Source organism: Oreochromis aureus, linkage group 2, assembly GCF_013358895.1.
Source record: "Oreochromis aureus strain Israel breed Guangdong linkage group 2, ZZ_aureus, whole genome shotgun sequence".
Taxonomy (NCBI): domain Eukaryota; kingdom Metazoa; phylum Chordata; class Actinopteri; order Cichliformes; family Cichlidae; genus Oreochromis; species Oreochromis aureus.
In genome coordinates, this window is record NC_052943.1 from 29,306,915 (window position 1) to 29,378,703 (window position 71,789).

Sequence of the window (71,789 nt, forward strand, 5' to 3'; positions counted from 1 at the left end):
ATGACTAGGAGACTCATCAGCACATTTTAACCTTGAGATACTCGTTTGTGTTTGACCACCTGCCCAGGGTGTAGCCCACCCCTCACCTGATGACAGCTGACAAAGGCTCCATCTCAGCTAATTTGCCTGTGTGTGTTTGGAACTTGCGAGTATGTGAAATGTGCTGAATGCAGCTCGCTCTAATGACAAAATGAAACAAAAACCATTTCAAACTGGGAGCCATTTAAGCCCTTTGTTCATTGTGGCTGCGCTGAAAGGGAAGTGCTACATAGTGCTAAAACTAACATAAAGTACCCTACTGCTTCCTTTAAAATCTGCTCCTTTAGTCATAAATAAAAACTCTTTGTGAAACTGTACTTAAAGCATCCTCATGTCACTGTCATACATAAGCGTACTCACAGACAGAGGAGCGCTGAGTTCAACAGCCGTGGACCCAGAAGCGGAGGCTGTCAGATCACCTGGGATGGGGATTGGATCTGGAGACATGGTGAGGGTCTTCAGCACAGCTGGAACATCAGGCGGTCCGCAGTTCTTCCAGTCGAAACCCGAAACCTGCAAAATGCATAAAACAATGTTTAAACCTCAGATATTTCCCATCACGGTAAGAGCGTTTCCTGCATTTCCGTACTCCCAGAAAATCAACTTGTTCAGACCTGAAAGCTGAGTGAAGCAGTCCAAACACACCTGCTCTAAACACCGACAGATACTGTTCACAAAGCAATGACCTCTCTCTCACACACACACACACACACACACACACACACACACACACACACACACACACACGTGAACCATTTCTCATCATTCATTATTTACAGGTGTGCACATTTGTTTCTTTTATTCATTTTAGTATTTTTGAGCTCGTTTAAGAAAATGCTGCTTAAACCAGCTTTACTGCTGTCATGTGAAATTGGACCAGACAGAAGATATAATAAGATATAATAAAACATAATATAATAAAACATGACTGCTTCAGAAAATATGAGACACAAACAGATACAGAACTGAATCTGACTGAAATGTAAAGTTTCATATTTCTTAATAAGACACATTAACAAGACGAGCTGCTGTTAATGTTTTTATCTCGATCAGAGATATATTAAAGGAAACCAGCCTAAAAAACCGTCATACATCTCACATAAAATAATACAAACACACCATTGCTGCGGTATCTATAAACACATTCTCTTGATTTTCGTCCTACTTCAGTACATAATTGTGAATTAACTATGTGACTACATGCTGTCTTAAACACACAAAATCATATTAAATCCACTGAAATTAGGCCAATGTGGCTGCACAGTGACTCACAAACAGATTCAATCCAGCAGGAAACACGTACACCTGCAGGACAGACGACATTCAAAAACTCACAAACGCCAAGCAGCAAATGAAGCATTACTGACATGATTACATATTTTAGATGGAGCTAAACCAGCAGATTAGGGCTCCTCAGTCCTGCACTCCAACCTGTGTTTACCAGACAAACGTCACTCTTTTTTGGCCATTTTAAAAAATATTCTATGTTAGTACCTGACAGGTAAGTTTCCTGTTCTGTCAAAAAAAAAAAAAAAAAATCAATCACCTCCCCACAGCCAATCAAAGCCTCATTAGATTCATGACTTCCATGTTTGTTTCTTGGATATTGTAGTTTTTTCCTTTTCGTTTATTTTTCTCCTCTATTGTTGCCATTGTGGCTCCACTCTCTTCAGCTCAGTTTTTTTTGTTTCCGGGTTTAGTTTAGAAGAGCTGTTACAGCTCGACAGTCACAACCCTGGACCTCGCCGAGCCCCCACACGCACGCGCAGTTTTGAGGCTCTACGACGACTTCGGCAGGTTTCACGGACGAACCGTCCACGTTTAGTGCGTGAGCTCCCCTAAAACAGCATAGTGGGAGCTTCGGTGTGGATAAATAAAACCCGCACAGAGTAATGGATATAAACCCTGAACAGAGGCTTTGGTACCCGATGGGATTTGGCTCACCTGTGCGCTCCTGACCTTCTTCCACCCGAAGGAGCCGCAGCTCACCTGAGCTAAAGCGGCAGCTACGAGCACCGTTACCGCCACACGTTTGTCCATCCTCACGTTTGTGCCACAGTTCCACAGTGCCGTTAAACCGAGCGTCGACGGTTTATACCTTGCGGCACTTCCCTGTTTACGATCGCGCTGACCGCAGTCACGTGACGAAAAAGTGCGTCTTCTTCTTTATATTGTGTATTGGCGGTTGCCAAACAGCAAAATGGTGCATTACCGCCACTACCCGGTGTGGAGTGCGGACCGAAATGTAAAAAATTAAATAAAAAATTTAAATCCTCGCAAACAAATGAGTCTGCCTTAAAAAATTAAATATGGCCTGATAACTTTAACTTCTCGAGTTCTTACAAAATAAATCAACCAAGTCCAGTTTCACTTTCATATCAGCGAGCTTTTCGATCAGTTGTCTTCTTTCAGCATCATATTTCTGACAGTGCACTGAAACATGCTCTATTATTTCTTCTTCTCTATTGCAGTCACACTTACTGTACGATGTTTTCCTATTAAAAACAACATACTATTCAAACCAGCGTGCCCAAATCTGAGTCGGGATATAATCGTCTACTCTCTCCTGTTCCTTCCTGTGCTTCTCATTTCGCCTGTCTTCCTTTAGATTTTTTGCCTTTTCCTCTCTTCCTCCCTTTGCTTTTACCACCTTTCTCTCATTTTGTGCTGTATTTTGCTCTTAATCTCCTACAAGTACTGATAACCAGATCCACCAAAAGTGTCTTTGTAGCTTTCTTTGCTGTCCTATCTGCCCTTATCATTTCCCTTAACTCCATGATGCGGTTGTACCCATAAGAAAGTGACCATAAGCCCCACCATAGTAACTCTGTACAACTGTTTGCTGAATCTCTATCAGAACATCAGGTCTGCAATCTGAGTGACTGTCTTGCAAACTAGCCAATGATGAGCTAGAATCTGATCATATCACAGATCTCAGCGGTCTTGCATCTTCAATCCACTGGAAAGCTAACAGTATTGAAACCATCCATCACATCCAACCTTTGTGGGGGGTTTAAACCAGGAATTAAACACTGCTGTGGAAATTCAATAGTGCTCAGATGTCAGAGTGAAATTTGGATTAAAAAAAAAAAAAAAAAAGTTGTGTTTGTTCTCTCATTGGCCCTGTACATCTCACTGTGGAGGTGCTAGTATGACTGAATGTATGAAACAGACTATGTAACAGTCTAAGAGCACGTTACTGGAAAAAGACAGGCTCAGTCAGTTGTTTTGGTGATGTAGTCACATTAAAAGAGCCACACTCAAAACTGTGGGCTCTGGTTTTGTGCAGTGAAATACATCCAAATGAACAAGTTGACTATTTTTTCAAAGTATTTTTGACAAAGTCTGTTCAAAAGCAGCAACAATTTTTTTTTATTTTACATATAAAAACATCCAAACACAGAGAGATGATGCAGAAACAGGAGGGGAGAGCAGAGGTGGAGTCTCACACTCATGTACCTGACCTGGTATGTGTGTCACAGTTGATTGATTCTGAGCACAGTGTTTAAAGAAGTTATTACTGTGGAAAATAAATAAATGATAATCAGCAGAATCGTTTTCAACGCAAAACCAAAAACACTACAATATTCTTTCTGTGGTAACAGCAAAATCATTTTTATACAGCATGAAAATAAATTACATTCTGTAAAACTGTAGCAATGACAGTGGACTTCAGGAAACATCCCTCAACTCTGCCCCCCCTTACCATATCAGACAGCCCTGTGTCGACTGTGAAGATCTTCAAGTTCCTGGGTACCACCATCTCCCAGGACCTGAAGTGGGAGACCAACATCAACTCCATCCTCAAAAAGACCCAGCAGAGGATGTACTTCCTGAGACAACTGGTGAAGTACAGTCTACAGGAGCTGCTGATCCAGTTCTACACTGCAGTCATTGAGTCTGTCCTGTGCTCCTCCATCACAGTCTGGTATGGTGCAGCCACTAAACAGGACAGGAGCAGACTGCAGCAGACTGTACGGGCAGCAGAAAGGATCATCGGCGCCCCCCTGCCCTCCATCCAGGATCTGTACCTCTCAAGAACCAGGAAACGGGCAGGGAAAATCATCACAGACCCCTCACACCCTGGACACAGACTTTTTGATCTGCTGCCCTCTGGCAGACGGTACAGAAGCCTGCAGACCAGGACCACCCGACACAGGAACAGTTTCTTTCCCCTCGCCATCTCCCTTCTAAACAGTTGACCTGTCACACTGCTCCCACTGCCAGACTACAACTGCACCTTATGTACATTCTGTAGTATTCATTCCACCTCATTTCATTTCTGTATTTTATGTATATAAGTTTAGATTAGTTATTTATAGTTGGTTTACACAGCTTTGTGTATGCATGTGTAATGTATATATAGACACGTGTGTGTGTGTGTGTGTGTGTGTGTGTGTGTGTGTGTGTGTGTGTGTGTGTGTGTGTGTGTGTGTGTGTGTGTGTGATTTACATTGCTGTGCTTGAGAGCCACCATCTACTGCAGGGGTGGGCACCGAGGGCCGGTGTCCCTGCAGGTTTTACATGTGTCCTTGAACCAACACAGCTGATTTAAATGGCTAAATTATCTCCTCAACATGTCCTGATGTTCTCCAGAGGCCTGGTAACGAACTAATCATGTGATTCAGGTGTGTTGACCCAAGGTGAGATCTAAAACCTGCAGGGACACCGGCCCTCGGGGCCTGGAATTGCCCACCCCTGATCTACTGGAACCAAATTCCTTGTATGTGTCGGCACAATAAACACGATTCTGATTCTGATTCTTCTGATCTGCAACATCACCTGTAGATGTCGCTGTAGGACAGAATACAAAGTATCGAAAATTCGTTATCAAATACATAAAAACACAACGTGCAGAAGAAGATGAGCTCGCAGCAGGAAGCATCAAGTTTGTAAAACTGATGTGATTCAGCTTCAGTGGACACACGTCACTCTGATAGTTAAACTGAGCGTGACGTGTTAACGCGGTTCTGTGGTTATTATTCAGATCATGTTTTTAATGTAAAACAGAAGTAAAATGACAGTTATGATATGTTAATACGACCATAACACACCACTTTAAATTAAAAAAAAACATTGATTTTTCACATGAATCTGATTTTTTCTTCCATCAGCGACTGAACCAGAAACAGCTGTAATAGGAAAAAAAGAATAGTTATGAATATTATTAGTGCAGTACTCAAGCCCAGACGAGTTCTAATCAAATAATAATCATGACCACAATAATAAAGAAGGGAAAAGAACACAAAATAAAGGAAAAAAAAGCTTTAAACTTCAAAGGAGATGACGTCACACCCGAGTTTATTTAGAGGCCCGTGTACTCAGCCGAACTCTTATGTCTATGAACGGATTTTCAAACGCTGTAACAAAGAGAAAGTAAATTCTCAGGAAACAAATACATATTCAAACACAATGGGCAATAACACAGCTAGGCGTACTCCAGACAGTGTCAGGAGTTATGTCACAGCAAATGATGTGAGGCCACTCCTGGAGCAATTGCTAAACACAGGAGCAGTGGCAGCACTTGCGGTCTGTTAACACAGACTACGCAACCACAGAAAGGATTTGTAATTTTGTAGAGAACCTCATCGACCTGTACTCGCAGTCGGCAGGTGTAGAACTGAGGTTTTGCCAGGACACTCCTGTCACTAGCAGAAAAACAGTGGACCCAAAGGAGACAAAACATCACAAAAGAAAAAACTGATAATGTCGCAAGAAATGTCACTGTCAGTACTAATGTCGATAATGTTCACTTCTTTAACAACTGACAGTTAACCATCCCGTTGTTTCAGGAGTAATGTATATCGATAACCTTGAATCGTTTTAAAACAAAAAAAAATACAGATACTTCAAGTTAACATCAATAAAAGTTCTTACATTTTGTTTTCTGTTCTGTTGTTGAATAAATACATGTTATTTGTTATTCAGTTCAAACTGTGGGTAGAAAATGCTCTGTGACCTGTTTTTTTATGTGTGCCTTTTTTTGTTTTGTATATGTTTCTCCTTTTTGTTATTTATTCCTGTAGCTGGTGTGGAATTCACTTTTTCATAAAATTATTTTAACCATCTCTGGTGTTGATTTTAGTTTTTCACAGAACAAACTTGTTTTAGATTTGAATTAATAAGTTATCATTTTAAGAAACATCAAGTTGATGTTCATAGAAGTACACACATTCGCGCCATCATTTACATACACACACACACACACACACACACACACACACACGCACACATCAGATATCTTTTACTTTGAAATCCAAAGCAAAATGGCCTTGATATTGACAGGGTCCTACTAGAGTACAAGGGTCTGTCATTTGGATCTAGAGTGTGGAACAAGACTAAATGATATTTGTTATTATGTATTTAACGTGTCTGTTAATGTTGAAGGTAAATTCACTCGAAGTTGGTCTTTATTTTGAAATTAGGTTTCCACGTCTCTTGCTGTAATACTCAGACTTGGAGAAGGGCTCATGAGCTTGGACAAAGGAATGCGGAGTAGAGCCACTGCTGCTTTGTGTCAAAAGGGAAAAGTTGAAGTGTTTCAGGAATCCTTTTGTAGGTTTTCCAGGTGCATCCAACTGTGAGGAAATTCAGGGGTAAACCAGGAATCTGTGAAGAGATTATATTTCTCGGCAGACCAGGCAGCACCTTGGAACAGGAGGTGGAGGAACAACGCTTGGGAAAAGAACATGTGGTACACTGTGCTTAATCTTCTGGCACTTTGGACAAGCAGAGGAAAATGGGTGGATGGATTTATGTGTGGTGCTGGAAACATTTTACCAACTTATGAACTTATAAGTCTAAAACAAACAAGTTCATGCCGTGATTGCTGAAATTCCCCATCACCTGAGGGTCATGTGACTCAGTTATCTTGGGTCAGATGTTCTCAGACGTTCGTGTTTCTGCACAGAGCTGAAAGGTTTGAGTTAGACAACTTTTCCACCTTCGTTCGGTTGGTTTCCTGTGCGTGCTCCGCGTGGTGCCCTGCTGTGAGCAGCAGCTGTCCTGCATCACCTGCTGCTGTCACTAACTAAATAAAAGGCTGGTAATTTAATGAAGTCAGACAGGGAGAGCACGTTTGTAGAAGAGCTCGTCATCCCCGTTTCCAAAGTTTCAAGTTGAACTGAAGCTGATAAAAGTTACACTAATGATATTGGTGACTTATTACTGACTTGATTTCGAATCACTATGAGTTTGCTTTGTGTTTGTGTCTGAAATTTGATTTTGATGGGAAACACTCATTGAACAGCTTGCAGCTGATGTTGATGTTCAGTCATGAAAAAAGATCATTTTAACAGCATGTTCTGGTCTCTGAGAGACAACCACCCACAAACCAGACCTGGGACATGTGGAAACGAGCAGAAACACAAATGCCTGTGTGATCAGAGCACAATCATTACTACTGATTGGATGTATCAATGCGTGAAGCATCGGTGTGAGAGGCAGCTATTCAATTACAAAATCAGTTCACTTTTCTGTCATTCATCGGTTATCTGACTTCCCTTTTACAAAGTCTGTTTCTGACAGAAAGGAGTCAACAAGGGCAAAGAGACAGGGTCCAATAGAAGTCAAACAAGAGCTAGCAGCGTACAAGGGTGCCACACAAGAACCAGCAAGGGCTAACATGTGGTCCATGTTTGGCAACAAGGCCAAAGTCACTCAATAGAGGGGCAATATAGACCAAATATGCATCAACTTATTAGGCATAAGCGTGAGAGATTAAAAAGGTTTTGAAAGTAGACATGGTTGCAACAGGCAGCTTGTTCCAAAGAATAAGACCACAGTAACTGAAAGCACCCTCAGCAGGCTGAGATCTGATTCTGGGAACCGTTAAAAGATCTGCATCTGATTACTTGAGAGGTCTGACTGGGTTAGAGAATCAGCAAGTCAGAGATGGGTTTTAACTTGCAGCACAGCACAAAGATGCCATATTTGATCAATGATCAAAACACTTAATTGAGCAGAATTAAGTGAAAATGTAATATTCCCATACGATGACACATCATACATGACCCAGCATTGTTCTAAGAATGTAAACGTTCTTATTATTAGTAGTTTTCACAGCTGCCAGAAAGGGACAGATTTCTGGCTGATCTTAATGAGTGGTCGTTGCGCTCTCCCTCTCTCTCTGGAATTGCTGCATGGAGGATGTAACATCCATGATAAGCGCTGAGGTGTGTGTCCTTGTCAGGAATCAGCAATCCTCAGCTTCCAGGTTAGGAAAAGTGGAACCAGAAGATATTCAAATTCATCTCTCCACAGCTGCTGATGAATTCTACAAAAAACAAAGTTTGTTAAAAACACTTGCAGGTGAATCACCACTGATTTATCAGTGACATCCATTTACTCAAAAATTCCTTATAAGTGGATGACTGGAATATACAGTTTATAATTTTAACAATGTACTGTACAAAATGGAACTATATATATGCAAGATCTGGTGTGATGCTTGTGTGATTTTTAACACAACCCTACAAAACTTTACAATACTCATGCTACTTTACCAAACCTTTGATTACTAGGTGTACATTTCCTGCTTTAAATGCATTCACTCTTTGGATTCAGAAATCTAAGTGATAAGAGGCCAGAAATGTTTGCACTCACTTATGAACCTCAATCGATCAATGTCTTGATGCATGCTCAATCATCTAGGTAAGGAAATCTTAAAAAGCTGATTCTGTTTATCTGGACGTACCTTTTTTTTGTGGGAGAAACGTTTCATCGCTCATCCAATAAAGCTACATCGAGATGCACAGAATCAATGTTTTGGGGTTAAATCAGGGGTGGGCAATCTCAGTCCACGAGGGCCGGTGTCCCTGCAGGTTTTAGATGTGTCCTTGAACCAACACAGCTGATTTAAATGGCTAAATTAGCTCCTCAACATGTCCTGAAGTTCTCCAGAGGCCTGGTAACAAACTAATCATGTGATTCAGGTGTGTTGACCCAAGGTGATATCTAAAACCTGCAGGGACACTGGCCCTCGTGGACTGAGATTGCCCACCCCTGGGTTAAATCAACAGTGTCACCACCCTCTGCTAAGGCTGGAGATAATATAATGAGAGAGAATGAATGAGAGAACTGAAAGCTATCATCTTAATCAGCCTGTCTCAGTTGTTTTAACTCTAAGTATCATAAAATAATGTGGTAACATCTGGACTGACATATTTACTGTCAGCATTTTAATCGCTAGTTTAAAGGCTGTAGGTTGCAGCCATTGCTCAAACACTGTGACAGGTGAGACCTGAGTTTGGGAACCGCACCTAGTAGGTGGAGCTGGTTTTTGTCCCTTTTATAAGCTCAGGTGTAGGCAATTAGGTATTCTCTGGAGCAAACCTGAAGTTGTGAGTGCTTGGTCCAAGCCGTGCAAGTTTGCACTTAACTTTTTTTTAGGAAAGCTTGATGCGGGCCCCCCAGCCTTCTGTTAGAACAGTAGGTCATAGAAAATGTACCACTTTAAATCTCTGCCAAACAGCCAGAGAAAAAAAAAGAAAGGAAAAAAAAGAAGAAAAAAAAAGGGGAAAAAAAGAAAAAAGAAAAAAAAGGCAAAAAAAGAAAAAAGAAAAAAAGAGGGGGGAAAAGAAAAAAGAAAAAAAGAGGGGGGAAAAGAAAAAAGAAAAAGAAAAGAGAAAAAGGAAAAAAAGAAAAAAAAAGGGGGGGGAAAGGGGGAAAAAAAAGAAGACAGATTTAAAGTTATTTGCACCCTTGTAGGTGGGAAACATTACTCCGGCAGAGAAACGTGTAGTGGACTCCACCGCCACTGACCGATATTTATTAGGGTGTGACACGAACTTGTGGACAGGTAACTAAACAATACCGTTGAAGTCAGGTGGGAGGGATACTCCTGCTACATTTTAGCGTCCAGTGTAAGTCATCTCCTGCTTTCATTTACAGAGTACTGAGCTGCTGCTTTGCCGAGTGGATTTCTGGCTGTGGGCCAAGGACCCGATACATCAAATTAAAATTTGTTTTAACCTGGTGTAATTCGACATATTGCAACGGCTGCGGCTGTTGATTTTGATTGGTTTATTTGTTTTATTTTTCTGTATCAATAGGCACTGCAGATATTGATTGTCTTTTAGAGTGATATTAAAAAAAAACCAAAAAAAAAAAACCATAACCAATCGTAGAGATACACCTTTTTATAGTGTTTTGCCCAGTTGGGGTTCAGTGTGAGTTGCCGTCCCTTTTAACGTGTGTAATATGTTGATTTGTTTTTAACAGCTTCCCCGCAACACTTATCCTGTCTCACGGGCAATCATACAATTTTATCGTTTTTTACCGTATCACCCTATCACGGGTCACAACTGTATAAATGTAACAGGGCTCACTGCTGGTTCTAATAGTCTGAGCTGCTTCAAGCTTTATTTGTGAAGAGCACAGAAGCTTACAAAACACGTAGCTAGCTTGTACAGCCGCGACGTAACGTTTTGCTAAGATGACCTTAAAATACAGGGGCTACGTGCAGTGATGCTAGCGTTAGCCATGTTAGCACGTTTCCACAGGTGGTCAGACTGAGTAAACAGATACACACTCGGAGGTTCAGCTCTCGTTTTCACTGCAGGGTGCCTTCATTCATCACATATCCTTGTCAAGTAGAGTGTAAATCCCGAGGCTGAACGGCCTTTGTACAAGCACACACGCTTCTTAGCAGGGCAAAGCTATGAGCACAAACAGCAGCATAGAATAATCCAGACTGTGTCTGTCCAACCAATCAGAGAGCTCCTTACATCCCAAGGTGTGGCTAATTTATTCTTCTTCTCATTGGCAATAACACGTATTTTTATTTTTTGGGGGGAGGGGGGTGACAGAGATTGAAACTTTACTGATAAATTCTCCAAGTAAAAAAATACCAGGGTCCACAAATGTCATATGACAACCTAATTGGCTTACGGGATGTTGACGTCACATATATTTAGAATTTTACAACAAATTTGATCCTTCGATCCTTAAATCCGTAAATAGGGGTGAAAAGCGACAACTTTTACTTTGTTAATAGCAGCATTATGTTCGCAGAATTGAAACGTTCACCAGAGAAGTATTTTGAAACACCTGGATAATTTTCACAGTAACTGTTTACAGATTCAAACATGTCTCAGAGGAAACAACCTTACAGATTTCTAATGTAAGTTTTCTTTCTTTTTTCTGTTTTTCTGTTGTTCACTAACAGAAAAAAGACACACACAGACTCACCTCTACATAGGGATGGGTACCGGTATCCGCTGCCATAGGTTCTGACATAAACGGTAGTAACCAGACCGAAAAGCAGCACACATTTCGGTGCTTTATTTCGGTGCTTTATTTCGGTGCTTTTTTTTTCTTGAGATGTCATACACTTTGGATTCTAGCCAATCATTTGTGCAGTGAGGCACAGCCCCCCATCCCCCGGTGACCCTGCTAGGCCCACCTTCTTAGGGAAACCCTCTGCAGAGGAGCCGAGAGAGCCAGAAACTTGTGAGTTGTGTACGTCCACTCAGGCATAATTCATACTTGCTCTTTAGACAGTTCCTGTCAGAAGGATGAGGCACAGCAGGAGCGTTGGGGGGCGGAAGACGATGCCTCAGTGCCTCTCTCCTTCTGAGATTGTAAAAAAAAAAACTAAAAAACCCCAACTTATATTTACTTATGTACTTATATCTAGGTACTGTCCTGAAGTGCTGGATAACCACTCTTTCTCTCTCTTAGGAAAACCCTTTGCAGAGGAGCTGTGAGAGCTAGAAACCTTTTAGTTTTTTGGCCTCAACATCATATTTATACAAAACTAAATTTTCAGTGAACATTTGATCCCCACTCAGTCGCGACAGACGGCCACCCCTTTCTGAGACTGGTTCTGTCTGAGGTTTCTCCCTGTTAAAAGGGAGTTTTTCCTCCCCACTGTCGCGAAGTCCTTGCTCACAGGGGATTTTGGGGCTTTGTTAAAACAACCACTGATAAGTTCAGTGGCATCATATTTAGGATTCAGCAAATATGTAAATTGATGATTCGTCATCAAGTGAGGACTCATCCATTGGAAAACATATTCGCGAGTCATACTTAGTTGTGTATAAATATGATTTCTGAGACACTAAGGCCAAACATAGACTAATTTGTACAATTGGGGGGAAAAAATAAATAAAAACATTTGGAAGAAATAGATGTGTCATTGTTTCATGTAGATTTCAAATAGCACACCATTTGATGTCAACATTTTTTTTTACATTTTCACTGCTGGTGTGTTATATTCTTATGATTTTGTTCATTTGATGAGTATATCTTTCTGCCTTGCTTCACATATTTACTGCTCCTTGGCTAGCTTTAGTCATGCTAGCATCAACACAGGTAGAAACCAGTTAGAAAACATGGACGACGCGGCAGCTCCCCAAAAATGAAGCCAAAACATCTCTATCGCCCCCTGGCGTCTGGCTGCAGTATAGGTCATAAACCCGGCCTCCTCCATTTAGCGGATTTAGCGGACTGGGGTCAGACTAAAATAAATTCTCCTCATATAAATGTTTTCCAAACATTTTTGTTATCAGTTCTCATCACGCAGATTTATGTCCAAGGGGTCTCCTTTCCCATAAGTTTGATTCTAATTCCTACCACAGTGATGTTAAATTGGGGTGTAACGTCATCATAACAGCTTTGACTGGCAGCTGCAGTCACGGAGAAACTTGCGTATCTCTGTTCGGGAATAGCAGATAGAGCATAGGCTCTGAGAGGAGGGCCAGCGTTTACGCTACGAAAACACGACCGAGTGTTTTAACCTGACAGCCTGAGGTGTTCTTCAGTAAACTGGACTACCCGACTGAAGGACCCGAGGCCCCGCTGCACTTTTTCGGTAAGTTAATCGTGTTTGTAAGCTAATCCGTAACTACCGTCCTTAGATAGGTCCTGAGACCTAGCTAGCTAAGATGAGCACTCGGCTGTCGGGGGAACTTGTTTTGTAAAGTTCGTTTAGCTAATCTGTGCAGGTGAATGAATTTACCCTGACTAAAGAAATCAAGAGAAACCCCCTGGGCTGCTCAGTCATTAATTACTGTTACTGTACTTTTAGTACAAGTATTAGTCTGCAAAAGCAACAGGCTGCACTCTGCTTCAGCTCCTGTGCAGAGCTGATTATTAAATATCTTCAAACAACAGCATCTTTCAGTCTCTTGCCACATCTGTAAAGACAGTAACACCAATTTTTTTTTTTTAAAAGCTTGTACTTCAGTGACTCCTCATTAATCATTAACTATGGATTAAACTCTAGAAATGAAAAAATGTAAGAGAAGAACTTCAGATCCTGGGTGTGTGAGGACAGAGAAGGATCAGCTTTATTTCAGATTTGAGAAATAAACTTTATATTTCAGTTTGTGATGATTCTGTTCTCTTTGTGATTACAGGAGCTGTCCTCACATACCCAGGATCTGAAGCAGACAGATCATCCAACATGTTCACATGTTAACTGAAAAATTAACTGATGAAAACAAAGGTTAAAGTACCACATGTGCTGTCAGTGAAAGCTGCAGCTGTTTTATTGATAAAGTTAAAGACAAAAAATCAAAAGGATTAATCACCCATGTAACTGTGTCACTATATATCAGCATTAACAGGACCTCAGTTTCATGTTTCAGAGAGCTGCTGATCTCAGACCTGCACAGCTTCCATTTTAAACACTTGATGTGCTCTTCATGCAGCTGAGTACATCATTTGATTTTCTCTGACACAATTAAATAAAACCTGATGAAGGTCAAAGGTCGTCACTTGTATGTTGAACTACAAACTTGTCATCTGGAATTCTTTCAGTTTTTTGCAGATAGTGTGTTATTTACTATAAAGTGATTCAGAGTTATTCATACCAGAGTAACCAGAGAGGATCATATATTTTTTAAATATATAACTTTCTACAGGACTGAATATAATATCTTTATGTAAAAGTCCGGAGCCTCTGGGGAGTATCCGAGTATTTATAACATTACACAAACCAAAGGTCTCCATCACAGTGTTCATGAAATGCTGGGTGTATCCATCTCCTGGGGCGGGCCTACAGTGGAGGTCTGAAGATTTCCCTGTGAGGGAGCTGCTGGTGAAGATCATGAGTCCTGCTTTATCAATACGATGAGCGTCAGTCTTCCTGGTGTTTCTTAAATGATGCCTCTCTCAGTGGGTCAACAGAACTTCTGGCACAGCTGTGATGAAAGAAAGAGAAGAAGTTTCTCCAAACCTCTGGACCCAGGAGACCCAGCTTAGTCCTCATGATCTCCCTCATTAGTTTCTCCCCAGGGTGAATGTAGCTGTTGATATAATATGGACTCTATTATTAAATGAGAAGAACAAATTAGACTACACTACTGAAACGTTCTGCTGCTCTTTTTAAAGTTTCCATGTTACCAGGATGTAGACGGCTCTGAAGAGTTAAACACTTTTAGATCCATTACACTCACAGTCTTATGTTAAAATCTCAAAGGACAGCATTATATTTTTGATATTAACAGTAACTCTGGGCCTCTGTGTAGTGTGCAGCTCATCTTATCGCTGTCTAAAAATGAATAACAAAACGTAAGGAGTGCTGAATCCTTCAATAATACAGAATATTAGAGTAACAGGTGTGTCGATCGCATCGCTAACTAGCTAGCAACAAGCCCCCAACACATTGCTTATGCTAGCGGCTAATCTAGCAAACGAATTGACAACAGAGTGATTTTAGATGTTGTAGAACTATAAGATGTTAAGCTGTGTGTCTTTTTCATAACAGTGACATGGTTGTATTTACCTTAATTCAACGAGTCGTCAGTCGCGGTAAACCCATCAGCAAATAAACTGGAGCAGCCGTGCTACGTAAAAAGTGTAGGGCGGGAGCATGACACAGTCGCTCCACCTCAAGTCACTACTGCCAGGCAGTGTTGCCAACTCCTCAGTAAGGAAAATCGCTATTGGCTGTCCTAAAAGTCGCTAGAAGTCGCTAAATGACGTCATCACCTAATTTGCATAATTGGTCACGCTAATATAATTGTAACCTATGTTGTTGGAGAGAGAAATAACATCGTGGAAGAGACATAAAGTGAGTAAAAAACGTCCTAAATGCATTTAGAGTTTATTTAGAACTACAAATTAAATTTCTTTTAGCAATTATTGTTTTTTTAATGTCACAATTCCAACCCTGCTCCTTTACCCGGGCTTGGACCGCAAAAGTGACCGAAATAGGCACTCTGGTGGAGTTACTTTGTGTTTGTGTGTGTTTATAAGTAGTTTTAAACCTTGTGATCCACAAAACAGCAGAAGAGTAAAAGATTAAAAGAAGAACTGACTGCGTTACAGCACCCGCTGCTTGTTGAGAGTAAAAGCGATACGCGCTTTCACGTCTTTTTTTAGCGACTTTTTATAGAAAAAAAGTCGCTAGGGGGTCTGAAAACTCGCTAAATATAGCGACAAAGTCGCTAAGTTGGCAACACTGCTGCCAGGACTCGAGAAGGGTCTGGCTGCAGCCACTGTGGAGCTCCACAGTAACCGGAAACACGTGACCTCCACAGTAGCCGGAAACACGTGACCTCCACAGTAGGCAGAAATACGTTCCTGCGTGGATCATCGACTGCGGAAATCTTGCAAGTGGATCGTAAAGGTTGGGACAGTCTTTCATGTATAAATTTGCAGTTAATAATTATATAATTTTAGGAATCAGCTAGTTTGCTTACACTAATTACGTTGGCACTTTGTTAGCGTTACAACAACGGTCATACCTCCGAACTATCTAAACTTTAGTAAGGAATGTGTGTACTTTTGACACCTCTGGTTAGCATTTAGTGGTCAGTTTCAAACGTATTTATTTTTTGCTTGTTATTGAACTACTTTTCACTATCTGTAACATCAATGCACATTGTTCAATTTACTGCATATTGCACTTTATTCATGTCTCTCATTCCACCTGCAAAAACATTGTAAAGTTTGTCACAAAGAGGTTTATATATGTATAAATACTAATATTCTCTATTCCATTCTGTTCTGCTTTTTTATTGCCCAGATATTAGTTAGCCTTTGTTAAATTGTCTGTTATATGTCAATAGATACGTATGCCACAAATAAAAGTGTTTTGTAAATTATGTTTTTGTAAAGAATTTTCTCCACAAATCTCTTACATGCTAACTGTAATGTGTTATTTCTGCTAAAACCTGAACTTAAATGTGTATATGGTGTTTATCTGTTTTTCTTTCTGTTTTAGATGCTCATATCAATTTGGAGTTCTGCCTCCAAGCCAGAATTGCAGTAATGCACCACGTGTTGGCTGTTTCACTGCCCTCTGTGCCCCACTTTCAGCCCTATTGTCAGGAGCATATAAATGGACACATTAAAATGCTTTGCCTTTCAAAGGTATGTTGGTATTAAATATACCTCATAGTTAAAGTTATAAATATGCTCTTCTTTTCAGCACTTCTGCAGTCTCTTTGTTGACTTAAAAGTTGCTTTTCACATTGTACAGTTCAGTGCATTCATCAGCGAGAGAAAAAAGCGTGTTTTCCTTAAATATTTTTTTTTCCTGTTCACCACATTTCCTGACAGCTCTTGTGATCCATACGATTTTGCTTTCATTATTGAGGATGGCTTGGATATTTTTGTTAATATGTACAATCCGATTGTTAGATAAACTGATTGCATTCTATACAACTACATTTAAATTACATGTTGTTTTTTGTTTTTTTGTTTTTTTTTCTCTCTTACAGACAAAATGATATACCGGTGCACTTTCACTGCCCTGTCTGTAACATGACAGTCATACAGCGTGGGGATATGGCAAGGCAATTTTTCTCATGTCAGCATTCAGGACTGCTCCCCACTGAACTCTCCGTGGAGCCCCATCTCCCTCTCGATGTCTTGTCTCCAGTATCTAAACCATTTTCTGAATCTTCAGTAGAACATTCATGTGCTCTACCCTCTGTGCTAAATGAAACTGTGGCTTGTGGAAAGTCCTTGAAAATGAAACGCCCTCACTGTGGTCTTAGTCTTCTTGAAAAAAAACTTCAAGGCTCACATGATGAGGAGGCATTCAAACAGATCAATAAATGTTTGCCTGGCCTGTCATCTGCAGTGTTTTTGTGTAGAGGGACTTCTTCCTCTTTGTTTTTCAGTTTGCAGAGGACATGGAGCTCTTTTTAAAAGCTTGTGCTGATGAGCAGGGACTACGGGTCAATGCGATGTTTGACATTTAATGGACAGATGAAGGCACTGGCCGTATTTCTATTTTTTATGTGTTGTTTGTTTTTCAGTGTACAGAATTCCAGTTAAACGTGTTATTAAATATCCACTTGTTTCCATGTCCATACTTATAGTAAAAAAATTAAGTGTAAATGCAACAGCATTGTTTATACTTGTAACTTCAGAGTAAAAAGCTTATTGTTGATATTAACATTAATATATTACCCTGTAATCAATAATATTTTTATACATTTTACGCATTAACCCTCTGATCTCTATCCTGGCCATTTGTGGCCACTTCACTTCTTCTTTTTTTGACTACTACACTGCAGTGGATCAAAAGAATGACACAGGTTTGATCTTAAGGATCTAATACTTGTGTGTGTTTGTGCATGACATTGCAACGCAAATATGTATTTGCAAGATAAACTGAAATAAATTATGACGCATCAAATATTACACAGGCTGCAGTGAATTTTTGTTGATACTGGCTATTGAGATTTGAGTTTCCCAGTCACTAGCTTTGAAGCACATGCTAAAAACACTTTTACTCTTGTACATTTCATAACAAGACACCATAGCCAAAATATTAACAAAATATATATTAATAAAAAAATTCAAAGCTGCAGCTGCAGCACATACAGCAACAAACACTGTTAGTAAATGTGTCCGGGAGTTTATGCAGGTGCAGAAAGTGCTGTTGCTGTAAGTAAACCTAACAGCTTCCAGATCACTTATTTTTCTGGAAAGATGGTAGGAAGGGCATCACTGCTCATTTCTATAATCTCCCAGATCTTGGAATACAATGCCTTTGTACCATGAAACCACTTCACAGTACTAGGAGTCCACTAAAACCTACAAAGAGAGTGATCCTGGAAGAAATGGGGCACACACTAGTGACCTCAACAATTGCAAGACAGCCGTTTCCCCGATGCTCAGATGGGGAAAAAAAGGAAGTTTCATGAAAACATTAGGACATTATCACCGTTTTATCTGAAAAGTTAATGGTAATATATAACCTAACTGGCTAAAGAGTAAAAAAATTAGATACAATTTTGATTTTGATGAAAAGGACTGGTGCTATTTTAAAGAGTCACGTCGGTAAAAGTAGATAAATGTTTTAAGAAATATACATTTTATAGCATTTTGTGAGCATACACAAAAAGTGGCCATTTTTGGCAACAAACAAGGGTGCAAAATGTTTCGTCGGCATTGTTGTGTTTGTTTGGGAGAAAACTTACAAACATACAGTGCAGCACTTCAGGGTTACACTGCTAGCGATTGAAGATTTATGTAAATTCGACAAGCTAAACGCATTCTGTACTGTACAGCAGCAGTCCCCAACCTTTTTTGCACCACGGACCACTTTAATGTCAGACAATATTTTCAGGGAACGACCTTTAAGGTGTCGCGGATAAATACAACAAAAGAATAAAAAAGAAACTGTGGTATTTTGTAAATATAATAATAAACGTGACTTGAGCTGTGTGCCAACAACAATCACAGTGACATCCTCCTCTCTGCTTCTTAATGCTCTCTGGTCGCTATGGTAACGGGTAAATAGTTCTTTCAAAATAAGACACACAACTACAACCATACATTTCACACCGGAGCCTCAACTCTCGCGGAACGGTACCAAAGGACTCCTATTAGGGACCGCTCCTGTACAGGAGACACTGGACTAGATTGATTGACAGTGGTCTACAGCAATCAGAACGCACAACACGATGTGCTGTAAAAAAAAAAAAGAAAAAAAAAAAAGAAATCAGCGAAACAACCAGTGTTGCGGAAGGTGCGCCGCGTTATAGCGAGGGACCACTGTACACTTTTGGCCACGAACAATTTAGGGGATGTTGAATTTTTTTGAACAAACCCAGAGTGTTAAAAAAAACCCCACTTAAAACCATTTTTATTTCTCAGCAGCATCAATAGGAGCAAAAACGCAATTTAGTTTTCGCTGTCAAAGTCGATTTAACTGAAGTTACGTGTTTCCGGTTACTGTGGAGGTCACGTGTATCCGGTTACTGTGGAGCTCCACAGTGGCTGCAGCCAGGTGCTCTTGCAGGACTCTGGCTCCAAAAATGTAAGATGGCAGCCTCCACAAGCAGGATATTGTGGCTTCATTATTGCACAATGGGAGGAGGTGCTGTCGTGTTGTCCATGTTTTCTTGATGCTAATTTGCATTGCAGCAGTATTTTTATAATTAAATTGCTAATCCAAACAAACATTAATCCGTGAGCAAACAGGAAAGGGAAATGGATTTTAAAAGGAGGTGTGGAATCACCATTTTAAATTGTGTTTTAAAAAACATTTTGAAAATCAGTTTAAATTGGAATTCGAAAATGGTTTTTGAAACGAGGTTTTTATTGACATTTAAATCTTTTTTTTGTTAAATTCATTATCAAATTTAAGTATTTATTGATGGATTAATAATTCACTTTGAAAAATGTATTTAAAAATAGTGTTTAGATTAAATGATTTAAAAAATCAATTCGAAAATGAATTTACAAATGCAGAATTCATTCTACAATTTATTATTTAAGCACAGAATTCTTTATTTCGATGTGTGGCGCTTGTGGTCCTCCATAGCAGGAGGCGATCAGGGGAGCAGGATGACGCTGTCAGTGAAGGGAGGAGGAAGAGGAGGAGGGTCCTGTCCGCCGGCGGCAGCAGCATCGCACTGAGCCGCTCTCCATCCCATGTGCTGCAAAGGGAAGAAAATGGGCTCACGTTCAGACATGTGCTCCTAGAATTTCTGCTCTGTTCGGCTTTCCTGTTTTAAAAAAAAATATATAGCTGGTGATAAGAATACATCAGCGGTCTGGAAGAGAATTTATCAATCAAAATGCTTCCCTGCTCACCATCCGCGCAGATGGAGGGATGCGAGGAGGAGGAAGAGAAGGACGCGCACATGCAAACAGAGGTAAAATGACACAAACGTCTCCTGTGCTGACTTCCGACACTCCAAATCACCGTGTGAGAGGCGAGCATGTATGCGGGAGACCGAGCGGCTCTGTTGCCCCTGTGGGACATTTCGCCGGCCGGCTTCTGCTGAAGGAGCTCAGACATCAAAGAGCCGGACCCCTCCCTAAATCATGCTCTTCACGCCATGTAAGCGAACTGAACCAGTCAGTGAGGAGAAATGATACGAATAGCACAACTACATCTCCCTTCACGGGGAAGTTTCTGTGTTTAAAACACGCTGTGTGTCTTTTTGTGTAAAAATGTGCGGAGTGAATGAGGCTGCCGGTTTATTCTGGACCGTGTGTCTTACTGCGTGCTCCCTTACAATAGACAGAACGAAAAACGCCTTAAACCATGTTCTCACACCATCAGGGCTTGGCTATGACCCCAAACACCTGCATGGTAGGGGTGGGCACAGGGGAAGTGAACCCCAGACCCCATTTCAGCCTTGCTCTTGGAATTTAGTTGCCCCACCCTTTGACCTCCAAGAGCGAAAAATACACTTAAAGTTGAGGTGGGAACTAAACCATCAACCGTTAGTGCTTATTCACCTGCTTCCTGCCCCCTTTTGATGGCTTTATGCCCACTTACATATTGGGAATCGGACCCTCAAACCAAAGTGTGTCAGTGCCGTGCTCTGATGTTCAAAGGCAGTAATGAATCACTAAGCTACATGCTCGATCAGAGTCAGGGTCCCATCAGAAAATTGTGTTTTAGCACCATCCTGTGCAGAGAAATGTATTTGTAGCTGTTTTGTGGGTGAAGAAGAATAGAAAAGAGTCAGTCTTACTCACATTCTAATTTAACCTGCTAATATTAAACCAGTTTGCTTTAGTTTCTTCTTGAACTTTGTAAAGAATTAAGTTATAATCCAAGACAAGAGCAGAGTCTTAGGGTCGTATTGCAGTTTTTATAGGTTTCAGCTAAATTTCCTGGTCTTCATTTGGCTCAGGCATTCTCCCAGACACCCACCTCAACCATGATCATATAGATAAAGATCCACACTTTAACTGTACACTGGTAATTACCGTATTGGCTTATCAAGGCCCAGCTGTGAAGCCTCGAGCTGGATGTTTTAAATGCATGAGTGAGGCGTGGATCCATGAAACACTGCATGATCACTGCAAAGAAAGAAAAGCATCTACATTTTAGGTAAATCTACCTACTGTCTACAAGGATTCAGCCAAAAGAAAAGAGCTCAACCTTCCAGGTATTATCATGTGTGCCGGCATTTATTACTGAAAGGAGAATGATTTGACCATGTTTTAATATTGTAATTGTCACAGTGCAAAGGAAATGAAAAAATATTCATAATAACAGTTTGTTTCCATTAAAATTAAAAGGAAATGAGTATCAAATAGCTTTTGGGACTGCTGCTCTGATAGGTGGGTGCGGAATAGGTTTTTTGCCGTGGTCGCTGGGAACTGCAGGAGATCGAACCGCTCAACCAGGCAACCTCAGTGCCTTGCTGTGTGCTGATGAACCGGCTGCCCTCACTGTGCTCCTGAGGGAAATCTAAGCTGACAGTGTGTGAGGCTGCAGGTAGAGCCGGGCAAAAGTGGGACAAGTGCTTCCTGCTGCTGGAGGAAAGAGAGAGAGAGCACGAGCGAGCGAGCTGGATGTTGAACGTCCTTTTCATCCTTTTTATCTGAAGAATGTCGGTTTTGTCGCAATTCAGCCCTTTTCATGGCCTCGAACTTTGACCACTGATATCAGATCAAGCACCGTTTTCCTGTCAGCATCAGGACGTCATGAACACATCAGTGTCACTGACACAAAATAGATCCAATCAGACTGTGTCGATCTGTTTGTTGAGCTTTTTAGGTCACATCTGTGAAATGTAATGTAAGGGGAGCTGAGGATGGTGAAGCATCAGTTTAGGCCTACACCCCAAGAGCAGTTTAGGTTCTTAGAGCTCAAACCTGGAATTGCTGGTGTCTGTCGGTCCTAGCTTTTAATGGAATAACATTTAACAGGTTTAAGAATTCCAGAAATTAGCCCCAGCTCTTCAAGTAGCTGAAGTTACACCTCTGACATCGGTGTGTGCAGGTGAAATGTGTGCAAATAGGTCTTACATTACAAATCACAAGACGAGCGAGCACCATATGTAAGGGAAAAAAAGGCATCCCAGAATTTATATCCATATGTGGGATTTTGCTGTGTTGTCACTTCTCCGTTTTGTCAAGTGTTGGTACGTCATCCACAAAATGTCCTCCATCAGGGTCAGAAACACCAGCTAGCTTTAGGATCTTCAATGGAAAATGTGGTCAGATGTGTCCCTGACCACCTTGTTCAGTGGTGTAAATGACCAAAGAGCAATCTGTCTTGGTGGTCATTCATGATCTAGTCTGCCTGTGACTATAATACTAGGTCATTATGGCCACACAGAGTGAAACTAATGGTGCTCTGTGAAAAGTTGGTTCATCAGCTGCAAGTTGCTCTGTAATGGCAGATTAAGCCAAATAACTAACATTTGTTGGAACGACCACAGCGTAAATAAAAAGTAAGGGGGGAAGCCACCAACATTGAGTCACCCAGCGGTTTGTAGAGTGTTGCGAAGCTTCAGGTTTGGCCTTTCATCCGTCACCATCTTTGTTTCATTTAACCTGCATCATGAGGTGGAGGTGACTGAGAAAGTCTAATCCACCTTTCCAATCCCAGAGCAGCCACACCCTGATGCAGTCACAGCTTCACCTCCTGTGGATCAGAAGTAGAAAAAATAGAGGCTTAAGATGCCTTTGAGCCCTGTGCACACTCTGTGGAAACAGCCAGTCTGTGTTTGCATCACACCCAGCTGCTGCATCAGTCAGATGCTTCCCCTGTATTTACCAGTGACTGATGACCACCTGAACACAAACCCCTGATGAGTACAGTATGGTCACCGTGGGATTTGTCCAGGCTTTACAAGCAGACAGTAACTGCCTGAATGCATCTTTAAATTGCTGATGGGCAAACGATGATGGACACTAAAAGCCACAAAGGAGACATCATCTTCTATTTCTGAGAACTATAAAAATCGAACCTCTGTAAGTCCAAAAGTTCAAATCATCAGTCCTTGAAGGAGCCTGTATTTGGGCCACCAAGAAAATTCACTTCACCTTGACTGACTATAAAACTCGTCCCCAGTTTCTGCCCTTTGGCTCATCTTATGTCAGTCCATCTGAAGTAGTTACCTCCAATGACCGTGTTAATGACATACTGCATGTGGACATACCATTTGGCCTAAAATTTCATCGTTTTAACCTTGTATTTGTGCATTTCCTTACACCACTACGTTGGGAGTGATGTGCCTTGTCACGTGTGACATCACTGCAGCGGTCCGATGGAGCGTGTAAAAGGTAAATCTTTTTAACGGTGCACTCCCTGCAGGGGTCTGATTCTGATGAATCTACAGAGTTTGGCTGTTGCCAGTTTGCATCAGTCATATGTTAACCATTATATTTGTTTCACTACATTGCTCCAGAAAATGAGCTTGGAGCTAATCAGTGTTCTCCTGTATGCAGAGAGTGATGTTTCATGCAGTGCGTCTGTACTCTGGAGGTTGTTTAAACCCACAGGGAGATGTTTCTTTGCCTGTGTACTTTTGTTTTTTGCTGTGCAGGAGGTCACTGAAAGCTTTACGAGTTCCAATTACCATTTTAAATTAATCGTGTGCAGAGCACAGCAGCACTGCAGATACTCTGTTACTGGCTGTGGTCACTCAGGAGGGCACTGTACTTCTGTCCTGTAAGAGGAAGGAGATATGAATGATGGGATGATAATCCAACAGTTACTTTTCTGCTCAGTGAGTAAGCACAGACGTATATCTGAGAGACGGCTGGTCAGAAAGAAACCGTCATCATCCCAAAGCTTCTTGGGGCTGCTCTTTTATTTACACGATGCCACCACACACCTGGCTTCACCTGTTTAATTTAGCAACATGAATCCTTTCATATATCAGGCAACTCTGTCAATGTTGGTAATACGGGGAGATTCTATCCAGCTGTGCGTGTTTTTCTCAGTCAGAGTGGAAATGCATGTTTGGGTGTGGAGGAAAAGTTGATCTGTCTTTGAGTTATGGCCTTTCTGGCTTTTTCTATGGCAGGAGTCAAGTCAGCAGGAGCAGAGTGAGTCAGTCTGTTATCAGAGGTGATGGGCTGTCAGTGTTATTACAGAAAGCCAGGCAGCATTTTAAGACGATGGAAGAGGGCAGCGCAGCCTTCAGCACGGAGGGGCATCGGGCAAAATGAACGTTTATCTGGAGGACGTGGTGGGAAGGAAGTGCTTGTGATGCACTTTCAGTGTTAGCAGCTAACACTGCTAACACTTCCAGATCTCTCAGCCTCCTGTCGCTGCAGTGTTCTAAGCATTACTTCATATTAGCCACATTCAGAAAAGATTAATATTATTGTAGGATTTTAAACGTTGGTGTCACCAAGTAAAGTAATGCCAGTGAATCTTAGCAATCAGAGCTTGAGAATCACCAGATGCATGCAGCTAATCCTGCAGAAATATTCTATAGTGGCAGCAAGGTCATGGTTCGTACCCGCCTAACGTGTGGGTGAGTATTTCTGTGAGGGGTCTGCGTGTTCTACCTGTGCCGGTGTTGGTTCTCTCCAGGTTCTCCAGCTTCCCCAAAGGTGTGCGTGTTAGGTTAACTGGTGACTCTCGATTTGCTGTAGGTTCTGAATGATTGTTTGTCTGATGCACCAGCTTCCAGGTCCTGCTCGTTGCCGGCCTGCTGAAAGTGTTTCAGGATAAAATCGCTGCTTTGTCACAGCTGAGTGTGTAAACGGTTGTGCATGTGTGGGTGTAACTTCACTCTGCTGGTATCAGTGACCTGTACGTTCAGCCTGTTGTGGAACACGATCTGATGGGTTGACCCTGCTGTCTGCTCCTGCAGTGCAACAGACTGACAGAGGAGAGAGACGAGGCCGAGAGACAACTCAAACACATCAAGAGAGGTAAGTCCAGCTTGTTTACACCTTCTCAGACTCTCAAACGTACGTGTTTTGAAGCAGGAAATGAAATTAAAGAATCTTTGCTAAACAACAAAGTTAACCTTCAACAGCTATAACAACCAATAATGGAGTGACAGACATTTATTCTGCAGACATTAGTGCTCTATAGAGGATGAATAATACCAAGTCTAGTGATCTTCTTAGTTTTAAAAGCAGTCAACTCTGAAAAACCTTCACACATTTCCCATCAGAATTAGCTGATTGGTTTTTTTTGTGCAACAACTTGTATATCTAAAATTTTTTACCTTCATACTATGAATATTTTCCCAGTTACAGGCCCTAAAAGTACATGGGTGTGGCTTCGAATTTTTCTTAATGGTTTTTAAGCCTTATAACTTTATAAAACAGAAGATATCTATACCACATTTCCTGGTCCTAAACACAAGCTTTGTACCCTGGATGTTTGATCTGTACCCTGAAGATCCAGCTACTCCTGGCATTTCCTGTCTGCTCACTTTGACCTTGGGATAAACTGGTTTAGAGTTTCTGGATCAGCCCATATTTGTTAATGGTTTCTAACTTACTCCTCATTTTTCTTCACCTGTCAGATTTCCATTTAGTAAAGTCTTCATCCTCCTAGAGGTTGCCGAAAACTATAATTATCATTTAAAAGTATAAAAAAAATTAATTGGTGCCATTAATCCTTCAGCGCACACAGACAAATACTTATCTCCAGATATCATATACCACAGAGCAGCCTGACACCTCATCCCAGCGAGCCTTCACTTCCTCCCTCCCTCTTCACGTTATTCGTCTTTGCCTCTGCTGGCATGACATCACCAACATCTTGTCCTCTGAACAGGTGTGTTTAAGAGGGTGTCACCCGTTTCTATGGTGACTGTCAGTTTAGTCGGCCAGTTGTAGGGGAGCACTTTTGTTCTGAGGAGTTTAACTCCTGATTCTAAAACTGAGGAAACGCCAGCACTTACCTACGGCTCCCATGCCTTCCATGATTATTCACAGAGGTAAGAGAAGGTTTACTGATGTTTATCAATTATAGAAGCATGTAGGAGTCAAGTGTTTGCATAGCTAACTGATTATGTGTGGGATGGATAAATTAGTGGTGCTAAATGTCAGTTTAGGATGCTAAAATTCAGACTACCAACTTTTTCATATTCAAAAGGCTTATATTCGATATTCTTGTAGATTTAGCCATATTAATGAACACACAAGCAAACATTTGTCTTCCAGAAAGATTCCGTTTGAATTTTCCTTTTGTGCTCAGAGAAGCGGGTCAGTGATGTCAGTCGGTTCGGTCAGTTGTGTGTCTGTGGGCGAGCTGTTATTGTCCAAAGGTAACAGGAGAACCAGGCGCTCTCCATCTGTGGCTTGTCCTCAGGTGACGTTTCAGTAAAACAGGGCGATTCCGAGTCATCGCCTACCTCCCCCTAACTACAGCAGTTCTTCCTAAATCTAACAGTGTCGTGTGAATGTCTGATTTGAGGATATTTATGTTTTACTGAGCTCCTTTGTTGTTTTAACTTAAATGGAGGCATTCGGACGATCTCACCAGTTAGTGTTCGTGGTCCCCTGAGGATGAACTCTAATGATGCTGTCAGGGCTCATCCTCTACATCTGGTGTCACCACAGGGCATGACACCGTATTTTTTAACCTTCTATGAACATAAGTTAACAGCTGTTGGATAGATTACTGAGAATTTTGATAAACTCCATCTTGGCCCCCAGAGGATAAATCCTAATTCAGCTGACATTTTCCTGACTGCCATCAGGTCAGACTTTTTATTTGACCTTTTAATTTGCACAACGTGGTCATCTACATTCGTGATCCTGCAGTGAGACTGACCTTTTGTATATTTAGCATTTAATGCATTGCCATTAAACTTAGTGCACACGAACATGATCCCAGCAGCATTATATTAATCACACTGGTGATTTTTACTGCCTGGCATCATCAGGTTATAATTAGCGTTACCAGTTATTGGGTTTATGACCAGCTAACAGCCTTTTCTTTCCTTAGTGTTCTGTGAGGATGATTAAACTGACATGCTACAAGCTAAACTAAGATTGCAATCATTGCAGAGATCATTATAATAAAGCATCAGCTTTAACCCTGATGCAGCATTTGTGTTATATAATTAAGAGCACAGAGCTGCCGTTGTGGCTGCAGACTTTCAGTCGGTTGTAATTTTGTCTAACTGAGCCAAGCACGAGCAGCTGTTGTTAGGGCGGGGCCTGTGGCTAATGGGGATGAAATAAATGAATAAATTAACAAATGTTTGTTGGTTTAACTGGCGTTTAAAGAAACGTGAGCTGAGTTATCCAGCTGGTGTTTTGTTGAGGTCTTCAGTGACTGTCAGATATCGCAGTCCTCTCTTAGAACTCAATAATGTTCATATTAAATGGTAATGATGTGGCAGTTTAAAGTGCACGGCATGCTCCTAATGGAAGGAAATGATTGTCTTTCATATTTTGCAGTTTAAAGTAGAGTCAGTATACAATACAACAATCGGCAACAGCGTAGCATTACACACGCAACAAAGAGGCCTTCCTGTTTGCAGTCCTTATGTTTAACAGGTGCAAATTAAAATCTGGGTGTTTAAAATTTTTATCAGAAAGGTTTGTGTTCATTTGGGGATTTTTCTCAGAACGTTTCATGGAAACCTGTGAGAAAAACATATTTTAGTCTTTTAATCCGACTCAAGCCTCAAACTGCCAGAAAAGTGTCAGAAAGTTGTTGTCAGCAGCAAAACTGGACCTAAGATCCTCAGCAGTGTCAGCAGAATGCTGATCCTCCTTTTCACCGTGGGTCTCGTCACTTCACCCGCCCAGTCTATCGTTCATTCACTCATTTATTCATTCACCGCCTTCCCCCAGAGAAGACAGCAGTCGCTCTTGTCATGTTATTCTCATGAATTATTAAAACCTCCTCACATGAATAATTCAGCAGCAGAAAACTGGGGACGGACGAGGGTGTGTGTGGGAGGGGGGTGGCCTCGTCTTGCCTGACTCTTTATCCACTGTGGTCCTTGAAAGGCCCTTTCTACCTGTTCCTCAATAATTGATGACCGTGTTCTAATGGCTTTAATGAGGGAGACTTGGCTGCCTGGCAGGTACTTGATTTTGAGCTCTTTTGGAACTCAAAGGCCAGTCTGAGATTAAGTGAGCATAAAACAGTGAAAACATGACCTGACCTGAGTCTCTGTGAGATAATAAACTGGCCTCAGTGACAGAGGATCCTATTCACACTGAGAGCGAACATAACTAACTGACTTTATTACAATCCTGTGAGTAAAGTAACAGGATACGTACATGATTATGAAACTCACTCAAAATTTCACATTTTTGTATTTTTGCACCTCCTGTTTATATAAGTTTAATTTAAGCATATTTCTGTTAACATATTATAATTAGTTGGTCTCAAAAATGATTGTGGTTAAAAAGTCCACCTCGGCATCACCCTGTTTGCTTCTACTGCTGTTACATTTCTTCTGTGAGTGCAGTTCTTATAAGGTATTTTTAAGGTTTTAACTTTATCTCCATTTATTGATTCCCATTGTAATTGTTTAGCATAAAAAATTATCAGTTAAATATTTGTTCCTTTTCACAAAATCAGTCTCTAAATATTTAATGTTTGTTGCTCATAAAAGCTGCAAAAAGCACAGAGAAGAACAACAGCGTGGAAGGCCATGGGTCTAATGAGGATGCTACCATTACACATAAATGTGTGTGCAGGTGATTATAACGAGGCTTACTTTGTGTAGAACTGTCCCTCTGGTTGGTCTGTGAGATATCCACATTCTAATTTGGAGTGGATTTTAATGTGTTGAGAATTAATTGTTCCAAAAATCTAAATATATTTCTGTTGTTTTCCTGTGACTGGACCAAAGATAGTCCAGGCATAGCTGCCCTGTCTCATCTGGTGCAGTGTTGTGTCATATTCCATGGCAGAAATTGTGAGTTTAGTCCAAGATTACTTCTATAAATATGTTTGCTAGCTGAAAAACCCTAAAGTAGGAATAACTAAACAGATTGCAAAGGTCCTAACATGTTTCCTGCAGCAGCAAGCACTGAGGAGCATCTTTTAGGAGGAGGTGAAATGTCAGAAGGTGTCTTTCCCTTTATTTTGCTTTTCTTGAACCTTATGTTTTCTCTGTTAAAATGGAAGCTGCCCGGCGCCCTCAGCTCTTGTTCCTGAACCTTTCAGCCAGTAGGAAGCAGGCGGAACTGATGTCTCACAGTCTGCAATTTATTCTCTATTAAACCAGTGCAGCGGAGCAAGTAAAAGAGCACAGGAGCAGAGTGACAAACCTGCCTTCCTGGGAGGGATTTTGGCAGCAGCCAAAATTTGTTTGAGCTCAGTTAAAACCAAAGAACAATGAAAAACTCCACAGAACTGAAGACAAAAGAATATGTGAAATGCAGTTAACACAGCAGCAAATAAACTTTAGAAAAGAGACAAAAATATATTTCTATGTTCTTCTTCCACCAGTGCTTTGCATCACCTACTGTAATGCTGCATGTAGCTGGAGGCCAACTGTGCAGCATTCAGCTTCACAGGCTGATCGCCTGCAGTGTTATTATCATGTGCAGCCTAGTTATCCAGTCTACTGTACTTAGATAAAAGCCTGTGGCTGCACTTTCCCTGCATTCGACTACTGCAGGAAGTACTGTAATTACATGCTACATGAGTCCACAGAGGACCTGTGACCATGTGACTCTGGTAGAAACTTTCAAACTACATGAAATCGGGACCTGGGCATAAACACGATGAGCACAAAGGATCCGACACCCAAAAACAGTACAGAAAATAACAATGGCATCAGATTTAATCACAGATTGTGCCCTAAAACATCAACAAGCTGTTGATCATATTCACAATGAACTTCTAAAGTTAAAACATAATTAGTCAATTAGACATTCAGTTATCTACAGCTTAGCTTAGTGTTGGAGCTTAAACTCCACAGCTCTCTGTCCTCTCCAGCATTTTAACCCCGTTTTAACACTCTGCGCTGGGATTTTGCTGTTACGCACAGATGAATGTCCAAACCGTTGGCTAATCCTGCAAATCTTCTGCCGATAACACGGACCGCCACTAAAGCGGCTTTACCGGCTGCAGCTCGTTGATGAAAAACAAAAGCCTGCCTCTGTTTTAGCTTCGATTGTCACAGGTTTTAACGGCACGTCATTTATCTCATGAGGCCCTGAGCTCGGAGGAGTTACTGACCCAGAACAGCTTCTGCAGGACAAAGTGTGTCTGTGAGAGGACAGCCACGTGTTTTATTTCAAACTGTTCCTGTGATGCTTTCAAAAAAGATGAACCGTCTGCTCTTCAATCCTTATCTGTCAAATAATGCATCATTTTTCATCATTTGTGATCATTTGTCATAATCTCAGTCAGCATGAGTACGCCATTTCAACTCTTTGGGGTTCCAGTTTATATTTAGTTAATAAATAACATCTTTAAACTCCTAATAATTCATATTGGTAGCTTACAATTTGTCACCAAAAGGTTGATTCTGCTCATCTGGACGTAGCGTTTTCAGTGGGAGAAAGTTTCGTCACTCATCACTTATTTAAGCTACTATAGTCGGTGTACGCACACACGAGAAAAATAAAGGAGAAACTACAAGCAGGGTCGGTGTGTCGTGTTCTGCTGGATAAAATGCTGAGCATGTGGCACAAACATAACTAGAAAAATTTGCATTTCCTGCGAAAATGCTGTGTGGATGCTGTAAAGCTGAAGCTGTCCGCTGAAACTAGCTGAAAAAGCTGAAAAGTTGCAGAAATTGTAAAAACTTTGCTGAAGCATAAGAACCTTGCAAAAATGTAATTACTTAGCAGAACTGCAATATCTTCCCAAAGTGTGGGGCCCGCCCCCTAGAAAATATGGTGAAGCATATCTTCCCTTTGGTTTCACCTGCACAAGTGCCAAGGTAGGTCTCCCCTGCAGAACTGGTTTTCCCTGTGTCGGGAGCATGCACTGGGCTGTTCAAATCACAGACAAACAGTTTCTGCCCTGGAGAGCCTGCTGCATCATGAGAAAACTACTGATTGCTAGGGTCCAATGTTTCCAAATTTAACACAGCTGTGCTGTTTTCAAAAACTAATTTATAAATTTGAAATTTTACAAATTCTCTCATGTGAGGCAGCATGCTCTCCAGAGCAGGAAGAAGGCTGAAGAGGAAATGCTCCGTTGGAGATTGGCGTGGCCTCTTCAGGGACTCCAGGATGGCCAGCTCCACCGCTGATGGACCGTCCTGGGACCAGTCCCTTGTCCGCCTCGGAGCTGTCCTCCTCTGTGGGCCTGTAAAACACAGCACAAAACAACACAAAGAAATGAGAAGGCTGCTACTAGATTTTCATTTTCAACATTGAAAAAAAACAGGATATAAACAGATTGGTTGTAGATATTTAGTAAAGGTAATCACAAGGGAATCCAACCGAGTAAAAAGTTATCAGTGCTTGCTGTACATGTGTTGCAACAATTACATACCTGTGGGTGTATGGGCTCAAAATGTGGTCATAAATATTTTGTACTTGTAAATCAGTTTTGTACTTGTAAATCAGGATTTGTATGTGTAAAAAGAATTTGTGCGTGCGTAAAAAAGATTTGTATGTGTAAAAAAGATTTGTGTGTGTGTAAAAAGATTTGTATGTGTAAAAAGAATTTGTGCGTGCGTAAAAAGATTTGTATGTGTAAAAGATTTGTGTGTGTGTAAAAAGATTTGTATGTGTAAAAGAATTTGTGCGTGCGTAAAAAGATTTGTATGTGTAAAAAAGATTTGTGTGTGGACTTAGCCAAAAACCCCCTGCAAGTTACAAGTACGCAATTTTGACCCTATTTTTCTTCCTGTCATCTGATTGGTCAATGTCATGTCAATCACAAATGTAACAATCCAATCAGAGAACAGATGGGTTTGGCTGTCGGAGGGCACTTTTTTGAACTGCAGGTCCTTGAAGGAATAAATGCCCTTTACATGCCAACCCAGCGTTTTCCTTCATCACCAGGAAGGAAAACAGTCTGTGGTCGTCCGAGTTTGGTGATTTTTGTGTCACAGGTCTACGTGCTTTATACAGGGACTTCCACAGCCTTTTCAACAGCGCTATGGACCGCGGGGGGGCAGTGTTTTGGAAATGACAGTCTTCATTACAAAGCTTTCTTCGTTATGAATTAGCATACATGTTTTTATTGAACATTTGAAGAACTAGCAAAAAAACAGAAACTCTTGTAGAGGACATAAAGTCAGAGATAGAAAGCGACAAGGAGCAGGTGCATCTAGTACAGGTAGAGCTGCTGCAAAACCCACAGAGCTCAGCAGCCAGCGCAACAAATTCTGGATCCTTTGCTTTTAGTTAGCAGTTAGCATTAGCAGCACATCCTGCGTCTGATGTGAAAGGACCTTTATGCTGCGCACTGTGACTCACAGCAATGGTCCCGGTCAGCCCTGACTTTGTGTTAAACTAATCCTAAAGTAATAATGGTATTTCTAACCACTGACATACCACAACTTTATCCTTTCAACAGCTGCTGAAAGTAAGGGGACCTAGCTGCTATCGGATATTTATATAGAGATCCTCCAGCTTCAAACTGTATTACCCTTCAAGGACCTGCAGTTCAAAAAGTGCCCTCCGACAGCCAAACCCATCTGTTCTCTGATTGATTGTTACATTTGTGATTGACATGACATTGACCAATCAGATGACAGGAAGAAAAATAGGGTCAAAATTCGTACTTGTAACTTGCAGGGGTTTTTGGCTAAGTCCACACACAAATCTTTTTACACATACAAATCTTTTTACGCATACAAATCTTTTTACACGCACAAATTCTTTTTACACATACAAATCTTTTTACACACACACAAATCTTTTTACACATACAAATCTTTTTTACGCACGCACAAATTCTTTTTACACATACAAATCCTGATTTACAAGTACAAAACTGATTTACAAGTACAAAATATTTATGACCACATTTTGAGCCCATATGGGTGCAGCAGCAGGAGCTGAGGGACTGGGGAGCCAGGAGAAACAACAGGGGATGCTCTGCTGCAGAATAAGTTGGCTCTGTCAAGACAATATTAAATGTTAACAGGTTGAAAACAATAGTCATAGAGAAAGTATTTACAGTGGTCCCTTATTTATTGCAGCAGGGGTTCTCAGAATAACTAGCCCCTTGCCACACACTTTATACACTTTTTTTCACACACACATGAATATTACTCACAGTTCTCACAAGTTGATTCTCAAAGTGCAAACCTTTGTAGATTTCAAAACGTAAAAGTATTATTATGCGGCATTTTGTCTTCGTCTGCCTGCCACTTTTGTGCGCCTTTTTCCCTCCCGGTGCAGGTGTCTATTTCTGAATGAGGGTCATAGTTATGGGTGTTTTTGTGCTGTTTTTTTTATTGGACGTGATGGTTATCAAAACCAAACATGACAAATTTGGCAAGCGCAGGAGACACGACATGGAGGAGATTTGTCAATCAGGCTGCAGAATGCAATGCTGTACTGTGCACAAAAAAAAACAAAAAAAAATCAGCGAAAAAGCGAGGCAGTGACGGATGAGCGTGACCACTGTGTGCTGTTTATTAATAAACAAAATATATTCCTATATGACAACATGCATAAAAGCAGAAAGGTATTTGTACATCAGTGGGAAAATAGCGGTGGCTTGCTAGCTTTTGTGCAGCTTCCTCGGGTCAGTGAAAAATTTCAAAAGAGAAATAAATGAACTTACCAGGTTGCCCGATCTCTTCACATATCTTCCTCCAAGCTCGGTCCTTTTTATTCCTGTCTCGGTAGAGAAAGCAGCTGGTGTCGTACAGCTCCGGGTGGTTTGCTACGGCGTTGATTAGCCTTTCCTCCATATTGAATGAAGTACGAAGGGCTTTGGCTGGACCTGCCCCTTCAGAGCCACGTCACCAGGCTCCTGATTGGTTGTCGCAGCGCGAATTGACGCTGGAGTTCAGATTTTTCCAACTCGAGCAGTTGACGCGATACGCGCGAATGCACAAAATGCAACACAAAAACTGACATCTGAGAGTCCTTCAGGTGCCGTATTTTTATTCGCGCGTCAAATGCGCCAGACGCGCTACTTTGACGCGCGTTTGACACGTTTTCGAGACGCAAATCTGCTTCTGAAATTTCGTGGGACCCGCAATCGCACGTCATCGCGCTTTTCCATTGACTTTACATGTAAACCTGATGCTCTGGTCGCGTCTATCGCGTTCGGTGTGAACACACCGTTAGACCATTTTGTTCAGAAGAGATGGGGGAATTTTCAAGTGTTGACCATTGGTGTGTGTGTGTGTGTATATGCATGTGCGAGCATGCGTGTGTGTGTGTGTGTGTGTGTGTATGCATGTGCACGTGAGTGTGTGTGTGTGTGTGTTTGTGTTTGGGGGTGCATTGTGACCTCCTGCTCACCAAAAGGGTCATAAAGGCAGGAAGTTTACTAAACAAGAAAACAGAACCCTCACATAGGATGTGCCTATAATAAAACACTACAGCTTCCCCCACCATTCGACAGGCTGGGGAGGGGGTCAGAAACAAAGGAATGTCTTTGATCATATAGTTTGAACCAAGATTTACAAATTTAAGTACAATAATGGCAACATTTAACAATTTGACTCCAACACTTTCCACTACCCCTGATCACCTCCTGTGTGCTTTTAGTCTGTGTTTTCATTCGTTCCTTATCAGGTCGTCTGTTGTTTCACACCATGTTTCCAGGTCTCATGTATTCATGTCCAGGTTTGTTCATGTTCATGTCAGGGTTCTTCATGTTGTATTTTTTCACCCAGTTTAGGTTAAAGTTTAGTTTTGCATCAGTTTGCCTTGCCAATTTCTTTGTACCCTTCTATCAGACTTATTGAACGGCTGGAGGGATGATGTCATCATCACTCCATAAGCCAATGAGATTATCACATGACATTTTTGAATGGGGATATTTCTTTTTAACTGTTTTCAATTTAACGTAATATTTAAGTGTTTCTTAGTTTTAGACTAATTGGTTAGTCTATTTCAATGTTTTAAATCATATCCCAGGGTTTTTACTTCACCATTTATGGAGTTTTAACAAGCAAATAAAAGACAGAGCTTAATTCTGTAAAGATTTGATGAAAAATACTCAAAGGATAAATTTATTATTATGTTACATAAGTTGAAAAAAGTAAAACAAGTAACTACAGAAACAACATAAAAGAAAAGTTAAACAATCAAATAAGTAAATGAAGGGGGGGAAAGGAGGAGGAGAGAAAACCCCAACAATCCCCTCTGAGCAAGCACTAGGCAACAGTGGGGAGGAAAAACTGCCTTTTAACGGGCAGAAGCCTCCAGCAGAACCAGGCTCAGGAGGGGGCAGTCAACTGCTGGGACTGGTTGGGGGGTGAGCGTGAAAAAAAGAAAAAAGATGAAGAAGGTAGGGAATATGTGTTAGGAGAGAAAGGGAGACGGGGGACAAGAGAGGTGAAAATTAAGATGGATCACAGGTGGAGGAGGACGAGGCTAAATCAGCTGAACAACCAGCAGAAGCCTCTTTTCTTCTTTTCCAGGTATTTTTCCATGAGCGCTTTTTTCTCCAGGATAAGGGTTCTCAACTGATCATTTGTTTCTGCATTTTGCTTCTCGAGTTGCTTGCATCTTTGCTCCATTTCTTTTAATCCTGCTTGTTTTTTTCTAAGCTTTTCTTTCGGGTCTTTGTATGTTGCCTCCTCCATTAGATTTGCCTTGCACATGTCTGTATTTCTCTCTTGTTTTTTGTTGTGCATGTCTTCTAACAGCTCAATTTTTCTCTGGAATACTTGATGCGTACGCAGCAGGTACAAAAATTGTGGAAGTAGTTAAACGGTGAAATACGGAGCAACTAGAAGAATAATAATAAAGTATAAAGAATAAAGAGAAACAGGAACTCAATAGTGTGGATGCTGATTAAGCATCCACACTATGCATACTATGCATGCACACTATGCATGCACACTATGCACACTATGCATGTAATCCATATTACATTAAATATGGATTATAAAACCTACACATATCCACATATGTACAGACATCCTTACAGACATGTGGAGATAGAAATTAATGAGTTATTCATGGTTTAACTTTAAAACAACATGAACAGCCATATTTTTCAATAGAGGAAAAAATAAAAGAAAGAAAAGGAAGAAGCTTGACATTTCTCACTGCACATTATTAGGTGTGGAATTACCAGGAGATCCAGAGACTGCACCAGCTGAGGGTTTCTCCTGTAAAGTAACATTTGACAAATCTAATAAAACCAAGCTATAAATAGCTGAGAATGAACTGTTTGCTGCGTCTGACCCGCAGAGCTGCAGCTGAGCTGCAGTGAAGTCAAGTGGAGGACGATCCACGGCGGCATGTGGACTGAAGCAGTGTTTAAAGGGACCAAATGAATCCCTGAGAGACCTCTGAGGGTTGAAATGAGTCTCTGGATTGGAGGGAATCACACACCCAAAGCCCATCCACGAGCATTAAACATTGAATGAGGGATTAAAAATAGATCCGGAAGCCTTCCCCGTCTCCCTTCTCTCTCATGTCATCCTCACTGATGCTTCTTCACCCATATCCAGGCCCTTATGTAAGCATGGGCGACGCTCTGGGTGAACGTCTTCTGCAGCTGAAGCTTTTCTGTTTGCAGCTCTTGGCTGCTCAGAAATTTGTGGATGGATTTTATTTGGTCAGAGCTCTTTAATCATCATTTTTCTTTATTCATTTATTGCTTTCATCTTATGATAGGTTTAGAAACAGTGAAATGATGATGTTAACCTAGCTTTATTCTTTTTTGAAAAATATGTACTTACTAGTTAAGTGGTTAACCAACAAATACCATCCATCCATTTTCTGCTGCTTTCTCGGGGCGTGGGGATATAAGACACAGTGCTCACTGGTCCTCTCTCAGCTTTCCAGGACAACCAAGGATGTAATGTCCTCCCCGACATCTCCTTCCCATATGAAGGAGCTCCCCACCCCCGACGGTGTCCCTAGGCAGGTGCTTTGGAACTCCAGGGTATATGATCTATGGTTACGGGCCTAGAATTTCAAGGCACGGCCAATTGGAGGATCAGACAAAGCGCTGATGATGTGGTACTGTTAGCTCCATCAAGCCATGACCTGCAGCCTGCACCGGGGCAGTTTGTAGCTAAGGGTGAAGTAGCTTGAATGAAAATTGCACCTCGGGTCATTTGGTGCCATATCACAGGCCTGCTTCATTTTTATAATAATTTATAATAATAAATCAAACAACGGACTCAAAAAACCCAGACCTAAACATTTACATGATGAGGTACTTGAGGAAACTATTTTGTTTGGATCGGTTTATTTATTTGCCCCAACAATATTGCTGTGATTTGGTGCCATAAAAATAAAATTACTCTACTTTAGAGATCCTTCTCATGTTAGTGCAAAGCACAAGCCCTCCTGTCCGTGTATATAGTACAGAGGCAGACGTGTTAGAGCTTTGTTTTGGGTCTCCTCAGGAAACGGTTCCTTCCCCTGCTCCTCAGCATCCTCCTGAGGATGTAGTTCAGCTTTATTTCCTGGTGAAGACGATCATTTAAAACAGAGCCCAACAGGATTTATGTCATCATTTCTGTTAGGAAAAATATGTTTGATTCAGATCTACACTGATTAAAAAGCATGATTATTTGTGATTTTGTAACATAGTTCTGTAGTTGTTGTAGTATCTGGTCCAGTGCTCTGTTACTATTCTGGATCAGTTTCCCTAACAAATGTGTTGCTTTGCTTTAAAGGAAGTCATTTTTCTGTGGTCTTTAGATCAGATCAGTGTCTGAGCCGAGTGATGCTGATCCGCAGCTGGAGCGCGACGTCCTGCAGGCCCTTTAAATCCAGCTGTTTATGTTTACGCAGAGCTGTTGGTATGTGCCCAGACTGCATCATCAGGCAGAGAAGCATTAGTCATGTTTCCTGCAGGTCTCACCTGACTTTATGTGATGTAAACTGAAGTGCAATAAGCTCAGGTGACCTGAAGGCTTCAGCGACACAGAGACGGGTTCAGTTTGTGGTCACTGTCATCATCGAGGGATTTCTATTTTCTTCTCATGGTCTGATATTACTCTGACATTTTTTACATATGCAGATTTTTTTTCAAGCAGCAAAACCTTTAAACGTCACTGCTGTTTTATTTACTTCAATCATAAAGTCTCATGTTGTTATAGTTTCATCATAGTGGGAGAAAAACTGCAAACGATACATTAGATACATTAGATACATTAGATATTAATAAAACTATCTAAACTAAGCTAAATGTTGTAATGAAGCTACGATGTGTCTGACCTTAAATGTTGCTCTAAAAGCAGGAATTTATTTGTGGAAATGGGACAGCAAAGAAAGTCTTTGAAGGACATCTATGGATTGGTGAAATTAGAAGTTAGACTGGTTATTAGATAATATTTCTGATCACTGTCTGGTCTGAGCACGGCGACTGAGCTAATATCCTTTAAAGATGACGTTCAGGATAAGCTGACGTTGTATGTTTCTGCATGCCGGCAGACGTGAAGGTTTCACTTACAGCAGCCTAACAACCGGTCTGGCAAATGATGGAGCGGCAGCCTGTCATTAACTGCTCCGCTCATGTGCTGTGTTATGTAGTCTGCATTCAGCTGGTGATGGAAGGTGTTACCCTGCACATGCTGAGTGCTCAAATACAGGTTATTGAGATTCCTGCTAGGAAACAGTGAACAGGATTCTTGTGTCATACTGCATGTGACAATCACAAAGCAGCAAAGTGCTTCTATTGTGCAGCTAGCCCCTATCAGGTTTCTGTCAAGTTTGCTTCATGAGTTTTGTATTAATGAAACTTTATGGTGTTTGTTTGAGACGCTGCTGGAGGAATGTGTACCTGGACCTCTGCAGAGCCATTCACTGCTTTGTTCACCATGAAGTTACATTGAAATATCCTTAAAATGACAACTTCTTAACACGTTAGATTACCATTAATGGCTCAGAGTGTAAGCTGGTTCATAAAATATAATACAGATGCATCATAGATATGCTGTCTGTGCCTCTAAAGTGAGAGAGTTTGGTTGTAATTTGACAAAAAATTAAATTCACAGGACAGTAAAAAAAACATTTTCTATGACTTTACATACAAAACATGTCAATTCAACTTTTTTTTTTTTTTAATTTAGCACAAAAAGCAGGTCATTTTATGTGATGCAGGCTGTGTAAATGATTCAGGGAGTAACTTTTTAAGACTCATTTAAACTTTAGATTCTTTAAACTGAGTAGTCTGCAAACCCTGAGCGCTGATCTAGTTGAACTGACCCTGCATGCTCCCTGGGCTGTTTACGTGCATTTAACTACACATTTCACCTCAGCAGACCTCAACTGTGATTGGTCTGTGAGTAGCCTGCTGGACACAAGGATAGCAGTTCAGAAAAAGGAAATGCAAAATTAGAGGTGGCTGTAGCTCCAGAGACAGAGCAAGTTATCTATTAGTTAGAAAGTTGGTAATTTGATCCCTGGCTGCTCCAGTCTGCATGCCAAATATTCTTGGGCAAGATAGTAACCCTGAGCTCTCCTCTGATGCACTCGCGGGAGTGTGAATGTTACACAGAAAGCACAACCATAGGAAAAAGGCATGCTGTGTAAAGCACTTAACTAGAGTAGAAACAGAAGAACCAGAATGTATTCAGCTTGCTCAGTATGCCAGTCTGTGTATATTTCTCTCCATCCTTTATTCCTGTAAAAGTAACTGTTGTTCTTTCATATTTTAGTGCCAACATGAACTGTTGAGCTTCAGCAGAGTGATGCAGGCACACCAGCAAGTACAAATACAAAAAAAACTGAATGCTGCCCACTACAGCAGCTGTTCATTGCAAAGGTGTGGGTTACACAGGAGTCTGACAGAAGTGTGCTGGTTTCATCTGTTTATGCCACTTCTCTGTTTCACACCACAGACAAATATGCCCATAAATATTTTGACCAATGCTAAATGCTACTGCAACAACAACAAAGAAAGAGGACAGTACATATCAGAGTTATTACAGAGTCTCTGTGGCAGAGGAGGAGGAGGGCAGGAACACATTTCCTCCTGCCTTCAGCTGAAGGAGTGAAGAGTATAATTAGATTTGGAGCTTGTACATTGATCAGGAAGGACTGTGTTAATGGAGCTGGGATGTTAGCAGCGGCTTCCTGTTGGCTCTCATACAATCCAGCTCCAGCTGCTGAGAGAGCCCAGGACTGCCTGTGTCGCAATACTGAAACTTGACATGTATTTCAGATGTATTTGAAATACAGACTTTTAGAAAACTCTGGGGATTAATCATCAGAGCTCTCTAACCAGTTACACCCAGAATGCAGCAGAGACGACAGCACAGTGAGACGAGTTGAGCTTTATTTTGACACGATAGCAAAGCTACTTCTCTCCTCTCACACTCCATTTTTTTCACCAAGTCTCCATATCTGGGTCATTTTAAAATAACCGAGGAGTCGCAAAGGCTCGGTGACACGTTCGACAGCTGTGAGCGTCTAACAACCTCAGGCCTGCTTCTTTCAGCTGTTTGTGTTAGCAGATACTCTCTGAGCAGAACGGCACTCTGCAGGTGCACGATGCTGTGCATGCTTCTTCTCTTCTCTGCATCAAGGAGACAGATACTCACTCAAAGGACCTTTCAGTGACTCACTTTACATGTTTAAATATCTGTCTTTCTGATTGGTCAAAACCTGCAACTCTTCTGCTCACTGTGGACATGTTAATAGAAGAGCCATTGTCCACTTAAGGTTCAATAAAGGTTACGATCTGTACTGGAAACCTGATTTTTGTTATGTTCAAAGGTCGAGTAGCTTCAAGTGCATCTGTGTGCGTCAAAATAAAAGTCGCTTGCAGCTAAAGTGAAAATTTGCTGAGCACTGATTTTATTCACAAATCTCGAGGTTTGATGCTTTTTTTTAAATAAAGTGTTTTAATATTGGCTTCAAACATTAAAAAATGGTGATCTCTGTTAAAGTCAAATAATTCGGTAAATATTGTGTAAAACAGTAACAATAAAACCATATTTATGTACTTGCATTACTCATGCTGTGTTATTATTCAACTTAGAGTATGAAAGCAAAACTGACACTGTGTGTGTGTGTGTGTGTGTGTGTGTGTGTGTGTGTGTGTGTGTGTCCTCCCTCAGTGTCTCAGATGGTGATTGAGGAGGTGAGTGTTCTGCAGACTCAGCTGGAGATCGAGAAGTCGTGTCGGGAGAATGCAGAGGCCCTGGCCACAAAGGTTGCACGCAAACACGCGCACACACCACAGACCACACACACACACACACACACACACACACACACACTGCTCAATAATCAATAATCAATAATCAATGCTAAGATTAGAATTATCAGGGCTCAGCTGGCAGTATCAGGAGGAGTGAGTCAGGATGACTGTGCACAGAGACGATTTGACTACATTATCTGTGTGCATTAATGCCTCCACTGCAACAGCTGTGTGGTTACATTAATGATGTAGTAATACTTCTAAATACTTAGAACAGGTACAGGGATGATGGTGAATAATTATACAGTTTAAAGGTACAGGACAGATTTTCATGTTGATAAAAGTACTAATAATGCCTTAAAAAGTGCTGTCACTTTCTATCATTTCTTCCACAAACTGTTTGTCTCTCGTCTCCTGTTGCCGATTGAGTTTCTCAATAAATGAACTGATCGTTTGTCCAGTGTGACACCTGACATACATGATGCCTGCCCAGATTATTATTATTGACTAAAAATAAGTTCTAAAAGACAAAAAAAACAAAAACAAATCATCATCACAGAGCATTAGAAACATTTCAGCTCATAAAATAAAAGCAACCTAACCTGTCAGACCAACTAATGCTGTTTGAAGTATAACGACAAGAAAATAATCCAGACCAGAGCAAAGATTATTATTAAAATCTATTAAAATCTAAATGCAGTAAACAGGAAATGTGTGCTTCAGTATTGATCCCAATGTGATCTATGATTTCTGTGGCTTTAATCTCACTGAGCTGCTCTTACTGTCGACCCCTGTAACCTCTGACCTGCAGCTGAACTGTGAGAACAGGAAGCTGAAGTACCCGAGTCTGTCGTCGCGGCCGTGTTTGGACGAGCTGCTCCCCAGCATCTCCGACTGCATCGCACTGGAGGCCGACGCAGACGCAGCAGACACAGGAGACTGCAGCCCCGACGTCTTCACGCAGTACCATCAGCAGGTTAAAGGTACAGCTCGCCAAATGAGGTTCACCTTCCACAAACAGCAGAAATGTGTTCTGGAACAACATTTTTGTCACGGATTCATTTTTACTCATTCATTCTTGCTAATAATATATTTTTAAATTACTGCACTTGATGAGTTTTTCAATACACTCCATAATTCAGCTGCTAATCTGAATAAATGAAAATACTTCACTGTGTTTGCTCAGAGCTGAGGGAGACGGTGAACAGCTTGTTGGAGGAGAAGAAGAATTTTGTCTGTCAGATTCATGACCAGCAGCAAAGGATAGAAGAGCTGATTACACAGGTGAATACTGCACAACACAAACATTACTAATTGTGACATCATGGGTCACATGATTAGTTTATTTCTGGAAACATTTTGTCAGTCCAAACCTTTCTCTTATCTTACAAGCTTAAATTGTGGGTCAGTGTCATGATAGTCGTTAAGATTTCATAAATAAAAATAAAAAGAGAAATAAAGTTTCTGTTTTTAAGACGTTTTGTGTGTGTTTGCTGTTCTACTGCGAGCAGTCAGAGAAAGATCAGGCTGAGATGAAGCAGCTTCGTGAAACAGTCGAGCAGCAAAGCAAAACCATCAAGAGATTTAACAGAGGTGAGTCGAAACAAACTGCAGGCAAAGAGCAACTTAATGCAAAGCAGAGAGCTGGAGTAAAAGCACAAGTAAGGAAACCTCATTCAGCATCACATTTATGCTGCTCTGCTAATAACTTCAAACCCTTAGCGTAATGTCAGCGCCTTTCTAAACATGCATGTTCAACACTCTGTCTGTTTGGTTGTTGTTGAAATTAAAATAAAGGAACGTTGCTGCTTTTTCCATCAGTCACTCGCAGTATTAGAAAAAAAAAGAAACTGAAATTTATCCACAGATAACAAAAACAGGAGAAATGGCTATCAGCTAATAATCCTTAAAACATCAGTTTTTAACTCTCCTGGTAGAAGGCTACTGAATATTAATAGCAGTTAGATGAATGATGTGTCCCCCCCCCCCGTCTCTGCAGTCTCCATGATGGCAGCTCAGGAGTACGAGGGAATGAAGGAGCAGCTTGACTTGGAGCAGAGCCTCCGAGTCAAAGCTGAAACTTATGCACACGAGGTAAAGAGCGAGTCACAGAAATGCGGCGCTGCCGAGACGAAACAGAACTGAGAGCGTGCAGCAGGAAACTAACCTTAAATATCTGGTGACAGTAAAGTAAAGAATAATGTGTAACGTGTTTGCTGTACAGGCAAACACGAAAAGAAGCTTAAATCTGCCTTTTCCTGTTTGTCTTGGCAGAGCAGAAATTTGAAATATGATTCATGGTGGAATCACACACTCCTTCCAGTTTTCCAGCTGGCAAACACAATGACTAATCTTTCACTACGTTGATACATAAGAGCCATGCTTGCTGCTGCGGCTGCTGTCTCACCACAGCTGCAGGACTTAATCTTCATATTTTGCATAATCGGCATTTGAGAGTTTCTCCTCTTCTTCCAGAGCACTTTGTGACTCCCACAGTTTTCTAAAGTCATTCATTCTGATAATCCAAGTAACTCTTTCCATGAACTGAAAGCTGAGCTTTGCTGCTGCTAGCTTCAGTGATAAACAGTGAGCTGTGTTTCTGTGTTTGTAACTGATGTGTGTGTTAATATTGGTGAAATGTCCTGAATCTGGTGTTTACTGATCTGAAAAGTGAACAGTCTGTGGGATTAAAGCAGATTCTGTGATGGTTTGTTTAGAGTAAAGGTTCACAGACGGGCTTTTCCTTCTCTCTTTCTAAAACTTCCTTTGTTCCAATCGTCCTCATCGTCGTCCTCGGTCTTCTGCAGATGCTGGTGAAGCAGAAGGAGGCCAACAGGCAGAGCATGCTGCTGCTGCAGAGTGCTGAGCCCAGCGTTCAGCTGCTCAAAGCCCTCGAAGACGTTGCTGCCGTCACCAAAACCCTGGAGGAGGAGCGACTGCAGCATCAGCAGAAGGTAAAATACGAAGCCTCTTCTTCTGCAGCCTTAATTTCACTGTCAGGAAGGCGGTGTTTCTACTGCTGGAGCTGTGCGTATATTGTGAAACAAGCAGATATGATCACTGTGCATGGTTAAGGATAATAGCAGAGGTGTGATTTTGCTGTGTTTACCTGTGAAATCATGCGGAGCAGTTAAATAATACTCTCAGTCAAAGTGGTGAGTGAGAGCTGTGCCTGTGCTGAAACAGTTTAAATATCTAAATTTAAAAAATTATATTATTTTTCTTGTGCGTCTTGTTGTGTTTTCACTTCCTGTCTTTCAATTTATCACTAGTTCCTTTTCTGATCTTCTCCACCCTCATTGGCTCCATCTGTTCTTAGTTAGTTCGTTCTGTAGTACTGCCTCTGTGTTTCCTGGAGATTCCTCTTCTGCTTTTCTGGACATTTTGGAATTTTTGTTTTGATTTTTAAATGAGTTAAATCAGTTTAGCACTGAAGCTTGCTCTTTGCTAACACTCTTCTTTTGTTTGCATGTTGATCAGTCAGTCAATAATATACCCAATAAACAGAAAATATACACATTGTCTGAAATGACACACTCGTAGAAGCGTGCTTTTACAGTACTACATATTTTCTTGCAACATATTTCACACCAGTCCCATCATGACCTTGACTGAAGGAAAAATAAATACTGAAGGAGGACATGCAGGGTTGGTGTGACAGAGGAGGATGCTGGGATAGGGTGTGATGGAGGAAGCTGTGGCGACCCCTAAAGGGAGCAGCTGGAAGAAGAAGAAGGTTGTTAAAGGTTGAGTTTTAAAACAGTCGACTTGTGCTGGGAGGTGAATAAAATCCTCAGTGATCCAAAGCAAGGGCACATAGAGATAATAACTCGGGTAATTAGATTTTTAGTCTTGCTTCAACAGTTGCTGACTGATGGGACATTCTGCAGGTATCATAGGTGAAGCTGGTCCTTTACTTTTTGGTTATTACTTGATGAGATGCGGTGGTCATGTGATTTGATGGGTCTGATGGCCTTTCATCCAAGGCTGCATGCTTGGAAAGCCTTCAGTCTGGTAACGGTGCTTCTGTGTAGCTTCTTCTGAATCATGTGCTACGCCTGTGTGTAGGTGCAGAGCCTGGAGGAACAGCTGGAGCAGAGCCGTGTGAAGACACAGCTGGAGGCTCTGCAGAGGCAGCTGGAGCTGTTGGAGGTGGACAAGAAGGAGGCGGAGGGACGACTGGAGCAGGCACTGAAGAAGAACGAGGAGCTGGAGGAAAGAGGTGGGTGGAGGTGGAGACGCACACACATTAAGAGTATCCCATAGAGAGTGCAGGAGGTGCAGTTCAGCAGGTCCTCAGGTGAGCATTAAAATAGAAGATTAACATTAAAAGGAGACAGGAAACACACAGCATAGCAACAGAAAAAAACTGTCTCTGATTGGCTGGCAAGAGTCCGCCTAAACAAACTGAATGTAACACAGTGAAGTAGATTCTTGCTTTTGTAGGAAGACGTGATGAAGCTAAAGATAGAACAAACACTTCCTCTTAGACCTGTGGGCCGGCCTGCTGCGCATCTCATCTTTCAAAGGACAAAATAATATTTTAACCGGAGTCCTGTTAAAACTGGGATCAGTGAAGCCTCATGCTGCTACATGTTATTTATGCACCAATACTTTTCCAGCCAATGTGACACGTGTCAATTGACCCAGTTTTAGTGCTCAGATCAAGCTGCACCAGAATCAGACTGCTTCAACCTTCTGGTTTCCATTTTTGTTCCTAATAAAATGGATGTGCTGATGAATATGCAGAGGATTAGCAGGGGTGGACTCGATAACTCTGCACACCCACATATTCCTCATTTTGTCAGCTGACCTTATGTGTTGATTAAGGCTTTAATATCATTGCGTGCCTAGTATAGAACACTGGGGGTGAAGGGAGGCTGTATTTACTGAATTGTGCCCACTGTGATCTTCTGGAATGAAAGTTTCCCACATTATAGAGTTAAAATAGGAAAGGGAATAACATACAGCAGCAGGCAGGCTGAATGGTAATCTGAGGCACCGGTCAGGTCCCACACTCTGACATACAGAGAAAGACCCCACAGCTTTTAAACACAGAAGCAGGTGCCGTGAGATGAGCTTTCAGATAATTCTTATATTCAAGTAAAATGTCACAAACTCACTGAAGCTGAATATGAGCGACAACAATACAAATATTAACTGTTTAAGTCGGGTTTAACTCTTGTTTTTGTCTGACCTGCTCCCTGATTGGCTCTTATATTCATCCTCCATCTTTCCTTTGGATCACTGGGCAGCTTGTCTGTGTCTGTGTAGCGAAGCAGGTGGATGCTGCTGAAAGAGACGGACAGTCTGTGGGTGAGAGTCCTGCCTGCTGAGAGGATCATGGGAGTTAATCAGCTCATTCCTGCTCTTTATGATATCACTGTTCAAGCTCACAGCAGGTCAACAGGGCCGTGAGTCCACCGAGGGTTAGGTCACCTGCTCGGTCCCTAATGCAGTTAGCAAAGTAATCAATAATTTCTATGTTAGCTTTGAGGCTCTTTCAGGCACTTTTTCCTGAATCTTCTAAAGGCGAGGAGCAAGTAAACGAGCTGCAGCAGACTGATTAATGAGAAATAATCTACATTTATAATTCACATTAGGCAAAACTAAGTGAAAATAAAACACCATGGTACAGTCAATGTTTTACGGTTTTTAGTGATTTTCTTTGGTAGTATAATATATATAATATAAAACAGCTGACCCGACGGCTGATTCAAAAAGAGGGTTACAGGTCTCAGTGCTTCGTAGTTCCTGTGTTTGTTCCTCTGCTGATGCAGAAAGAAACTGTGCTGCAGGATGACTCCAGCCTCACAACACTGTCTGATACTCGTAAATGGGTCACATGATGTCAGGGCCAAAACCAGCAACCAATGACAACCGTTAAAACACGACCGGATCCTGCTCTCTGAGTTTAGGAAGGAGCTTCAATGAAAGAAAAAATCATTATTCCAGCAGCTGAGAGGATTTTTAACCACTCACGTTTTCTCCTCTCCAGTTCACGAGCTCCAGGAGGCCCAGAAAAAAATCGCCATGACGACCAGCACAGACCCCCCTCCTCCTGCACCTGGGGTCGCGCCGCCTCCCGCCCCTCCTCCACAGCCACCGCCACCCCCTCCTCCTCCCCCTCCCCCTCCCCCTCCGCCTCCCCCCTCCAGATGTAACCCCCTCAGGTGAGAGACCAGCGTTTGTCTCAGCCAATCAGAGAGCCTGGCTGCCAATGAGGGCAAACACATGAATAAATAAATAAATATTAAGAGAAGGATTTAAAATCACGTATTTATTTTCCTGTATCTGATACTGAGAGTAACAACGATCTGATAAGAAGCTGATATGGATTTTCTTTCATATGTGAGATAAACATGTCGCTGAAGCTGTAATAGGAAGTAAATTTGACTATTTGAGAAAAGAAAAATCATGAGGTCAGACTTGTGTAAGTCTGACCTCATGATTTTTCTTTTGTTTCTTGGTTTTTTCATTTTGAATCATTTTACCTGTTTCTGCAGCTCTCTGATAGCCATCATGAGGAAATCTTCCAAAGGTTCCAAAGCCTCCGTGAAGGCCGAGCAGCCTCCTGGTGGGTTTCACCACACTGTTTTATATTCATGTATTGATAAACAGAATGTTGTTGTTATTATTTATCATGATTGTTATGGTCAACAGCGTGTTCTCACCCAAAGCCCACCTCAGAAATAAATGATAAAGCTACGTTTATCCAGTAGGTGTAATTTAGGTTTGTCTCCCTCTGGCTGTCCAGCTGCTGCTGAAGGTGTGGATGACGTGAAAGTGAAGGCGGTGAACGAGATGATGGAGCGCATCAAACATGGCGTCGTCCTGCGGCCCGTCAAGAGTCAGGACACCAAGGTGAGACGGAGCAGTGCAAGCTGAGAGGCGTAACCCTAACGCTTTTTTTTCACAGCTAAATTTGAAAAGCAAGGACACGACTGGAGTTACTGATGTGCTGATGTGAACTCTGCATTTCCAGCATGACGAGGCACAGACATGCGTCACCTGTCAGGAATAACAGGCATTTGTGTGTCTTTGTGGTCGACCTGCCTCCGTTTCAGTCACTTGTTTTCTTCTCTTTGTTGTTGTTTTGTGTACTTTGTGTGTGTCTTCTTTAGTCTCATATGAAGCCAACGACGAAGCTTGGGTCATTGTTGTTGAGGTTTTTGTCTCTGTGGGTATTTTTAGAAACACTGACACCCCTCCATCGATTACCAAATATATAAATGGATTTAGAAACACCTGAGCTTGATCTGTCAGCTGGTGAAGGCTGTGAGGTGAAAGCTCTGACAGGAACCACATATAATGATCCAAGATCAAGAAAAACCAGAAAACGCTTCCTCGTTCCATTTTTTAATCATTTCCTGTTCACTTTAATATGTAAAGAAAAAAGATCACAGTATTTAATATAGTGTATTTTAATGCTCCAGAATGTGAGTGAAGCATAAATTCTATAAGAAGACGTTGCTCATCACCATTTTAAACTAATTGTCAAACGGGTTCTTTTGTTGTCGGCTTCCATTGATTTTATTACCTTCAACAAGAAAAAGAGATTGAATGTCACAAATATGAGCTGTGAAAAATCAATCTGTACTTCCTGATTCATCCTTCCTGTTTTATCTCAGCTCTGTTGTTCATGTGAAAATGAATCCGGGTGTCTGTTATTAATACTTTCAGGGCTGTTTTTTCTCGTGCACTCTGCCTGATTGCTGTCCTCTTTTTTCTCACCATGTTTCTTCTTCTTTGTGCTGCCGCAGAGGATAGCAGTAAAAGTGAGTCAAGTCACAGTTGCTCTCTGGGGAGAAAGGCTTTTCCCTCCCTCTGACCCACTAACACACACACACACACTGCAGGTCCTCTTCCAGTCACTAAAACATGTCACTTTAACGTCCATTGTTATGCACTTCATGGCCCGGACACTGTGTGCCTGCTCAGTTACTAGAAGCTTCTTCCCCTTTTCCATGATTCCCTGCTAGTGATGCTGCACGGATCTGTCGGTGGAACATGAAGGTCATGAAGGTCAAGTGTGATGTTTCTATTTTTTGTTCCAGCCGCCTCCAACCTGTGAGGAGAAACAGCAGGAGAGCGCCATGGAGGAACTGAAAGGCATCCTGGTAAGACGGGCTTATGTTGGCTTTACTGCAGCGTGTTAAATGTTGTTAAATGTGAAAAGAGAATATTCAGACAAACTTTAATCTACATGGATCTTCCTGTGTAGACTGGAGATGTCAAGAGACTTGACATCTCTGTACACTCAAAGGAGAAATAAGTCCATTGCCCCCTGGTGGGCGGTACGCATCGTAAGCTCTGACCCCTGACCCCAGGAATACGCCAGGCTTAAGATGGTGCTTGTTTCCATCAGACATGCTGCAGGGCGTTTGAGGATTGATCTGGATGAGGTTTTCTGTTCCACATCGCTGCAAACAGTGCCGGGTTTCTGTTTCACTTAACTAAGTTGCTCAGAGCAGACAAAGAGCAGAGAAGGCCAGACACGGAAACAACGCAAAACATCAGGTTAACTGTGAAAATACGAGAAACTGCATGAAGGATAATTCAAAAGTCCCCCAGAGACAGACCTCATGTCATTCAGTACATTCAGCCCTCCCACTCGCCCCCGGGAGGGACACTAAACAGCCCACCAAGGAGGTTGTAGCTCTGAGCAGTTGTGTGATCCACTCTGACTCTGTCTCAGCCTCGTGCTTCCAGCACACCCTCATGACACGTTTGGGCGCGTCGAGACTGGAGCATCTTCCCCCACCACCTGATCGTGCCAGGTGCACTTATGAACACTCTGGTGCTTAAACAAAGTATTTGTTAAAGGCAAACTGTGACTAGCACAGAGGTCTCAGGTTCAGCTGACTGACACTGTAACGATGTCTAAATCTAGTATTTATGTTTTCTGGACCTGACAGTTAGGATTGTGCACCTGCCCCAAGGTCACAGTAGGATCGGTTGTAGCATTACTCGTTGGAAACGATTTGTTTTCAGATTAAAAAACTTCCTGCAGTAATGCGTGTACTCCTCCAGGAGACGGTGAAGAGGAGCCCCAGCCGAGGCTCGCAGGAGTCGGGACCGTCACCTCCCGGAAAGAAGGACAGTGAGCTGGAGGTCATCCTGAGACGCCGACGCAACAAGGCGGGCGAGGCCGGCTCAGGAGGTAAAGCGACCTGTCACCAAGCTGCTCATCAGCGTTCAGCAGCTATTTTCATTGATTACATACAATAAAACATTTAGTTTTTAAAAGTATTGAAAATCTTCATCAAAAGTGCCAACAAGGACTTCAAAGAGCCGCCATAGTGTTGGTCAGCATACTGTCACTAAAAGTTCTGCATTATTTTGTAGTATTGTTGTTTTTTACTGAAGTAAAAGTATGTAAGTATAATCAGGATAATATGAATATAAGATCTTAATAAGAGCTTAATCTTTCCAAACTGCTGTGTCAGTTTTTGTACAGTAGAGGGCGCACTGCGCACACAGGACAAACAGTTCTGCTCTCTTAAAACGTTCACTTCTCTGCTTTCCTCGCATTGATTGACCCGTTTGGCAAAAAGAGCCACGACCTTCTGATTTTAAGTGTGCAGAATATTTGAGCTGGATAAATATTCATCTACAAAACTTCTAATTTCTAAAAAAAAAACCAAACAATGACACAAAGAAGAAGAGTGAGCAGTAAGCAGTAGGATGTAGTTTGAGTAGGAGAAAAAGTTCAAGGAGTGTTATAACAGTGTTAAAAAGCAAATAAAAAGAAAATAAAGATGAGTAGAAATTCAATACATGCAGTCAGAGAATATAAAGCGACAGATGAAACCAACATCTACCCTCTATTATCAGACATCTGACAGACTTTCTTCTAAATAAAGGTTCTGTACCATTTTGAGTTTTTTTTAAGTCAGACTCATGTAAAAATCAGTTTTTTGGTTTTTGTCTGTCTCTTTGATAACCAGATGAGGGCCATATGAGCCACGTCTCATCTTCTGACAGCCTGAATGGAAGGCGAACCAGCAGCGACTCCGGAAAAGATCCAGAAGGGCCCGGCGGGCTGAGTGCCCCGTCTGACCCAGCAGGGCCCAGGCTTAGCCCGGAGAGACGGGGGTCGGGCCCGGGGCCGGTCGTAGCCCGGAGGAAGAGCTCGGACACGGGCAGGGAGAGGAGGTCCTGCAGCTCTCTGTCTGAGAAAGAAACAGCCGAGTCTCCAGTCAGCAATGGCTGCATCAACAGGTGGAGCAACACTCGTCACAAGCATGCCCTCCATCCCGTCCTTATACTTTCTGACCCGGGTGGAGACACCATCAGTATCCCTGGAAGTGCAGCAGCAGCTTTCCAAAGATGGAGGGAATTCCAGTTTAATAGAGAAATAAATCTTCTCTTGTTATTTCCTTTATGCTTTAATGTATCTAATCTAAAAACCTTTGCATGTGTAACACAAACACAGAGAAGAATATTAGAAGTCGTGCGGTCAAGAAGGAGGCTATGTAGTTAGCTGCAGTTTTAGAGTCCAGGTTCCAGCACAAGGTTGATGCTGACCTGGTCTCCACAGTTTACAGCGATTGCTGCGCCTCGGCTGTTCTGGGTCTCTGACGTGTCGCTCGCTGTCTCTGCTCCACAGTGTCGAGGAGGATCAAATCAAGTCAAACGGAGTCGACCATGCAGTGCCCGGTGATGATGCAGACGCCGCCCTCTCTGCCGGCTCAATCAACGGCAGCGCAGACGCAGAGTGCTAGGATGGACTCTGAGTATCTTCGGTTTGTGTGTTAATTGACATAAGAGTGATGAGATCAGATGATTTGCAGAGTGTTTGCCTTTTGTTTACTGTGTCAGATCAAAAATGGAAACGTTGACTTTGTTGTACTTTTGTATTTATGTTTTTTTGGATTTACACTAACCGACTAACAACTTGCTCGGATGAAGATGCACAGGTAACAGAGCAGTAAGAGCTAATGCACTGGTGACTTTTTAAAAAAAGCAGGGCTCAGATAAGTGGAGGTGATCAGCCATTGTAGAAACTCCAGCTGCTGTATCTGCTGCTCCATACGTACCGCATGAGGCTAACGCGCTCACATTCAATAAAACTGACACTCGGATTTTTGTAGCTGTTTCTAAAAACACCAAAAAGTCTCAAAGGAGCCAAAAAAACAGCTGTTGGCTTTTCTACAACGGCTTTTATCGGCCTCTCGCTTCTCTGATGATTTTTGAACATAAACCTGTGGATCCAGGAGGAAGGATGGGCTGCACTGTACGAGGGAAGCTGCAGTATTTTTGCACAGATCCTCAGTTTTCTTCAGACACTTTGACTTGTATAAAGACTGCAAAGCTTTAGGTTGATTTTTTTCTATTTGATGCACAAAGATTCTGCTCAGCGTCACTTTGTGTCATCAGCAGGAATGCGCTGTACTGTTATAGAACCCAGTTCTCTGGCTTCTCCTGCCTTGCCTCCACCTCCTGTCATTTTTCTCCTGGTGAAGATAGAACTGTGCAGCTGGCATCCTCAGCGGCGTGAGCATAAATCGTTTTTCTCTGTTTATGACCTGCAGTTGCAAATAGTGGAGAAACACTCTTCTTCTGCTGCTTTCAAACAAACAAAACACTTTGTCATGGGTTGCTTTTGAGGCATGCACCACAGATTCTGCTGTGTTCTCCGGCAAACCAAGCAATACCAAATGTACCAACAGGCGGATGACTGCAGTTTTTTGGTAATGTGGGGATGTTAAAGTCAAAGCTTCTTTTCAGACGTGATCTAGTCAATGATGAAAGCTGTGGATGTTTCAGAAAGTTCCAGATGAAGTAAATGAACAGTTTAGTTTTGTCGTGCTGCTTTCAGCTGACTGCAGCTCCACCTGTCCAGGCGTTTACCTGAGTATGAGCTCGGGCTGATGAAAACACCTAGGAATCATTTTTATAGACAGGGTTTAAAAAAAATCAAACGCTTCCTGCCTTCACACACCTTTCAGTCCAGGTTCCAGCATGTCGTCATAAGTCATGCAAGTTGAGTAGGAGGGAAACACAGAAGTGACATGTGACTGATATTTCAGGTTTAGAGGAACACGACACAAGCTTTTTAACCATACGTGTCACAGAAATGTTCTCAGGGTCCATGGGTCAGACCTTCATCAAACCCACTTTAGGGGCCTCAGTGAGAGAACGATGAGGAAAGACGGAGACCGTTTTTTTTTTCTGGTTAAATGAGCTAAGAATAGAAGTGCTTTGGAGGACTTGGGGTGCTTGTGTACTTTTTCTACCTCTCCATACACCTGCATCTAAACCTCAACGTCCTGAGTTTTAGTCTGTATCGTGAAAACTCATGAGATCGTGTCATAGTCCACCAGAGATAAGATGTCTTCCTCCACTGAATCGGCACCGAGTCCAGAGACCTGTGTGCACGTGTCCTGAAACACCGTCCTCGTTCCTCACCACAACAGTTGACTTTTATTTTGTAGGGCTTGCTGTCTTTACATAGTTTTCCTGGCACGTGACGCAACATTAAAACAATTTTTTACAAGTATGCAAAAACGTAAGGCACATTTATGTGACGCTTTCACTGCTTGTCATCTTTTCTTAAAACACAGAATCACATTTAAAAAGTGCATTTTGTTCCGTCCATTCGGTGTGTTTTACTCTAGTGCAAAAGGACCACACACTCAACATCAGAAGCTGCCTCAGGCCTGAATATTATGCATATTGAGGCCTTGCACAGGCCTCCGGACGGCAGGGGAGTCCACCTGCAGATGGTGCAGGTTTTGGGTCCTCGCATCGATTGCTTAGTTGGTAACCAAGTGGCTTCTTAACCGAGGGATATACCGTATTTGACAGAAATGGGGTGACTAGATATTGTGTGTGTTTGAGATATAAATGGAGTGTTGTTGTTTTTTAAACATCACTTGAAATAAATTGGAATTCAAATAAAACGAGAAGTTTCTGTCTTTATTTCAACAATGAATTTGGAAACCTGCAGTGGTTACATCATTGAAAGATATGATGAATGTGTGCAGAGTCAAAGATCACATGTGTGGTAATATGAACATATAGCATTACTTTGAGTGACAACGTTACTGCCACTGAATCTTAAAGTCATAGACCAACATGTGAAATATGTCAGAGAAGATGTGGTAAAGTTCAAAGGGCATAAAAATCTCTCCCTGCACAATCAGTGGATGGGTTTATTTTTGTACTCAAACCCATCACGCTGTTGGTGTTCAGGTAGGCCTATGTGCAAAGAACTGCTGTATTTTCTTTAGAAGATGGGAGATAGTAAAGCATTTTTTCTGCATAATTTACAAAAAGAAGGAAGAAAATAAAAGCTAAATATTTCTCCATAATTTACCTAAAAGCAGATCGTGCCACTTCTTTCCAGTTCTTCCACAAATAGTCACAAAAAAACTTTCATGTATAGCTTAACCCACTTTAAACTGTATGATAAAACTATCAGCTGTAGCACATTAAATGCACATAGTTTTCAGTTTCAGCTTTCAGTTTTATTTGTCATATGCAAGTTAGCACAGGGTCAACATCGCAATGAAATGTGTTTGACGAGCAGCGGTCTCTCAGCAGCATGATACAGTAGGAAAAAATATAATAAAATATAATATAATAAAATAAAATAACAGATAGAAAAATAGTAAAGAACAAAATATTAGAGAGACATGGTAAAAGAGAAAAGATGACTAAATATATATGTATCTATAAATATAAATATATGTACACTAGTGATTAAATAAGAAAATCTTGAAAAGAAATATGACGGGAGGGCAGATGGGATATTGCACAGGAATGAGCAGCAGAAATTTACAGTATTGCACTTTTTAAATATAAATTACAATAACAATAAAGTGAAGTGACCAGTGCAGATTAATCAGAGTACTTGTGAAGCTGCAGGGTAGCTTCTGAGTGCTGTGTTGTGTGTGTTTAAGTGTTGTGGTTGAGGTGTCGTATGGCTTGATGGTAGAAACTGTTTTTAAGTCTTGTAGTCCGAGCAGACAGACTCCTGTAACGTCTGCCAGATGGTAACAAGGAGAAGAGCTGATGTGCTGGGTGGCTGTGGTCCTTGATGATGCTGTGTGCTTTACGGAGGCATCGCTGGTGATAAATGTCCTGAATGGCAGGAAGCCTCGTGCCAGTGATGTGCTCATAGGCTGCAAACCAGACAGCTATTAAACATTCAGTGTGTTGTGCATAGGTTGTGTCATGTTATGCATTCCACATTATTAATAATGATAGAAACAATACAATGAAGCTGAAGTAATTTTTATTTTCTGGGATTTAAACTGAAGATCACTGACTGAGCTCTGAACTATTTCATGTTTTACTGTCATACAGAAACGAGGATCTGACAGTTTGTAAATTATGGATGATGCTCATTCTAAATTTATTAAATAGCCCATTTCCCCAAAGCTCAAAGAAACCTGTTTAAATTAATTCATAAGGTTTATGCATCTGAAGTTGAAGCCTGGCTTCACGTTTTTTTCACGTTGTTTTTAGTTATTAGAAAATGCATATCAATTCAAATAAATGACGTCACAGTTTGAGATTGCTTATATATTCTTTTAAATGGATAACTTTAACTTTTCTCTTTCCAATTTGACTGATTAATCATTCTTATGAGCAATATCCTGCAGTAATAAGGCCTTTTCATTTGGTATTTAGAACGATTTGAATATTTTATTCCTTGTATTAAAAAATACAGATAAGATAGCTTCACAGACACTTTGTTTCCACTGTTGTTTTCTGAATGTATTTATGTTACAGGAGAATATTTTATAAAGGTAACCGTCTGAGAAAAGTAAACACGTGTCGGTCCCCTCCGAACCACCAGATGGCGAGCAGGCGCCCTTAAACCCACCTACAGTCGGCCGCTGTTGTTACGTAGGAATCCAAGATGGCGTCGCAGTATTTCCAAGAGATGCAGGAGAGCTTTAAAAATAACAGCAAAAGCCGCGAATTTCCCGCTCATACGGCTAAAGTTCACTCGGTGGCGTGGAGCTGTGATGGCAGGAGGCTGGCCTCCGGGTCCTTTGATAAAACAGCGAGCGTCTTCGTGCTGGAAAAGGACCGTTTGGTGAGTCACATAGCGGCATGTTGCTAGAATGCTAGCGTTAGCCTGGTTAGCTCGCTACCGTGAATGAATGAAAGTTTGACGTTAGAGAGCCGACTGTCACAAAGAACACGGTCCCCCTGGATAATCTCTATCACTCAATAACTGCCACTAACTGAACAGCCTTGTAGTTATTTAGAAATTTACGTCATTAAGCAGAAACCTATAAGCTCCGTCTGCAGCCCAGCAGACAGATGAGACTGTGCTGACACATAACTGCCTGCCCCAAAGCAATACTAACTTCGTTTTTTATTCATTTTGATTATGTATATATTCACTGATTAGTATTGTTATCACTGAAATGTCCAAATTTATAAACTTTCATATTTATGTAAAGAGACATGATCAAATCAGAAAGTTAAACAAAGTCACCGCCCTCAAGTTTAAATTAAAACGTTCACATATACATGCATAGCTGGATGCTTTTTTTTTTTCTTTCCACAAAGTGTGACGTGTAAGATAATCTGAGTCAGATTTCTAAAAGAAAACTTTACAGGTGATCGTCTTGCTGGGCTGCTTGTGGATGTGCTCTGTAAAGTGGCACATGATGGATGCCTGATACAGGTGATGTTTTTCTGCAGGTGAAAGAGAATAACTACAGAGGTCACAGTGACAGCGTTGATCAGCTCTGCTGGCATCCCACCAACCCGGATCTGTTCGTCACGGCGTCCGGAGACAAAACCATCCGCATCTGGGATGTACGCACCACAAAATGCATCGCCACCGTCAACACGAAGGGTAGGCTCTTGGTTTTTGTGGCAAACAGAGTCAGCTGCTAGTACTGACCTCAGGTTGCTGCTGTTTGGTGCATGTTCTCTTTGGGAGTTATTGTGGCTGATAGAAGCTGACTGATTCAGGTAACTGACTTGGATCCTTTATGACCCCATCTATATATTTATGTCAGTTTGTTAACATTGTAGGCTCTGATTTGATTGTAATTGGGCATTTACTGTTGACAGTTGAAGATTTTAGATTAAGATTAAGTGTAATCCTAAGTATTTGTGAGTGCTTATGCACAAAGGCTTTGAAAGATTCTACTTCTTTAAACCAGATGTTCGTTCAGCATGAAACAGAAACATGAAAATAGCAAACAGTCAGAGTATGATGACATCATCAAAATTTGTTAATCAGAATGTTACAGAGTCACCTGTTGGTCTACATTTAGCTTTTAAAATGATAATAGCATCCTGAAAAAGAATTTTGTTAAACTAACTTTAAGTTTTAAAATGTGTGGGGGTTTTGGGTTTTTCTTTTATTTTTTTTTATTGAAAGACATAACTGTAAATCATTGAGTTATGATTGAAAACCACAGTTAATGACACAAGAACATTTCAGAACATCTTTCATACATAAAGGAACGAGTAAGGCATGATAGACACAAATTGAGCCATTAAAGAAAGCGTTCCTGAGGTCATAAAGACTCCTAAATCAGCTTACTGCAAAACTTAAGAATTCATTTAAATGTGATTCTGAAACCCAAGACTGCCACAGTTTCAGACATCATTCATTTATGCTGCTCCCAAAAATTTATAGTAGAAAGAATAAGCAGCAAAGGCATATAGATCAAATTATTGATGATGAATTCATGAGTCCGTACCTGCTGATTCATTTTTCCCGGGTGGTTTCTCCTGGGAAGCTTCTGTAATTTGAACATCCCTCGAATCTCATTAAAAATAATTGTCATACAAACTTCTGTAAGGCTTGTTTGTCTGATGTTATCCTCTAAACACACAGCTCGCATTAATGCTGAATGAGCTAGCTGCGCTCTTAGCTGCAGTGCTGCTTACTGTGACTAGATGGTGAAGAGACTCTTTAAAAGACACTGACATAAACCATTGTGAGTTATAGACTTGAGTAAAGGGGGAAAGATGTTTAGTGAGTTGAGAAAGATACGATAGTCTCACCGTCTGAGGAAAGTCTGCTGGGATGATAGTGGGCACTTTTGTATCGGTCATTCGAAATGCCCCCCCCCCCACCTACAGGAGTCATGACCCTTCTTTAAACCTTGCTCATCACTGTGTGATCAAAACTGAATCTTTGCCTAAAGGTGAGAACATCAACATCTGCTGGAGCCCGGACGGTCAAACCATCGCCGTGGGGAACAAAGATGATGTGGTGACTTTCATCGATGCCAAGACACACCGCTCCAAGGCAGAGGAGCAGTTCAAGTTTGAGGTGAATGAGATCTCGTGGAACAACGACAACGACATGTTCTTCCTCACCAACGGAAACGGCTGCATCAATATTCTGAGGTACGGAGCAGATTTCTGCTCACTTGCATTCCTGACATGCATATTCATGAAAAGCTGAGCGTCATGTTCTCCGTCACTTCTCACACACCAACACCAGCCAGCTGCTGAGTGAAAGTGTACAGCTAAAGGTTAGGGAGTTTGATTTTTCTTTTTTCAAATCAAGGACAGAAAATGTCTACGAGCTGATCCCAGAGCTTTTGGGAATGGTCTCCACTTCATTGTGGTTTGGCTTTAAAATGTGTTTTTGCATTATTAGAAAAACAGAGGAAGTTTTCTATCTGCTCCTAATTCTTTCTTTGAAAATGAACACGCAAACACTGCAAGTCAATAAGTAAAGGTCTGAAGGTATTTTACATTGACTCGCGTTTCTCTTCACCTGTGCACGAACCACGTGGACTCCTCTGAAGCACCTGGTGTCAAAATCGTGTCAGAGTATTCTGATTATCTCCGTCATATATAAATGACGATCTGCGCTCATGAAATAAACGGTGGGTTTGTTCGCAGTTATCCGGAGCTGAAGCCCATCCAGTCCATCAATGCCCACCCGTCCAACTGCATCTGCATCAAGTTTGACCCCACAGGGAAGTATTTCGCCACAGGAAGTGCCGATGCGTTGGTCAGCCTGTGGGACGTGGAGGAGCTGGTGTGTGTCCGCTGCTTCTCCAGGTCAGAGACTGTGTTTATTTTCAGAGTTTTAGGTTTCATGAGATAATTACATTAATTGTCTTTTTAAAAAATAAATAAAAACACATCATGGATCACATCTTTATTCTTTCTTTTATCGCTCTGACGGTGCAGACTGGACTGGCCAGTGAGGACTCTGAGCTTCAGCCACGATGGCAAGATGCTGGCCTCGGCCTCCGAGGATCACTTCATAGACATCGCTGAGGTGGAAACGGGTCAGTGAGACAGTTTTGGAGCCGTAAATTTGAAATATAAATTTTTTTACTAAGCATTAAACACATTCTCCGTCTTCTCCTTGTGTTGTAGGAGAGAAGCTTTGGGAGGTTCAGTGTGACTCTCCAACCTTCACAGTCGCCTGGCACCCAAAGAGGCCCCTGCTGGCCTACGCCTGCGATGACAAGGAGGGCAAGTACGACAACAACCGGGAGGCGGGCACCGTCAAACTGTTTGGCCTCCCCAACGACTCCTGAGGTCATTTCTGCGTTCAGACTTGTTTCGCCTAAACTCTGTGAGCGAAACCTGCCAAGGATGGAAGTAGAGAGTTGTTTCCAGCGCTGAGCGTGATCCTAAAGCTGCAGTAACCTTCTCCCACCAGCAGATGGTGCTGCTCTAGCACTTCCTTTACAAACTCTAACTTCATTCCTCATTTGTGTACATGAATAAAAATGTGCTGTAAGATACTGTTTGTATGTAAAATAAAGTGTTTTGATATTAAAGCTGCTCTCTGTATACAAGTCTTTTGTTTTGAGCTCTGATAGCTGAACGTGTGATTATAGTTCAAATATGAAAATGATGAAAAACTCGTAGGTGTGCGTTAGTTTATTAAGCTTCATTATTTTTATTTGACTTTAGACGGGGCTGCACCTGTAGCCTGTATAAGTACACACACACACTCAAGCCAAGAAAATCCATTCACTTTTGCGTTCAAGTCAAAGACTGATTCAGTGCTTTTATTTCATGTCCACTATTCCTAAATACTTCATTTTTATTTCTGCATCACGAGACAATTTTTTTAAATTAGGCCATCGTTATAAGGTTTAACACTGCCGTTAAATCCACCGAGTGTAAAACAGACATCAGCTGACAGCAGAAGTGTCTTCCTGTCTTTTCCTCCTGTGACTGCTTTATCTTCCTCCACCCTGACATACGTTCGCAGCGTGAGCAAAGATTTAAGGCCCTCAGCCCGGGCTGGTGGCAGCTGGTCACTCCCGGTCCCCAGAGCCTGAGAGCAGCAGGCTGCAGGATGTTTTCCCCTCGCAGCTTCCTGTCATCTTGGCGGGGATGTCAACGGGAACCCTGCTGTCTTGCTTTGATTTCTTTTAATTTGGTTCAACCCCACATGAGAAATTTGCCCAAACACCTTCCTGTGGAGTGGCTGCCCTCTGCTGCCTCGCCTGTGCTGGCATTAAATTAACCTTTTATTTTATATTCAGAAATATTTGCTGGAAAAGGTTTTTAATGCTTGATTCACTGAAGTCTTTTGGAAACCTTTAAGGTTTCTGTGCAAAGCAGACATAATGTGGTGAAGTGTCACCACTGAAACTTAAAGGTTTGTGAATTTGATGTCGTGTGCCTCTTGTGTCCCACCACAGTGTTTAACATGAAGATAATCAAGATATTTTAACCTGAGCAGGCGTTCTGTAACCTTAACCAGGTCATGTAGATTTTTATATATATAGTTTATATGTATTTATATTTTATAAGTTGGATTTGTTATATTTGTGTGATACTAAGAGGCATTCATATGCAACAGGTACTGCTGTAAAGGTTTTCATAGGTTTTCATACATACAAAGAAATATAGCAAAACAATGTTGCATTGTTTTGCTATATCCCCACCCCCACCCACCCAACCCTAACCCTAACGTCACAACTGCTACATACAGGTTAATATATAAAAATGCAACATTGCTGTATTTTAGCGCCCCTTACTGTATATTGTGTTAGTTAGCTTTGGAGCAGGCAGTTATGTGTCAGCACAGTCTCATCTGTATGCTCACTGCTTGCTCGTGTTGTGTTTGGAAGTACAGCTGTTAACATGTCTGCAGGGTCCTTTCATCCGTGGCTCTACTGTCTGCTTTCTCCAAATTAACTGGCAGTGAGGTTGTACTCTGTATGTGAATTTATAGACTGTCCTTAAAATGTGTGGATGAAGCAAATGGCAGTCAGAAGTGATTGAGTTTGTATCCTTCTCATGAATCATGACAGCATAAATACACTAATTGCCAAAAGTATTTACCCACTCATCCAAATCATTGAATTCAGGTGTTCCAGTCACTTCCATGTCCACATGGTGTATAAAATCAAGCAGCTAGGCATGCAGACTGCTTCTGCAAATACCTGAAAGAATGGCTGCTCTTAGGACCTCAATGAGTTCTAGTGTGATGTCAGAGAATGACACCTGTGCAACAAGTCCAGTCGTGAAATTTCCTGACTTCTAAATATTCTACTAAGTATTAGTGGGATTATAACAAAGTGGATGCAGGCTACAGACCTCCAAACTTCACATGGCCTTCAGATTAACTCAAGAATAGTATGTTTCCAAGGCGACCAGCTGCATCCAAGCCTTACATCACCAAGTTCAATGCAAACTGTTGATGCAGTGGTGCAAAGCACGCCACCACTGGACCCTAGAGCAGCAGCAGCATGTTCTGGAGTGACCAATCATGCTTCTCCATCTGCCAATCTCATGGACGAGTCTGGGTTTGACGGTTGCCATGGGAACGGTACTCTGACTGCACTGTGCCAAGTGTAAAGTTCATTGGAGGGGGGATTATGGTGTGGGGGTGTTTTTCGGGAGTTAGTTCCGGTGAAAGGAACTCTTTGTGCTTCAGCGAAGACATTTTGGACAATTTCATGTTCCCAACTTTGTGAGGACCTTGCTTTGTGAGTGCACAAAGCAAGGTCCATGAAGACAAATGAGCGATTTAAACCAGCACAGGCTAAACTGAGCCTATAAGGATCTTCATTTTGATGCTGACATGAGAATTAGTCAAGTCAAGCACCTTTGATTGAATTTGGCCTCATGAGCCTGGAGTGTTTCATCCAATCGGTGTCCCTGCTGATCCCAGCTGTTACTCATTTTGTCTGAGTATTGTGAAGACGGTGGTCAATATCCATATTTGTGATTGCCAGTGAGCATCGTGAGTTAATAAACCAAGTATAGTCGCCTGCAGACTATATCTGATCTACATGGAGCAGCCTCACCGTTTCATTTACTGCTGTCCTGTAAATCACTGATATTTCAGCTTTTTGATGCAGCTCTGAAACCCTGTTAACTCTGCTGCTGCTGCATGCAAAGCTGGAGTTATAATCCTGTAAGACATTTATTAAAAATAATGACAGAAACTGTTAAAAGTCAAATCCAAATTGGATTTTTGCCAGACTTTGTGTCTGGCCTGGGTCATTTCCTCTAGATTAATTTGAGGTAAACAACAGAGAAGCAAGCAGGACAAATCTGCAGTAACATCACATCTCATACTAGATATCTGCTCTTCATCTCTCAGTATAATGAGACAACGAGTCAGCCTACATGAGCCTGCTCTGATGATGCTGTCTACAATATTTGATGTTATTAGATAAATTCAGACACTAAAAAATGTAAACATCAGCCCAGGGTGTCTCTTGTGTTACTGGTCCAGTCAGCAAATAAGAGTTTTTACTACATGCATTTTTTTATAGCAAAGAAAGGTAGCAAATAAAAGGGGATGGTGGCTCAAGACTTTTGCACAGTATTGCATTTGGGGGTAGGGATGGGGGTTTAAGTGAGATAATGTGGAAATAAAAAAAAAAAACTTATTTCACTGTGTGAGGGTGCAGGGTAGCATCTCCCTCGCTAAGGTGAAGCACACACTCGCCATGTCTGACAGGAGATTTTTGTTTTGTTATGCTTTTATTTTGAAGTACACTAACCACTCACTCTGGGGGTTGGCTTCAGTTTGATTTGATTTAGTTAGTTTGTATATTATTTAACTGGGGTTTGTTTCATAGTCAAATGTATGTGGGGTGTTAAAATAGGTGCAGTGTTTTACTGTATATGTTTATTTGTAGTTTGAGTGTCTAGGGTGGAATCTCTTAGCTTTTATTGGTTTTATGATCAGTGCCTATTTAAGGAGGGTTTTTTGGGGGCTGCAATGTTCATGTGTGTTGAACCTTGGTATTTATAAAGAGAAATATATTCAGAGCTCTGGGAAACGACTGAAGTCTGTTGTGATTGTTTTTTCTGTCATCTGGTCCCCTTCACATTAACTACCAACCGTTACACGCTGTAAAACATCAATTCCAACATCTCAAAGATGCTTTCCAACAAAGCTAAGGGCAGCAGGTCTGCAACATGACAGCCATATTAGAATCAGGGAGGTTATTTTGAAGCCCTTGTTCAAATAAATGGGGAGAGAGCCATTATGTCACCAGTTACTGCAACATAAAAATTATATTAATAGCAAAAATTTTATTTTGGCCCAAATAAGAACTTCTAATTCTGTTTGACAGCTTAAAACAGCTTGTTAACCTCTTTGTGTGACTTAATCAATCACTATCGGCTATGTTTACCACTTTGCCTGCTGATTGGTTCTTTGGTGTCAGGACAGTCTCCACCTTAAATAGAATAGAATAGAATAGAATAGAATAGAATAGAATAGAATAGAATAGCCCTTTATTGTCATAGTACCTGTACGACTGTACAAACTGAGTGCTCCACACCAACTGCGCCAGAATAAAATATAAATAGTAGTCAATAAAAAGCAAACATTAGAAGTATATACAAAACAAGAGAAAGTCGTTGCAAAGTGCTTGGAAATAGTGCAAAGAACAGACAGGTCTGAGTATAGAGTCTGTATGTGAGTGGCTTGAGTGATGAGGGTTACTCAGACCATGGCTCAGATTGATGAGGCAAGTGGGTATGGGTGGAATGTGGGGGGATAGTGTTTAACAGTCTGAATGGCCCAGGGAAAGAAGCTGTTAGTGGGCAGCCGCTCAACTGGTGGTGGGCAGGGTGTAGGGGTCACCTGTGATGGCCCTGGTTTTCCTGAGAAAGTAGGATCTGGTGATGGCCTCCAAGGGTGGCAGAGGTCAGCCGGTGTTTATGACCCTCTGCACAGCCTTCCAGGGCGATGGTGACGTTGGCAGATATGTGGGTGCTCAGAAACTGGAAGGTGGAGACAAATTCTACCCGTTCTCCATTTATAATGAGGGGAGTGGACCTGTCTGTGCCTGCTGTGTGGACCTGTCTGTGCCTGCTGAAGTCCATTATGAGTTGTTTTGTTTTAAGGATATTCAGCTTTGGGTTGTTTTCTGAGCACCAGCGGCACATGTTCTCTACCTCCACCCTGTACGCTGTCTCATCTCCATCAGAGTTGAGCCCAGCCAGCCGATGGTGTCATTGGCATACTTGACGATGACGTTGGTTGGATGGGTTGGTTGTGTGCAGTCATATGTGTACAGAGTGTAAAGTAGGGGTAGACAGTCTCTGCTGTGCTGAGACATTACCTACTCAAAACTTACACGACTACAGACGTGAGGGCTGTGGGTCTGTATTCACTGAGGCTGTCTGTGCCAGTCTTTTTAGGGATGGGAATGATAATGGAGGTTGGATGGATTTTGTAGACTTCACCAGGCACAGAGTGAGCAGCTGTGCCTGCTCAGACTAAAGTCACCACTATTGTGACTAAACAGACAACTGTAGAGGTATTTAAGTGTGACACAGTCTGAATTTGCCTGTGCTCTCCTAACTTCACAAAAGAAAAAAAAATCCAGCTTCTGAAGCACAGCGGGATGCTCACAGACTCCTAAACAGCCTTTCAATAATGCCTTCTTCTTAATGTGCTTAACAGTTTAAACATATGGGAGGTGAAACGTGTCAGGATTGAGCCGCAGCCTGAAACAGGTTTCGCTGATCAATCGTCTCATTAACTGAACAGCAGCTTTTCCCAATGTGATCCTCCTCTATTACATCAGCGAGCTCAGATGTGCTCCAGCATGCTAATCAATCTATCCAGAAACTAATGCTTTCAGACAAGGTGTATGTAGGTGTGTGTGTGTGTGTGCGTGTGTGTGTGTGTGTGTGCTGGTGAAGGGCAGCTGTGTGCTGAGAGACAATCAGACCCACCCGTCCATTTGCCTCTGCCACAATGAATTAGGGTGCAGATCCATTAAAGGGCACTTCCACTGTTCTGGATCGTCGCCGTGCTGCATTGATTGCAGGCTTCCTGATTGATTTCTGGAGTTTGATGAGAATCTTAAATGTCCCAGCAGTGACCAAATGTGCTTTGTTTCAGCTGGTCAAATTTTTCAACAAACCTCCGTAAATCAACATTATTGATCAGACTAACATTCGCTGTATTTACATGCCCTTAAGGAATCGGACTACTCTGGCTTTCCAGCTTATTCCTGCCACGTAAACAACAAACCTTGTTACCGTAATGGGAATAGAGGATTAGAGAAATCTGATTTCCCAGGTGGATTTCTCTACAGTATTTGTGAGAAACCAGATTTCCAATTGGACTTTACAAGTGTGTATGTTGGGTATGTGCATGACAGAAGACTGCTGACAGGTATATAACAGTGATGGAAGAGGTGTCCATATCTTTTATTAGAGTCACTCACTATGTGTTAATAGACCTCTCTGCACTGAATCATACTTGTTATTAATCTCTGTCTCTCTTCCACAGCATGTCTTTTATCCTGTCTTCCTTCTCTCACCCCAACCAGTCGCGGCAGATGGCCCCGCCCCTCCCTGAGCCTGGTTCTGCCGGAGGTTTCTTCCTGTTAAAAGGGAGTTTTTCCTTCCCACTGTCGCCAAAGTGCTTGCTCATAGGGGGTCATATGATTGTTGGGGTTTTCTCTATTATTGTAGGGTCTACCTTACAACATAAAGCGCCTTAAGGCAACTGTTGCTGTGATTTGGTGCTTTATTAACAAAACTGAATTGAATTAATACAAGTACTAATATAACATTAGCTGCTTTGCTGGTGATGAAAATGTGTCTGTTTTAATACAGATTCAGTTTTTGGATTTATGTGAGAAGAAATTAATAAAATATTTAAAATGCCACTTCCTCAAAAAGTATTGGTCACATGTGGATGGATAAGGTACTAAAAAAATCTGTTCTTCAAAATAAAAAATTAAAAAAATTTTTTTTTAGATGTCAACTTTTAAACCTAAAAGCTTCATAAAGTTCATTAAAACACTGACTACAACTGTCACAGGTTATAGGATAGTTTTCAGGATTTTTGTTTTACTTTTAGAAATAGTAAAACTGATATATATTAGTATATATGTTATATATATTAGTATATATTATATATGTTATATATATATATATATATATATATATATATATATATATATATGTATGTATATATATATATATATATATATATATATATATATATCTATATATATATATATATATATATATGTGTGTGTGTGTGTATGTATATATATTGCTTGGTGCACTTCATTGACTTTTTTTCCCTTTTTTTCCCTAACAGTTTCCCAGATAATTGATTACCTCATTTAAGCCTATGAAGCTGAAACCAGATCTGAGCAGCCTCATTTTCAATCCACACAGGCTTTGTTCAGCAGCTAGTGCTCAAACATTTAATTGTTGTGTCCAGATTAAAGTTATCGACTTATTTGAGTTGGGATCTGTAGGAGATTACAGACATGTAGAAAGGCTTAATTTTAATTTGAGGTTCGATTTATCAGGAGGGTTTTTTTTTCTTTTTTCAATGTCTTTCTTTTATTTTTAATCACATATTTGGATGAAAGCGAGCGGTGGCGTTTCAAGATCAGAAAGCCCAAACCCAGATGATCACGTTAACATGAATTATTTGTGCTTTCACAAAGTAGAGGGCAGGGCGAATGTGTCCCTCGTGTTTGAATGCACATCAGAATAGGGCTGCTCGATTATGGCAAAAATGATAATCACGATTATTTTCACTGAAATTGAGATCTCGATTATTTGACGATATTTATTTAACAATAACAATGTATTGAATAATGGCTTTAAAGATTGTCAAAAAATAATATAAAATAGTGTGCAAATACTGATTACAGTGCAAATGTTTGCAATTAAAAAATAAATGAAAAATGTAAACATCTATGTTTAGTGAACTTCAAAATACTGCACAATATTTGATCCACGTCTGACTCCGCGAACCCATAATGTTTCCACCAATGTTCCCTCTAATTTTTCACATGTCTGAGCGAACACACAAACTCCCTGAGCGATCCCTTGGACCACTGTGAGCGACATCAGACGTGTGCACTGTGGTCACGCCAGCATCTAATCCATCCAAGTTACATGGTTTATTAAAATAATCAAATTACAGCATTTACATTTATGTTAGACTACTTTTCATTAACTGCTTTAGCCCACTTACAATGAAAATTTAAAAAATCCTGTTCATGACCTGTGTAGTATGTTAACACTATTGGAAGTAAAAATAACTTGAACTCCAATTTTGAAAACACAACTTTCTTTCTTTTTTTTTTTTCATAAAGCTCTGACTTGTATTATGAGTCTGTGGTCTGGGAGAGTCCTATAACTCTCTGTCTGCAAAATACAGTATATAATGACCAATGTTGGGCAATTAATTATATAGTTACTACTTCAAAAAAGTAACTCAGTTTGGCAAACAAGTTTTTTGAAGCTATTTATTTTTTTTAATGCAGCCAATGCATTTTTTAAGCAAACATTTCAAACTTTACAGAACAATCAGCTGTTCTGCATCAAATCTGATGCCACACAAATTATTTGTGCCACTCCAAAAAATAATTTCTGTCCCCTATGCAGTGGCGTGTCTAGAAAATTTTTGTTGGGGGGGCCAGGTAGGGGCACAGATTTGGAGAAGGGTGGCAGATGTAATTGGCAGATAATGTTAAAAAAAAAATCTACCAACCGTTAACCATCATTCAATAACCCTATAAACCTAATAACTGAATTTGCTTTTGACTCTTATTAGAATGAGGTTTTAACCACTACGGTGCAAAGTTTTTAGATACTGCGTTGATGAAGTACAAGAGATACAATCAGTGCTTTGTCAGTGTTTACTCAGCATTCAAGGACAGCAATATTTGCATAGTATTTTTACTGGCATATAGTGCACATATGTTTTGGGCAAAAACATTTTTGAATATTAAAATACAAACATTTTTAACATACAATTGCCAAATTAGCCAATGCAAAACTTTATCTGCCTATTAAAAAGAAGATAATCTTCTCACAAACTGGTGTTTGATTTTGAAACAGGAAAAAGTGGGAAACAAATGAAAAGACTAACATTTGAATGAAACCTGAAAGCAAGTAAATACTTTCTATGCTGCCTTATGGTAAACTTTGGTAATATTGATGTATAAAGAACAACACTGGCTGATGATGAAATACAGTCAGCTGGCATGGTGACACTGCCAGTATTAACCTGCAGGGCTGGACTGGGACAAAAAATTGGGCATTTTGACCAGAGACCGGCCCACCAGGTATTAAAGCCCTAAAGCCTTTGAATGAAAACAAATGCTGTTGTGACAGTGATGTACACGGTCTTGTTGGTATATGTATGATCTCTATCAATTTTACGTCAGATAAAAACTTTGTTCGCAAGATTCAGATAATTATTTAATAAAAGCTAGATATTTTAAATGAGAATAAGAAAGAAAAGTATATCTTTGTGCCCCCTTTCCCTGTTAATGCCCTACCTGCCCCCCTGGCAAAACTTTGCTAGATCCGCCCCTGCACAGTTACCAGCTGTCAGCTACGTAGAAAAGGATCCTGGTGTTATTTGTCTCTCAGAAACAGTTGATAACTTCCCTTCAACTCATTCATGTCACCTAAAAGGTAAACCTGTTTCTCCATCACCTGTTCAGCTCTGATGATTCAGTAAGGACATCTCCTGGTTTCATCTTCACGTTTCCCTCTCACCACATATCCAAACCGACATCATGACCAGCAGCTTTTACAGCTGTGGCTCCAGGAAACATCAGCTGCTACTAGAAATTAATATTAAATAAATTATAACAACAGCTGATCAAGGTTAAAGGTGCTGCTGTTGTTTAGCGCGACATCTGCTGGTTTTCTCTTTCTGGTGCAAAGTGGGCGATAAACAAACAAGAGAGAAAAGCCGATCAGCTGATCATTGATTAGTTTCATGATTGAAGTAGCAACAGGAAAGGGAGGGGGAGAGAATGAGAGGAGAAGAGGCAGCTGTGCAGCGTAAAGACAGAATAACTCCAGCTGTGTCTTTTTTTCATTGTAGCTGAAGTACGGGACAAACTGTGTTTGAAACGCGTAATATTCTCTCGGAATACGGGACAATTACGTTTTTTACGGGACGGCTGGCAACTCTACTAACTAACCTTATGAATAAAATAAAGTTCACTATCAGTAACATCAAAGCACCCGCCCAGCTGTATAGAAACTCCATCATGCAAGCTAGTACACAGTACGAGTTATTGTAACTGACTGTAAAAAGTCAGCATAACAAAAATAAACTCCACCTAAACTTGGTTTATATCTGACCCAGATAGACTGCAGGTCATAACTTCTTACCTGAAGTTCAGTTCACCTGACACTTGGACCAGCGGCCGCCTAGCGTCTCTCCTCCTCCTGCCTCCCCTTTCCCTCATCCACCTGCTGGCCTCTGTGGAAGCTCCGCCATAGCCACCACCAAACAACTGAGTTATTTTGACACATCGGCCAGCATCTGGCCAACCCACCACCTTTCATTGTTTATACCGTTACAAAAAAAAAGAAAAAAAGAAAAATCATCGGCCCATAAAAACGAAAAATCACCAGTCCAGCTATTGTCGTGCCATCAGTTAACCATGCCCAGGGTTGCCAACCCCTGATATAAACAAAGATGTGTATTTCTACTTTACAGCTTCCAGCTCGGGCCGCATAGTTTCCATTTTATACTAAAGGTGCTGAACCATGTGGAGGGGGATGCCAAGCAATCACTGTATTTCTTTTTTATGGAAAGCGGCAGGTGTGCTCAGCAAGCCCTGCTTGGACAAATAAAGGCTGAGTCTATCACAGACGACAATACGAGACATTTGGGTTTCTAATTTGTGATTTCGACCTCAGGGGACAAGGCGAGAATGACACAGATTACTGCTTTAACTGCATGTGCAGCAGTCAGGACTTTTCTTTCTGGGGAGGCAGTGAACTGCTGACAGCAGCAACCCTTGGCTGGCTGCAGCAAATGGTCTGCGTAAAGACGAGAAGTACAGGGACACACAAGCACTCACCTCAGCAGAATTCATCTTAAAGAAAGTCATCTTTTTTTACATTTTATTTCTTCTAAGATCGCTGCTGTTTGAAAAACACAGAGCAGTCAGTAACTCTGTACACTGCAGTTCATATGGTTTCTTTGTAGGGCTACTCTGTCCTTTAGTCGGGTGCATATCGTATGTAAAATACTGTAACGGTACAAAGACCAACGTCCACTATCGCCTGTATAGTGGTTTGCTTATGTATGCATATATTTTATTACTGGTTTGCTTCTTTCCTCCTGCATTGGGACAGTATACATATATATATATATATATATATATATATATATCTTATATATATATATATATATATATATATATGTATAAAAAAAAAAAACACCCAACACGCCCCTGCGAGTGGTTTATCCTTCAAGCTCGGGTCCTCTACCAGAGGCCTGGGAGCTTGAGGGTCCTCTTGCAGTATCTTAGCTGTTCCCAGGACTGCGCTCTTCTGGACAGAGATCTCGATGTTGTTCCCGGGATCTGCTGGAGCCACTCGCCTAGCTTGGGAGTCACCGCACCTAGTGCTCCGATTACCACGGGACCACCGTTACTTTCACCCTCCACATCATCTCGAGCTCTTCTCTGAGCCCTTGGTATTTCTCCAGCTTCTCGTGTTCCTTCTTCCTGATATTGCTGTCATTCGGAACCGCTATATCGATCACTACAGCCGTCTTCTACATATATATATATATATATATATATATATATATATATATATATATATATATATATATATATATATATATATATATATATATATATCATCTACACCATCAACACCCACGCCCTGCCCGTGATCAGGTACCCTGCTGGGGTAATAGGCTGGCCAAAGGAGGAGATAGAAGCCACTGACATAAAGACAAGAAAGCTCCTTACCATGCATGGAGGGTTTCACCCCAAGTCCAGCACCCTGAGGCTGTATGCTAAGCGGAAGGAAGGGGCGGGGACTGGTGAGTGTCAGCACCACAGTCCAGGATGAGACAAGAAACATCCACGAATACATCACGAAGATGGCCCCAACTGACAGCGTGCTCAGTGAATACCTCAGGCAGCAGAAACCCAAGAAAGAGGAGGAAGGCGAGGAACCATCATGGAAGGACAGGCCCCTGCACGGTATGTACCACCGGCAG

At 41.4% G+C, this 71,789-nt stretch overlaps 3 protein-coding genes and 1 long non-coding RNA gene across 8 annotated transcripts in view; 3 read left to right on the top strand and 1 right to left on the bottom strand.

Moving 5' to 3' along the window:
• Positions 1-2,176, bottom strand: part of gm2a (GM2 ganglioside activator) — a 6,600-nt gene extending 4,424 nt beyond the window's left edge. The window contains exons 1-2 of the mRNA XM_031751751.2: positions 1,984-2,176; positions 400-552 (exon numbers count right to left, since the gene is read on the bottom strand). Coding sequence (XP_031607611.1) covers positions 400-552; positions 1,984-2,079 — 249 coding nt within the window. The 5' untranslated portion in view covers positions 2,080-2,176. The remainder of the gene's footprint in view (positions 1-399; positions 553-1,983) is intronic.
• Positions 2,177-15,536: 13,360 nt separating this feature from the next.
• On the top strand, positions 15,537-17,638 carry LOC120443324. Its single transcript, XR_005615350.1, has 3 exons — positions 15,537-15,616; positions 16,214-16,362; positions 16,713-17,638. It is a non-coding gene; the product is annotated as an uncharacterized LOC120443324 (long non-coding RNA).
• A 2,195-nt stretch (positions 17,639-19,833) lies between these two features.
• Positions 19,834-54,251, top strand: shtn3 (shootin 3). Of its 5 annotated transcripts, none has more exons than XM_039621729.1 (17): positions 19,874-20,108; positions 25,032-25,092; positions 41,280-41,374; positions 42,174-42,345; positions 42,549-42,646; positions 42,874-42,955; positions 43,362-43,456; positions 44,170-44,316; positions 45,431-45,584; positions 47,361-47,535; positions 47,869-47,939; positions 48,120-48,226; positions 49,126-49,140; positions 49,420-49,482; positions 50,396-50,525; positions 51,313-51,586; positions 51,975-54,251. In XM_039621729.1, exons 1-17 carry the CDS (start codon positions 20,031-20,033, stop codon positions 52,087-52,089), a joined length of 1,932 nt encoding a protein of 643 aa, XP_039477663.1. In that variant the 5' UTR covers positions 19,874-20,030; the 3' UTR covers positions 52,090-54,251. The 5 variants fall into 5 exon arrangements, with proteins under 5 accessions (XP_031607615.2, XP_039477663.1, XP_039477667.1 ...); XM_039621733.1 differs by having other exon boundaries at positions 50,399-50,525; XM_031751755.2 differs by lacking the exon at positions 49,126-49,140 and having other exon boundaries at positions 19,834-20,108.
• A 1,950-nt stretch (positions 54,252-56,201) lies between these two features.
• Positions 56,202-60,118, top strand: thoc3 (THO complex 3). The gene is made up of 6 exons (XM_031751728.2): positions 56,202-56,417; positions 57,035-57,191; positions 58,501-58,705; positions 59,210-59,371; positions 59,504-59,604; positions 59,696-60,118. Exons 1-6 carry the CDS (start codon positions 56,238-56,240, stop codon positions 59,857-59,859), a joined length of 969 nt encoding a protein of 322 aa, XP_031607588.1. The 5' UTR covers positions 56,202-56,237; the 3' UTR covers positions 59,860-60,118.
• The last annotated feature ends 11,671 nt before the right edge of the window (positions 60,119-71,789 follow it).

Coding starts and splice junctions, on each gene's coding strand:
- shtn3 (XM_039621729.1), top strand. CDS start 20,031: ATGCTTCCCTGCTCACCATCCGCGCAGATGGAGGGATGCGAGGAGGAG. Junction 45,585..47,360: donor CGAGGAGCTGGAGGAAAGAG/GTGGGTGGAGGT, acceptor TCTCCTCTCCAG/TTCACGAGCTCCAGGAGGCC. Junction 49,483..50,395: donor AGGAACTGAAAGGCATCCTG/GTAAGACGGGCT, acceptor GTACTCCTCCAG/GAGACGGTGAAGAGGAGCCC.
- thoc3 (XM_031751728.2), top strand. CDS start 56,238: ATGGCGTCGCAGTATTTCCAAGAGATGCAGGAGAGCTTTAAAAATAAC. Junction 58,706..59,209: donor GGCTGCATCAATATTCTGAG/GTACGGAGCAGA, acceptor GTTTGTTCGCAG/TTATCCGGAGCTGAAGCCCA. Junction 59,372..59,503: donor TGTGTCCGCTGCTTCTCCAG/GTCAGAGACTGT, acceptor CTGACGGTGCAG/ACTGGACTGGCCAGTGAGGA.